Here is a 70,988-nt window from a genome sequence, read left to right on the forward strand (position 1 = left end):
TAAAATGTTTGTGATAACCCCTCTTAATAGATCAAGGGCCTAATTCTGACCTCACCTTGATTTTACTAAAATTTTAGCTGGTGTAAAGAGTTTAGGGAGTCCATTAACTGCACGCATTTAATCAGCTCCTGTAATTCACAGCCAATGGTACTAGACTTTTGGGCATATTTGTTTAAAAAACATTGCATGCAAATGTGTGTTGCTTGATAGATCAGATCTTCCAAAAATCCAACAGAGGAAATGGATGCTAGTATGATAAAGCAGGAAATGTTTACTGCCAGGAAGAGAACAAAATGGTTTGAAGGTCTAGATGTTATTTTGTGGCACTTATATTTATTAATCTGATTCCCTACCCACCTCCATAGCTGATGCAACTGCCTTAGGTAGAAAGTCAAGGGAATTAGCAACATGCTGCTCCATTTATCACCTAAAGAAATCCCATTCTGTATCAGACTAGAAATAAATTGCAAATTTCTAACACGGTGGGTATTTCACCATTGGAACAACTCACTTAGGAACTGTTGGGTTGTCGCTCAGCAACAGGCATTGAGCCTTCTTGTGGGTAGAAATTCTGGTTTTATATTGTTAGCAGGGTTAATGGGTTCCACTACTAAACCAATAACAGGAAATGAGCAGGGGGAGGTCTTCAGGCTCGTTCTGCAGTAGAATCTCAGAGTTACAAACTGACCAGTCAATCACACACCTCGTTTGGAATTGGAAGTACGCAATCAGGCAGCAGCAGAGACGAAAAAAGAAACAAATACAGTACAGTACTGTGTTAAATGTAAACTACTAAAAATAAATAAAGGGAAAGCAGCATTTTTCTTACCTCCATTCCCAAGGAGTTTGTAACTCTGAGGTTCTACTGTATTTGCTCTGGTCTAGAAGGCTACCCTGCCTAGCATAACTCCCTTTTACAGCTTTTATTCCTTGTACAAAGCCTATGCCAGTCCTTGATTTAATTTAGATTTACCAGACCAATTAGTTTGTAGGTCAATCTGCAGTGGGGAGCAGGTAGGGGAAGCTGAGATGATGACTCTTTCATGAATGAGAATGTCACCTTTTTCATCCACCTGAGCATCTTATGTTCTGTATAAATATTTAATAGTAGGAACTGAAAATTATGGAACAGAAGTTAAAGTTTATTTGTAAAGGGGCGGGGGGGGGGGAAGGACACAGAGGGACAGTCCAACCTTCCACTTCACAAAACATGATAGTCTCTTTTCATACAAGCAGTCAGACAAAAATCTTTAACTTTTATTTTATTTTCAAACAAACACACACTGTGTAGGAAAAGTTAAGGTGTGTAAAAGAGAAAGAAGGCTATTTCTGTACAACTGTTCCACAAAATCCTTTTGCACAGAAGAATATAATTGTAAATTTTCTACAACAGTGTCTCAGTACAGCAGAGATTATGATAAATACATTTCAGTGTATTTGGATTTATTGTAAGAGGGATCCACCGAATAGCTATCGCTATGGCTTCCCAGTGCTCAGTTTCTTTAGCCGTGATACCTTTTCATATGCAATGCATTTCTTGCTTTAAAAAAACATTTTTTTTAAGGTAACATCAGAATAGCCCAGCTATTCTATCAGAGTGATTGTTTTCAACAGGCCAGCTGTGAAATCCATAGTTTGTGCAGGAGCTAGAATTTTACATCATCAACTTACTTATTTAAAAATCAAGTTATTGGAAAACTGAGCCAGATTCTTGTGATAAAGCCTGTGCTTTTTTTTTTCTCCTCTTTGCCAACAGTTGATCTTTTCCAAATGTATGATAGCTGAGTAAGTTCATTCAGCAAAGTATCCCTCCTTCTTACCCATTCTGCCATTTTTTTTGCTTGTGGCTTAAAAAAAAAAAATATTAAAAAATATCCACAGATCCTCTATTTCTTGCACACCGCAAACTTCCATGGGAATTTGAGGCGCTCAAGTGATGGAGGTCCAGGACCCAGTTCTCCAAAACAGCCAGGAAGTAAAAGAGTTCTCCAGAACTCTTTCAGCAAAGAGAGGATTTAGCAGAGCAGAGAAAGCCATCAGGCTTCTGCAGCATTGAATGAGAGAGTTGTTTTTCAGGATTATTTTATCCACAGGGATTCTGGTCTCTGCCTAAGACTGTTCCAGATCTCTCTTTTCCATTTGATTTGCCCAATTGCTTCTGCTCATTGGGAAACGCTTGAGGATAAATAAATGCACAAGTACAGGTGCCTTGCTGTCTCCTACTCATGTGTGAAGAAATGTCCTTGTCATTCTCCATCATCCTGCACCATGTGCAGTTATTTAAAGCATGTAAAGTCACTGCTATTCTGGCAATATTTGCATTCATGTAAATGAGTGTACAATATGCAGGACAACAGAGAGTGAGGCCCCTCCTGCCTCTTGTGGCTTCAGGCTTTTAGTGCTAAAGCTTGTTCTCAGTGGCAAGACTCCCACTGACTTCAATGGGGCAGGATCAGGGCCTTAAAATGAGCATATCACACTTGGCCCTTGACTCCAGTAAGAGCGGAGTGCTTGTTAATGTCAATGGGAAGTTTGGTTCGCTTAAAGACTGCAGAATATTGGTCCTTACTTTGTTTCTCAACGCAAACAGACATGCGGAGCATGGTAAGAAAGGGTTTTGCACGGATACCATGGACCAGAGAGGTTGGTAGGGAGGGGATGATTTTCATTTAATAGTGACTTGTCAGGTCAAATTGGGATCCAAAACTCAGGTTTTGTTTAAAAATAAGCTTTTAAAAACCAATATCCACCTGTAGATAGAAAATAAAATTTAAAAAATTGAAACAAAACACAAAAACCACCACACAAACGTTACATCCCCCTGCAGTAGCTGGGTTGCAGTACACTGCAGTGTTCCGCTAGTGGCGGTGAACATAAAACTGAAACTGACTAGAAACCAAAAGGGGAAAATGACCTATTTTCACTGTCAAAGCTGAGAGAAACATACAAAGTAATCAAAACTACATAAATAGTGAAACGTGAACTTGACTTTTAATTTTTTTTCCAGTTACAATCATCTAACAATACAGAAATTCATGTTGTGAGGTTTTAAAATATGATTTAACCTGACAGTGATTTTTTAAAAAGTCACAGGGCCAGATTTGATTTCTATCAGCGGGGTATACCTGGAGCAACTCTTCTAGAGTCAGATGCCAGATCTGCAGCTGTGTGAGTGATCGAGATTAGGTTGTAACTGGCAGTTAAAATCTTCTTCTAAAAGCTTGCAAAAATAGATGCGCCTTTTGCAACAAACAAAATGGTGTGTTTCCTACTCTTGTGTGAAATGTCACCAATTCAAGGCCAGGTTCTGCCCTCATTTAAAGTAGTGTAAATCCAGTGTTGTCATCAGTATTATTCTGGATTTTACACTGAGTTAGATGGAGGCACTCTGCATTTCCACAAATCTAAAAGAAGAGTGCTTGTTCCTCTGACTGGAACCTGGCATGCTGACCAATAATGCCCCTTCACTTTGTAGGAACACTAGCAGGCAAACGAGATGCTTTTGCAACAGGCTTTCAGAGCCTCAGCTAAACAGTAGCTTTATGTAAGTTTCTAGCTTTCAATGTACAAACAGGACTAAAAAAAATAAAATAAAATAAAAAAAATGCAGAGACTGTCAGGATCTTAACCGTACATCAGACAGACTCCAGTTCAGGGCAAACCATTTTAACCCCTCCCCACCTCGCCTCAGTATGTGCTCATAGAAAGGATGGCAGCATCTCCATTTCGACAATCTGTTCCATGTCAACAAATGCATTTGGCAGTTCTAAAGACACCCTCACTCAGGATAGCACAAAAGTTTTAGTTTCAGGTTTTGGAAAAACTGAATCAGCATCTGCAGTTCATTTATAAAATACCAAGGAGAGCAACACAGTACAGGAGGAAAATCAGTGGAAGAGCACGGACTAGCTTTCTGCAGAAGAACTGATTTATCTCCATAGGTCAGCTTTCAAAGCTTCATCCAGAATATCTTCTGCTTTCAATGCAAATCAGGCCTAAAACTTTTCAGAAACTGGTGAAAAAGAGCGTAGCACATGAAGCAAAAAAACAGAATGCAATACACAGTTTCCTTCTCACCTTTGACCAGAGTGTGCATGTATATAGCTAAGCAACAATACACAAAGAGGTGTGGTTGCAATTTACTAACTCACAAGCATGTTGGGACATACAAATATGAAACAACTGGGAGCGCCTACAGTTCCCAACACAAACTTAGATTATTTTTCCTAATTTTGGGGTGAATTTAATGCTGATAAAAAGGCACCAGATTGGGACCTTTGGAGACCAACATCTTCCCTCCCACTGGGACAACAGCAAGGCAAGCTTCCCACAACACATAGCCCAGCTAGTGTCTTTCACTCTGCTCCAGAGGGGAATCCAGTTGCCGTAGCGCATCCAAACCTGCGCCTTGCCTTAGAGACTACCAGAAATCGTAATAGCAGTGTGTGTCACTGGGGCAGAGACTCACCAAACAGCTGTTAGATAGTTAACAATAGCTTTCCATGGCTACTGACATGGGCTGAATTTGTAGGAGCAGCCTAGAATTTAAGAAGCTCCGTATCCCACTACCAGGTCCCACAAGCCGTCTGGCCCTTCACAAAACAAGGCTGTTTAAAAGGGGAGGCTAGCAAGCTCTGCAGTCCTTGGCTACTTCTCAGTTATCGTGCTCTCAATCCAAGCCACTTGGTAAACCACGCTGATGTTTATACTCTGTACCAAACCATAGCAGCTCTCGTCCACTGTATCAATAACTTACTGCCACACTCATTGATAGGAATCCTGAAGCAGAGCTGTAGTGACAGTTAGCTGCACATCCAGTCAGGCCCCAATGATTCATTTGCTGTTCCAAGATTTAGTCCTTCCCCTTATGGCCAATGTCCTGCTTTGTACAGCTATTGACCAAATGCTCTGCCCGCTTACACCCTGGGCAGCTCCTGCTCTCACGTGTATGGTCATAAATCAAGGGTTACTGCACTGAGCTCAGTGGGAGTTACTCCAGTAAAGAGATGAATTGGGCCCATTGCCTGTAAGCCAGAGGTAATGGGGAGCAATGCCCCCCATAGATGAAAGACAAATCAGCTGCTTGCTCTTCTGGGGAATGTACCAGGGGACTAGTTTCAAAGGTGAATGTAGGGGAGAGATCCAGAGACGAACACTTTGAAATATGCTCTGGGAATTGAAAAGTCTCTTCACTTAGAGCGAGTTGCTGTCAAAGCAGCCTTATTCCCCTTGGCTGTGGATGTGTTGGAATTGTTGCAGCAGGCGGTGTGTGCCTTATCCTTTGGGCCCACACTTCTCATTATTGAAAACTTTATGGTCACATTATTAAAAGCCTGCTCCATAGCTCCTTGAAGCCAAGGTATTCTGTTCATCAACAGGCTTTGGCCTGGGCCTTAAGAGAACAATTCTGACTGTATCCACAGTGACTTTGGATGGGATCAGTTCCTGCTGGCATGGGTACACTTTAGAGGAAACATATTGCAGGTAGAGTTTCGTGAAGACGGATGCTCTCTCCTGGAGGACAACTCAATCAGAAAGAGGTAGTAACCGTAATTCTTCAGACGTGTTTGCGGGGCGATACTGAATCATCGCTAGGCAATTCACCTTTAGGGGTTTGCCTCCGGGGCTATTGGCAGTACTGTTCTAATACTGTGGAAATAGACGAGATATAGCTGAGGACTTCTAAATTAGCTTTCCGTCTTAAAACGGAAACAAAAAACCCACGTATGTGTGTGTTTGTACCACACTGGCATCTCTAACAGAAATATGGAGGAAGATCCCCTTTCAACCATGACTGTAGTTTATACGCATCACCTCTTACAGGACTGGTCTCGTCACAGAAAACTGTTCCACACACTGCATGAGACAGGTCTTAAAGCCGCAGGCCAAAGTTGTTCAAAAGTGACTTAGGATTTTAAAGGGGCTGTTTTTCAGAGGCGCGCCTCACTTTCTGAAAATCAAGCCACATTAAGGTGTCTCCAAACTGAGGCCCTGAAAATCACTATTCAGTTCTGAAGATATTGGCCATTAATATGTCCTCCTAAGTACGCCGTTGATTGCTGTGTTGTGCATTTCATTGTGCACCTGAAGAAGTATCGAGATCACTGGGTAAATCCATTCCTTCTAAAAGTCCTGTTATATAGCACAGACAGCTCTTTGCAGAATGCTAATCCTCACAACATCCCTGTGAGGTAGGCACGTTATTATGAGCTGGGGAAACTGAGGCAGGGAGGCCACCCTTTTGAAAATAGTCTACTAACTTTGGGTGTTCAACCTGTGACATCAAGAGCCTGATTTTCAGCTGGGCCACGTCCCCGAACTTCAGAAGCTTGGCACCTGTGAAAATCAGCCTCCAAGTTGGGCACCCAAAATTGGTGGAGACCTTTTAAAACGTAGGCCTAAGGCCTTGACTCGGGAAAGCACTTAAGACCAAGCTGCAAGAGGAATCTAAGTCAGAGGCAGGACTAGCACTCGGAAGTTCCGCTCTCGAACAGCTAGACCCTCTATCGCTCACGAATATTCCCATCTTAAAGCTCGGCTAATTAAGTTGTGTAGAGCCACGGACATGAATATTTTCTGGTTCTATTAAAAACCAGTTAAGCCGAACACATTGGTGTTAAACGAGTATTTTGCTCTGACAGCGATCCTGATCATCAGCCCCTAAATTGGTTCAAATTCCAAAGAGGAAATCATATAGCTTGAAGACCAGCACATGTTTTAGCAGTGTCCTTTCCCCTCCCACTGATGGTGGGACCAAGCGATGCTTTGACAGTTTCATGGGCTGATTTTTGATTCTTCACGGCAGTGCTGAAAAACTGTTGAATAGACTGGTGTTTGGCTGTTATTTTTGTGCTTATAGTCATGAATAGAGTTAGAGGGCTCTGAAAAAAAAAAAACCAACAACCGCAAAACACAAGCTGCTGGGATTCACACGGGGGGTGGGTGGGTGGGGAGCCATTAGGAGCAGAGCTTTCAGTATTAAAAAAAAAAAGAAAAAACCCACATTGCACTTTCAATGAAACTTATTAGATGCTGAGAAAACATGTAAAAAAAAAATCAAAGTTTGGGATCAGTTTGCATAAGTTATTGAGTGAATAAAGCGCTAAATATTTGTATTTCCGCCTGTCTGGCGGACAGGCAATTCAAGTGTGGGCTGTTGATGTAGCCTGGAACCTGCAAAGTGAAACAGATTAAAGCAAGAGTTAAAATGTGGTGGCAGAGAAGAAGAGTGAATTGCTAGAAGTGGGTGAATTTCATCCCTGTGCAGAAGGTCAGCACAAGGGCTTATGCACCACTTAAACAATCTTGCCCGGAGTCTGAGCTGCCTCTAGAGTCGGTGAAGACACAAAGGACTAGCCAGGGAGCATGGACAGGCTTATCAGTGACAGTGGCCGTCTCTAAAAATGAAAGCGGACATCTCTAGCGTTTATGCTTGAGAAGCAAACTTTCTAAATGTGACCAGAGCATCTGTCTGCCTGAGTTTGCAGAGAGCTGGAAATGCTCTCTCAGATTTGTCTGTGCTGGTGCTAACTCGGACGCCAAGGAAGATACTCCAGATGGCAATATCATTAACTATTTCACTGTTCAAAGCATGTAAGAAAGGAGAAGGCGCATGGGACATGCCAGAGACTAGACTTGGGGAAACAGATGTCTGCATTAAGTTATATCTGCCTTTAACGCCAGCTGAGGGTGGGGTACAGATAGGGAAGAGTGTGTGTTTGATTCGGTTACTGAAGGGGCAGGATTTCAGCTTCCAAAAGTTTGGGAATTGCTGACTGGAGCGGTGCCTGGGGTCTTGTGCTGATTTTCAGCAGAGGGATGAATTTCACCCCCTATAAGAAAGGAACTTAGGAGGTGGCATATGGTTTGGTCTTTTATTTTCCCCCCAGCTTTATATTATGATCTAAGCAGTTTGTAGGGATGTGCTTTCTCTGTTCATCTGGAGATCGGACTGCTGGAGTAAACATAGGAAATGATTAGGATGGAGCTGGGGGAGGATTATATTTTAAGGCCAAGCTTTTCAGAAGTACCCAGCCCAACTTGAGATACTACGAAGGTGCCCATTTTACTTTTAGAAGGTGAGGGTCCCGTAGATTCTGAACAGCCACACCCCCTTTAGGGGGTATCTACACTGCACACTCAGCCTGGCCTCTGACTTGGGTTTGAGCCCAACCTGCCCTCCACGCAATCCACTCCCAAATTAGTCTGACTTGGGTCAGCCAGCACTCAGGATCCAGGTACTAGGACTCTGCCAAGGAGGGTGGGTTAGAGCCAGAGTCCCAATGTGACTCAGGTCAGCTCAAGCTGCAGACTCGAGTTAGAAGGTCTGCGTAGTGCAATATGGACACATTAAACACAGCTGTGAGACCTGGGTCCAGGAATTGTAAGCCCAGGTTTACAGTGCAGTGGGGACGCTCAATTACGGGCTTGGAAGCACTGAGTCTGCAAGCCCAGGTCCTGCATACTTGGGCTAACTGTGCGATGTAGACATACCCTTAGAGTGCCTCAAGTTGGACAGCCAAAAATTAAGGCATCCAAGATCACTGGGCATTTGGAAAGTCTCAACCTACAGGTTCCAAGGCTGGGATTTCAGTGAGATTCAGGCCTCAAACCCCAGCCCTAATGTGAAACCTACCGGACCTCAGTGTGTAATGCCTACTAGCAGTAAACGGAAAAGTGATCAGTGCAGCGGCTGACTGATTTTACATCTGGACCTAATCAGATTAATTGATTGAGATAGTATGTTCTGTGCAGTCATCATGCAGAAGGGGACATTTCCTCTTCCAAAATTCACAGAGATAGCAAGGTACTTACACTCTGTTGCTACACTCCACTGCTAGAGCTACAAAACTCTGGAGCTACTCCATTGTCTCTCCCGTCCGCCTTTGGATCTCATCTCTTGAACAGCGCCTGTCTGCAGAGAGAGTGCGCACGCTTAAAACATGGTCATTTAAAACTGCGCCTCTAGGATATTTTTGTGCAAAGGGGTAGAACATTTGTGTTAGTGACGGCCTAGCTAAGAACTGCTACCAAGCTGTACTGCGCATGGATTAGAAAGAGCTGCACTGAAATCAACCAGCATCTACTGCGAATGTGTTTTTGGTCGCCGGACAAAGCTGCCATGGAGTGGTTTGAGCAGAGTTCTGCAAGTTAGAACTCCTGAATTCCTTCCTTCAGGCTACAGCAGGGCATGTAGGCTAGTTGAGAGGCAGGAGCTTAGAGTTACAACTCCTGGGTTTCATACCAAACTCTGTGAGAGAAGTGTGGTCCCGTGGTTAGAGCAAGAGGCATTGGGAGTCCAGATTCCTGGGTTCTAGCCTGAGCTCTGCCACTGATTTGCTGTGTGATCTTGGCTAAGTGACTTTTGCTTGGCACAAAGATGGGGGATAGATAGTGCTGCCTTACCTGACAAGGTGGAAGACGGGCAGCACCAGAGAGTTTGCTTCCAAGCCCTTCATGGTGGAGAGGAGCATAAAGGGAAAAATCTGCATCCCTTCTCCCACTGGGAGTTTCCCTCGTCTGGGCAAGAATGCAAAGGACACAGAGGAGCCCTACTCATGGAGCTCGGAGGTGGTGGGGTGTCTTTAGCAAGGCCATAGCTGGCTTTCCGCAGAGGGGTTCTCTGCCTCTGTGGGATCTCAGATATGCCCTCTCTGGTTCCTATCCTGCCCTACATGCCAGATGGCTTCTCTGCTCGGTTGCATGTGTCATTTCCCACCCTGCCACTGCATCAAGAGAACCCTGGATCTGGCAGCCACTCTAACACATGGCTCACTACAAGCACCGAGGCTGTCTGCTCAATCGGAGGATCTTTGCTACCTAGCTATGGTGGGAGAAGAGACACTGGCTGTTTGTTTCCTGCCCCTTCTGTGCTCAGCGCCTGGTCCAGTTCCTATCTGACTTTTCCCACCTGCCAGGGCAGGGCTGGCTGGGGCTCTTTCTTAGCACGGCACCTGGGTGCTGCTGGGACCGGAAAGCATTTCTGCAGATACTGTCCACTTAAATCAGGTTTAAGGGTGGAAGGTGAGATGGTATATCAGGAGGATGCGATTTTAAAGCCCAATATCCCAACCCACCTGCACCCCTCTCTTGGGAGTCTGATGGGAGAAAGAGAGGGCGCTCTAGTGAGGCAGTTTCTCCTTACCCTCCACCTAGCTTAATGTGGCGGTGTTGGATTCATCTCTTCTCCTCCTGCATCCTAGTTTTGTGTCTCCTGCCACTTCTCTCCCCTCAAAATTCAGGCAGCTGCTCATTAAGCTCAGCCAGCTGAGATGTTGCTTATGTTTTATGCTGGTGGATCTTAGAGAATAAGTGCTGAACAAGGAGATGCCATCCAACTTATTGCAGAGCCTGTGATATTCCTTTAATACCTTCAAGATGTACCTGCCTGGCTTTGTTTCTTCAGCTGCAAGGGAGCCATATAAGCACCATTAACCCTGGGTCATGGTCATAGACCCCAAAAGAGATTGTTAGCAGGCTAACCAACTTTGTTCAGCATTAACATTTCCACACATTTCAGGAGAACCAATGACCACAGCAGACAGAACTAGCCATCAGGACTCCTGGGTTCCATTCCCAGGTCTGGGAGGGAGCAACATCTAGTGATCAGAGCAGCTGGGCCCGGGAATGGAACTCAGGAGTCCTGACTCCGAACTCTACAAATGTGTGAATGCGGCAAGTCACTTCCTCTCTGTAGCCCATCGATAAGGGGAGGCGGGAGGGAACTGGTCACCACAGACCCTCCTCGCAGCTGAGGGGATTGGAGACAGTCGTTCATTCCTGTATGTAAAGCGCATTGAAATCATCAGCTAGGGAAGCACCACGTGAAGATAAATGATTAGCATCAGTGCAAAGCCATTGACCGAAAAAGCCCAAACTTTGGTTCCTCTAGAAGGAAACTCCAGTGTGAAGGTCACTTGCAAAAAGACCCTAGGATTTTTAGTGCCGGCTGCACTACGTTCCGAGTGAGTTCACTGCCATCATTCACCACCCTTTTTCAGCGCACACTGTGTCTGCATGCCTGGCAAGGGCAGGCTGGATCCCAAGGAGAATTACTCATGGACTTGTACTTTCTCTCTCTATGCTTCCAGGCCCCACCCTTGGAGTTAAGCAGGTTTAATGAACTGGGCAGGAGCAACCTGGCAAAATACAACTCGTCCTCAGGCTGACCTGACACTTGCAAGAGGAAAAAGGAGTTATGTAACTGCTGCCCCCACCCTAGCTGCCCCCTCGGCTAGCTGCCGAGCACCTTCCCTTCTCATGGGAGGTGAGGGCACTCTGAGCCATAGGGGAAGCGCAGAGCACCTGGCAGGATCAGATCCCAGCAGAACTCCAACTAAGAGAATGTAAGGCAGCCAGGCAGCACCCTATAAGCCTGGGCAGAGCATGTGCCAATCTGCTGAGTTAACTTTGACCACATTTGTGTTTGCAGCACGTCTCCGCCTTGCTGCAAAACAAGATTATACTGGCTCCAGCCGAATCCGTGGGTTAGCTGCCTCCTCCCACTCCCAGCACGGCCTTAACTGTGGCTTTTCTTGCAGGTGGACCTATTCTATCACTTTCCCCAAGTGAAACCATTTGATCATAAAAACAAACATGCCCAGTTAATCCCCAGTCTTAGGGTTCATTCGTTACGCTCAGACCCTCCAAGCCCAGTTCCCACAACTCCACCACCCTCCCCACCACCGCATACCCGAGAATAAAGATCAGGCCCAGTTATCTTCTGGCCAGCACATCTGCCTTTGCACAGCCCATACCCAACGCTTCCCAACCTTTGGCCTCTGGCTTCCCTGGGGCTGCTTCTGCAAGATGCTAAGGGACTTGGACTTGGGCAGCCCTGAGGGGGAAAGCGCTGCTTCTTTCCAGCTGCTGGCTGCACAGCTGCCCCTGCTTCTCCCGAGTCCTCCGGGCCACATTCTGAAAGGGGCTTTAGAGCTGCAGGCCAGGGCCCCGGGGAATCACAGCTCCCACAATTGTGGCCATGGGGGTGGTGCTGCACTGCGCAGAGCCACCTGCACACCCCCTGCACCAAACAGGAGCTGCCCCAGGTAAGTGCTCTGCACCTCCTGCCTGCCCCAGCCCTGAGCCTCCTCCCGCATCCCCACCCTGAGCGCCCTCCCAGACCCCGCACCCCACCCTGAGCACCCGCTGTATCACAAAGTGTTAAACCAAGATTTTCAAAAATAATAAAGCATATTCAATCATATTGCTCTCACTAAAAATATTAATTTTTTTTTAGCGAGAGCAAAAAGGTTTTTTGCACCGTTAAATTTTTTTTAAAAATTTTTCATCTTTATAATTTCTATTTTGTGTGTATGTTTTTGTAATTTACACAGTATATTAGTACATGTATATAATTTATACACATATATATATATATATATATATATATATATATATATATATAGGGGGTGCGTGCTCAAAAATTTTTACTGATAGGGGTGCGCGATCAAAAAAGTTTGGATACCACTGATCTAGAGCATACCAACTGGGATGGGGGCTGTATGAAATCAGAGGATACCTTCTTTAACATTGTCTTTCAGTGAACTGAACCAAGAGGGAAGGTCCCCCACGGTCAGGAATGGAGACAGTTGAATAAGAGAGAGTTCCTGAAGAGGCTGCAAAAAGAGGATAGTTGTTTGGCCATAAAAATTCGTGAAGTGGCAAAGGAGAAATGGAATTAATCCAGGGCAGTCTCCTGCATGGTGCAGGTCAGGAGGTCAGACTAGATGATTGCGGTGGTCTCTTCTGACTTTAGAATCCAAGAACCTGTGAATGGTGCTGACGTCAGTCACTGGTGGAAAGAGCCACCTGGGAACCTCTGTAGTTGGATTCCTTATCCTTGCTCAGGTAGGACTGGCTTTTTTGTTTTACACGGGGTCCCATAAATCAGCAGAAGCTGGGTGATGGGCTGGAGTTGGTGCTGGGCAGCACCTTGTTAAAGTTCTCAGCAGATTGAAGGACAGTTTTCCTTGCTCTGAATGATCAAGGTCCCATTGAACCATCTCTGCTAGGTCTGATTGCCTTGAGGCCCAAGCTTCTTCTGAAGAGTAAATGTTATGCCCTTGGAATACACCAGCTTACGCGCACGCACACACACACACACGCTCTCTCTCTCTCTCGGAGGATCCTCTAGATTGCCTACAGGGTCTTCACTTCACTGAGCCCTGCTTTTACCCCATTCCCATCTCAAACCACTCTGCTTTCTGTGCACTCAGTACGTTGATCATGGGAAAACCTAGGGGGATTCCAGAGAAAAGCACTTCATACCTGTTTGGTGGCCCAGCCCTGTGGCTCTCTTCCTTGGCTGTGGTTCCCAGGAAGTGTTTTTGTTTAAGTGAGAAAACAAATGAGAAGAGTCAGTGGCAATGGTGCAAAGAAAATCCAGGAGTCCAGAATCCCAGTCCACACTCTGAATGGACTCAGGAATGTGGACAACTAGACCCAGAGCCACAAAAGGAGTAGTCAGCCATGCAGAAAGAGTTGCTCGGGCCCGCTCTGTCCAAGTGCATTTAGAGGAGATTAAAAAAGAAAAAAAAAAAAAACCACAAAAAAACCTACAGCTGACCCATCACATTACCTTTGTTGTGAAACTCCCTCACCCTCGAGCCTGCCAAATTAAACACCCTGCTGCTAGGATTTGCAAGTCACAGTCAAGAGCGATTTCACCAAGGCTGCGAGCAACTTCCCGTCAGCTGCAGGAAGGACACCCAACATGTCACAACAAATATCTCCTGTGTCGCTCTTCAGAACGTGACACTCTCCTCCTCCAGGAAGCTTGGTGGCAAAATGTTTACTGCTGGGGGAGCGTGGTGGGGAGGGAAATGCCCCCTTCTCCTCCTTTACAGGTCATGGCTTGAAACTACACAGCCATCACAGTAACAGCCATGACAATGATCAGTGGGAATCAATGCAGCATGGCAGCTGTCCCACGGAACCGCTCCTCCAGCGGACAGTGCCCGATCTAAGAACACCATACTGGCAGCGTGGCTGAAGCCTATGTGTCCACCGAACAAGGGACACCAGCCTTGATGGCTTCCCCCTCCATCCTTGCTCAGTCCTGACCTGCGAGGCTGAGAATTTGGGGTCCATTCAGTCCGTGGCCTATGCTGCCATCAGCACTAGTGACACTAGGTTTTGTGATAGGGATGCTTGTGCTCCAAGACCTGACTAGAGCCACCAGCTCCATCCGCATTGGAGCTACCAGTCAGCTGCCTGCAGCCAGTCGCCACCACCCAGGACTGGATTTGAACCAATGATCCAGCAGGGATAAGCCTCATCACCTACATTTCCTTGAACCACCCAGTTCGGGATGGAGACACCTCTGAAGTCACCCGGGTGCAGCTGTAGTGGCTGGTTCTACCCATGCAGAGTCAGTGCGACGTGCACAGGGTGTGGAGCACTGCGGCTGTTCTCGGTGCCGTTACCATTCTAAAGCAAACATGCGCTTGTGAGGATAGACCAGAAAAAGGACTTTTACGGGCCGCCTCTTTGGGAAAGCCCCTGTAGATTTTTCTGCTATGAGTGGATAGGTTGCTACCTGAGCGTTATCTCCGTCTTGCAGATAGGGAAAAGGAGGCTAGAAAGGTGAAGTGCTCAAGCCAGTGGCAGGGCAGAGATTCCCAGGACTCCCGACGCCCACTCCTGTGCTTACTCCATTCGAGGAGGCCGTATCTGTGCGGCGCAGGGACTTCTTGCCAAAGCAGAGAATCAGCGTCTAACCTGGTGCGTGGCTTTATGCCACAGAGAAGCCTGTGAAAGCTGAGAAGCCCCAAAGTCCAGAAGGATGTGAGAGAATCTGTCTTCCTGATGCAAATTGTACTCCAAATTCCAGAGCCACATCTTAGTTAAGTGCCGCTGCTTAGGTACGTGCGAGCTTCTGCCCTGGCGAAGGCACATGCCATGCTGCAGGGAGGCAACGTTCCCTGATGCCGTGCTGTGGTGCTTGATGAATCCAGGCTTTGGGAATTGCAGTGAGCACTTTAGAAGAGAGCACAGGGCACTTGGATGTAACAGCTGGGGCACAAGGAGGCTCTTACGTAAAGATTTCCACTGCTTAAATAACGCAGACCAGAATACTGCAAGAGGTGCAGACATACGGGCAGAGAGAATGCCAGGCCAAGAGGAACAGACTCAAGAGAGCAGTAAGGGTAAACACTCCTGGGCATTTACTCTCGTCAGTTTGGGAGTCTGGCTGCCATTAGAAGCTGCCTTTTTCCCCAGTGTGATACCATAGCAACTGCAATCAGCTGGGGTGCTCAAGCTAACAGCCTCCCCAGTATAGATGGGACAGGGCTGGTAGAATGGTGCCTTCCGTGAAGGGTCTTAGACCCTGGATCTTCCTCTCCCTGTTGGCCCAATGGAGGATCCCGCTGGTGGATGGAGAGGCCGCGCAGGGTGCTCTAGAGATCAGGAGTGTCTTAGGCTTCCCCTGCAGAAGGCTGGATAAATGAGATGGCTTGAGAGGGAGAATATAACTTGTGGCAGGTCAGGTGCCCATCTAGCTGGACCTTTGTATTGCACACACAGGCACCGGACACATGGAAATAAACAAACTCGTTAGATCGGATTAAGCGCAAAATCCAGATCCTAATGGCAGAACTTCCACTGCTCTCCATGGGACCAGGGTTTCACTCTAAACCAGTAACTCAGAAGCCTAGGGTAGATGCTTCCCAGTCTGAAAAACAGCCAAACAGCCAGCGTTTTTCATTTGCATCTGATGAAGTTGTTATATCCCATGAAAGTTTATGCCCAAATAAATCTGTTAGTCTCTAAGGTGCCACAAAGACTCCTCGTTGTTTTTACCGATACAGACTAACACGGCTACCTCTCTTAAACCTGTTTTTCATTTGCAAGTCTCCCTGTGTCCCACCTCTTCCTCCTACTGCTTGGCTCAGGCCGTTTAGCCTCATGGCCCAAATCACCCCCCCAGTAACCCTCAAGTCTCTCACCCTCCTCTAGGAACATTTACTCAGGACCAGATCTGCCTGCGGTCCCTTAGCCCATCTCCAGTGGAAGCCTCAGCCCCACAGGCTTTAAGAAATTGAGGGGGGATAGATCCGAGTCCCTCCCCATGAAAGGGCACAGTCTGTTGTGTTAGCTTTCACCCTGGCCTCCAAACACAGCTGCTGAGTCAAACAGATTCTGGTGCATGTGATTGATCTAGTGGAAGGCAGGCAGCAGCAAGCCTGGGTGTGTCGGGTCACAAGGAGGCATTTCCATACGCTTAACAGTGTCTTTAATGTTACATATGTAAATAGGCTGGTAAAAATCCATTTGGTGTGGTGTCAATTATTGTTTAATAGGTGGGTGTGTAGGCAGTCCTTAGAAGCATAAAGTTCACAGGCAGCCCACTAGAGGGGGCCTAAGAGCAGTAACAGCTACACCTTTCCATTAGTGAGGGAGGCCTCCTAGCAGCAGAATGCCAAGGAATTTTAGGGCTGGTCTACATGGGGACATGCAGGAATATTAATCTGAATTAACTGAAGGTGTGAATTTGAAGTAGATTTAAACAGCATTAAATCCCCATGAGGCCACTGTTATTCAGAACTAAGTGACCTTAATTCGGTTTAGTGTAATTCACTTCGAAAGTGAATTTAGCTAAACCAAATTCAGGTCACTTCAATTCACAGTGAGGATGTTCACACAGGGGTTTAATGCAGTTTAACTAATCCACTTCAAATTCACACCTTTAGTTAATTCAGATTAATATTCCTGGATGTCCCCATGTAGACCAGCCCTCAGACTAACCCGCCAGCCCAAGTGATTTACAAAAGTGAACCCATGGCAGAGGTAGGAATTGCCTCTAGGTGTCTGGACATCTAGACCTGTTCCTTAGGCACAAGGGTCTCCTCCAGCTGCCCAGACTTATTAATTATCCCTATTACATAGACCCCAGTCAGTCAGGGCCCAGTTGTACTAGGTGCTCTACAAAACAGAGCCATCCCCCACTCCTCTAAACATGAACATGGTCTCCACCCTGGGATCCCCTGCCAGAACTCCCCTCTCCCCGATTCTGCAGCATTAGAAGGTCAGTTGTGACCCCCAAGTTAAGAACTCATGCACTAGACCACGTTCTCTTCCCATTTGTTCCACACGCGCCCCATAGCATTTTGCTCGTCTGTCAAAGGCTCAGCACTGATCCAAGGGTGAAGTTCCCCTCCGCAGAGTTTTGAGTCACACAAGCAGGATGTTCATTTTAGACAAAAGCAGCACAACAGCAGCTTCTCAGCTCTGACTGAGAGTTCATTTACTGTTTCCCATCCTGGGCAATAAAATAATACCAATCAGCAGCATTTAAGTTGGTCTTACAAAAGAGTCATGAAAATTTACCGGCCCAGCAAGCAGGAGAGTGGAGTTTTGCATGGCTGATGTATGTGTAGCCAGAAGGGGCTGCTCTAGGCAGAATTAGAGAGCTCTGTTTTGACTCAGTGGCAACCTCTCTGCAGCTTGCTGGGGTAGCACAAGAGCTTGTCTACATGGGGACATGCAGGAAAGTTAATTCGAATTAACGAACAGTGTGAATTTGAAGTGGATTAGTTAAACCACATTAAACGCCTGTGTGAACACCCTCATTTAGAATTAAAATGGCCTTAATTTGGTTTCTGAATAAACTGCAGTGAGAACACCTTCAATCAGAAGCCAAATTAAGGCCATTTTAATTCTAATGGAGGGTGTTCACACAGGGGTTTAATGTAGTTTAACTGTAAATTTGCAGTGGATTAGTTAATTTGGATCAACTTTCCTTCATATCCCTGTGTAGACAAGCCCTCCGTTTCTTCCCTGAAGTTGCAGTGGGGTATTATTCTACAGATTTTCCTCTGCCCCAGATGAAGAAGTAAATGATACGGTACCATGGGAAGGCCCTCGTTAGCTGCCATATCACCTGATCCGATGTGCGTCAGGTGTACAAAATTCATCGGCTCCCCTATCATGGTACGGTCAATTCGCCTCCTCTTCTTTTTCTGCAGGGATAACAAAAAAAAGACTTAACAGACACAGAAATTAACATTAGTTTCCTGCTGGCAAAGAGAGATGCATCGACAGGCATTTGGGGCATGGACTGTGCCCACTGGGCTTTGTGGCAAGGGCAGTTAGTGGGTTAAATAATACACGTTTTGCCCCTTTGTGTGTTTTTTAAGGGCTCTCAAAGTGCTTTATATAGGAGGGAGTGTTTCATCGTGCCCAAGTTACACATGGGGAAACTGAAGCACAGACAGGGGCAGGGACTTGGCCAAAGTTGCAGAGGAGTCGGTGGCAGCACCAGGAATAGAACTCCGATCCTAGCTGGCTGATTTCTAGAGCAATGCAGGCACCGATTCCGTGCTGTGTCTCTCGAGATGGGAAGGGGGCTATATGCTGCCTGAATTCTGACTCTCCTAGGTGCTGTTGGCCCCCTGTGGTAAGTTAGAGCAGCTCTGGGGCTCCGGCCTGCACTTCCAGAGCACACAGCACTATGGGTCCTCTCACCCAGGTCAGGGGACAACACAGAACAATGTACCCCACCCTGTGCTGCTCCTGCTCTGGGGAAATTCTCCCCAGGCCTCTAGCCACCTTTTCACAGTCCCTTTCACTGCTGGAGTGGCATTCAGGGGCCAGATCGGAGCCCAGAATCAGTCCCCTGTGGGCCAGATTCTGCTGTCAGGTCCACTGCTAGAGTCGGAGTAACTCCCCTAAGTCCATGGAGTGAGAGCGGAATCTATCCCAGAGCCCATGAAATGGAAGAAAGTTGGAGAGCGTGTGTGACAGATTCGTGTCAACCACCCCCTGCCTCCAGAGCTTGAGTCATTAAGGTACCCAGAAAGTGGAAGCTCAGCCAGCCCACATGAGTTTGTCCCCAGAGCGGCTGGGGAAGGAGGGCATCTCAGATGGGAAGGAACCCCAGAGACAGGGAATTACTGGTAATCACATGAAATCAATCTCCTGCCTGATCCTCATGGCTGAATCTTGCTCCATAGAAGATAAACCTAGCCTGGCCAAAGGCCCGGCTGATGTTCCCTGGCCCGAACATTCCTTCCTGGCCCCCAGACCTGGTGCTGGGGTGAATGAGTGTAGTGAGGCAGAAGATCCCCTTGTCAGCCCCCAAGTTACAGCCTTGTGCCTGCCGGCCAGGTGCATTCCAAGGGGTTTTGCTCGTGGCTACTACCAAAGGCAGGCCAGTTAGGCCATGAGTCTGATCTGGCTTGGGTACTTCCTACGGATTGCAGGCAAACACAAGGAGAGGGAAACACAGCCCAGCTGTAGAGTCAGAGTCAGAACCCTATCTGAGAAGACGTCAAAGGATTTTAGATACCCCAGGTCAGGAGCTAAGACAGCAGCAGTGAACAAACCTTCCTGCCCTACCGCCAGCCCAAGAGTGGTCGCTAAAGCTGAACTTCCCAACCCACAACATGGGGGGTGGGTTTGAGATTACGTCTATTGTGGAATGAAGGAGGGGTGTGTGGGGGGGAAAAATACCCCCACCATTCAAATAGGGTAAGTAAACCTAATTGCTCTGGAGAGGGAGGGGGACTTCCAAGCACTAGACACTCCAGCAATGGGTGAGAGACAGATCTAACCACGACTTGTGAATGCGATGTGGATACCTCTATGCTTGCAGCTAACCGCACTCAGCTGCCAATGGGACCTGCAAGCCCTGCATGAGATCTCCTGCTGGCCTGCAGCCTTCACTTCTCTGCCTCTGTCAGGCAGCAAACAGTGACTTCACCTCCCTCCCCCCCCCCCCCGCCACGCTCCGGGTAAGTTTTGACAGGATGTCTGGCCACAATGCCCGCTAGCTGTAGAGACCGGTGCTTTGAAGCCAAGAACCCAGGCTGTAACTGTGAGGAAATGTTTCAAAATACGCTGTCCTTTCAACAGGAAGCGGAAGGATGGATGCAGAGCGCAGAAGGGCTGCAGCAGCAGCATAGGGATGCCCAGGTTGGAAGCAGCCCATTCCCTATCTAACCCTTTGGCCAGGCTCCCCTGGCAGCTTAGGGGATCCACATTGCATAATACAGGGCCAGGTTCTTTTCACAGTATCAGCATCGCTTGCATTGTGGACATTTTATATCATGCTGTGAAACATTCGGCATCAGCTACAGTCAGACAGGACTGGACGGACCATCACTCTGCTCTGGGCATGGGCTGGCTCCTCAGCTGGCATAAACTGCAGAGCTAGTCAAAAATGTTTCCAATCAAATGGTTTGCCACCAAAAAATGCTGATTCAGCAAAATCCAAACATTTAGTGGGAATGTATCGATTTAGTTGAAAATTGATGGGAAGTCATTGAAACATCTAATTTATAGGGGACATTACGGTTGAAATGAAAATGTAGAATAAAAAAGTCAGAATAGAACACGTCAGTAAGGTTGTTTTGATGTTTCTGAAACATCTTCAAAATTTCATTGTGCAGCAAAGTTTGAAATTTGGACGCTTTGTTCTCATTCGGGACAAAAGGAGGTTTCTTGACCAGCTCTAATAAACAGACTTTCCTCCCCGACTTCAACGGAGCTACGCTACGATGGGACGCGCAGCCCGCATTAGCCATAAACGAGGGCCCACGAGGCCAATTAAATCATCTGGCCTCACCTGAGAGAAAAACGGGCCAGGGTTAACGGAGCTAGAAACCCAGCAGGGGAAGGGTTGGTCCAGTATTATAAAGCTAAGAAGCGGAGACCAGAAAGCGGCTGACTGTACAAACTAGGTGCAGTGGGGATAAAGGGAAGAATGCGTGAATGGATTAGAGAATTTTTGAGTAAACTGACCACGCAGGTCAGAGTTGGGAAAGTTATGTCGAATATCATTTTAACAATGGTACACCACAGGGAAGTGCCATCAGCCCGTCATCATTTAATATTGGGATAGATCTTCAAAACAAATAAGTGCTGGTGTCCCTCTATTTTCAGAGGATTGTGCTGGATGAGTTAGGAGCAGGAATGCTGAGGTGGCCAGAAAGAGACTCAACAAAGCAGTATGAGAGACTTCGGCCTGGAGAAATGCATGTGGGTTTCAAGTTCTCCATTGTAAAACAAAAGGATTGTTCTTCACAAAGAGGAAAGCTACAAAGGAATGTAAACTGTGTACGGAGCACAAATAGATTGAGTTAAAAGGTTTTGATTTCTAGGGGTATATTTGATACTAGATTACTTTGGAAAGATCATACAGATTACTAAAGACAAATGCAAAGGAAGGATCAACCTGCTTAAAAAGTCTTGCGGGGACTAATTTGGGGGGTGGATAAGAAAACACAGCTGATGGTATATGGAGCCTTAATTCAGACCAGACCAGTTATCTATCAGCTATGGCTGCCAAGCTCTTGGGTAAGCATCAAAAGCAGAACTTGATCAATTAGATTTAACTCATAGTGCCTGCGCTTGTATTGTGTGTGGTGCATTTATTACAACACCCACAGGAACGTTACAGCCAGCTGCTAGTGAAATGCCAGTTCCACCACCAGGGAAGCTCCTAGATCTAACTTTCTGGGTCAAAGTTAATGGGGATTGCAGTGATGAAACATACCAAACAAGTGTATGAGGATTGTTGGGATTTCAACAGGTGAACTAAAACACTCAACGTTAGAACTCCACATACTGTCCAATTAAAACATGGATGCAGGAGTTGAAAGACAAGGAAAAGCTAAACGAAGGAAAACTTTTAGTCATGGGAAAATTAGTTATGGATGGAAAGCCACACGTCCAAATGTGGATTTAGATTTATTTGATAAACTTAAGGGTAAATAGGAGACAATAGTATGAAAAAAGTAAGTGTACCCAGTATCTAGATGAAAAGTGGAGTCGTTTTTGTCAAATATATACAGATGGGTCCAAAAATGAAAAAAAACAGGAAGAGTAGGAAACAGCATATTGTGTACCAAAAGTCAGGAATTAGTGCATCTAAAAGAATAGCCGATTTTGTAGCCGTCATGCCAGCCAAACTAGTAGCAACAATGCTGGCATTAAACTGGACCTGTGATGTACAGCCAGCAGTGGCAGCCAGTCATCTTTTCTGACTCAATATCAAGCCTTATTTCAATAACAAAATGGGTGTCTCCCTATGTAGAAGTGATTTAAATCAATGAAATGGTATTTCGCATAACAAAACTAGAACAGCTGGGGATGAATGTAGCATTAGCTTGGATTCCAGCCCATATCAAGCTAACAGGGAACGAAATGGCAGACAAAGCAGCTAATAAAAGCACTGTAAAAAATGGAAGGCTTGATACAGAAAAACCCTTCAGTGTGTTTGAGCAATGTCAATCCAGGTTATTAGAGAGACAAGGTAAGTGAAATAATATATCTTTTATTGGAGAGAGAGACGAGCTTTTGAGCCACACAGAGCTCTTCAACAGAAGTTTCTCCAAAAAAAAAAAAAAAAAAAAAAAAAAGAGATTACCTTGCCCTCACCTTGTCTCATGACTAGACAGAAATTCAAAAGCCTAGTACAGCAAAACTTAAGAGAAGAATGCAAAAAAATATGGATTTAAAAAAAAAAAAAAAAAAGGAAGAAGATTTTTTGGATTGTGCCCTAGAGTTGTGGATAATGACGTACCTTAGGGCCTGGATGGGAAAAATGAAATGATTTTGTGTGGAGTATTAATTGGCCCCTGTGGTTTGAATGCAAATCTTTTTCAACTCAATAAACACAAAGGTGGACTATGTGTACATTAAAGAAACAATGGATCGCCTTTCCTGGATATGTAAGGGGTTTGATAAAGAAAGGGAAAAGCTCTGAGAAATTGAAATGGCTTAAAGTTACAAATGTTACATTAGGTTATTTATGGAAAATATTGTGGAAAGAGGGCACTATTAGAATGGTGTGGTTCCATTACCTTTTAGACACAGGGCAGAACGAGAGAATATAAACTGCTGGGTACTTAAATAGGAGAGTTGGTGGCGACTATAGACTGACCAGTCAAGCCTGGTTTGCTGTGAAAGAAGAGCACGACAAGAAACCCAGGAGGAGGAAGGAGAAGATAGGGAAGCTGGTAGGAAGAAGCCCAGGGAAACATCAAAAGGGGCCGGAGGACCTGGATTGCTGGTTGGTAGGGTCCCTGGGTTGGTATCTGCTGTAGGGGTGGGCCTGGGTTCCCCACCAACCACTGGTATAGTGGCACAGAGCTTCGAGCTGGGGCTGAGCGCTGGCTGGGGATGGCACTGGGACAGTGGTCCTGTTGGAATTTGTAACCCCGGAAGGGGTGGCCTAAATGATGAGCTGGCCGAAGGGCCAAGCGCCATACGGGGCTTTACACCAGACCTCTCTTGGTGCCTGGGAGGAAGGTGATTGGGGCAGAGGAATGGGGATCATGCGTCTGTGGAAGGAGGATGAACTTGATCGAATCAAACCCAAACTCCTCCTTGGAAGGGTTAATGCCGATACTCCAAGCAGCCCAGGGCCCCAGAGGGAACCAGCTCGCAAGTTTCTGTTCGCATTTCAGGGCAGAAGATTATTTTTAGATTTCTATGAGAACTGCCTGTGTGTGGGGAGGGGGAAGATGGGGGGGGCACAGATGGCTGGCAGCAGAGCAGAAAGGGGAGGGTGGCGCAGCAGCAGGGAGCCGCACACAATAACTCTCTGCGGTCAGACCTTGGTGCAACCTCCAACTGCAGCCTAGGAGGAGTCCAGTTGGCACATCCCCCGCATACCTGCAGAGGAAGGAACACACCCAGCAGCGACCGTGCACTAGGCCTGCCCTGGGCCGGGCACGCCAAGGGTTAAGTACATTCCAGCCTAGGGAAAGAAAGGCCCAAACAAGCTAGCGAATTAATGAAGACTTTGGAAGTTGGCAGCAAGCGCCGGTGGATTCCTGCCTCTGCGCTCTGCTCCGCGAGAGGGGAACATGGCTCTTATCACCAAGGGGCCTTCGGTGCCAGGACCAATTCACAGACTGGTATTCGGCTGGCACCACTCACCCCCTCCGGTTCCCAGCTGACGGGGCTGCCTGTGTGTGCATTCGTCTGGGCTGGAGACTGGGGAAAGGAGAGAAACAGCTAGAGACTGAGCAAAGCAGGCCAGACAAAAGGACTGAGCAGATGGCAAAGAGCATTGTGTAATGAATAGTGCGCAGGATTGGGCATCCAGACTCCTGGGTTTGTTTGCCAGCTCTGCCACTGTTTCGCCACGTGACTCTGGGCAAGTTACTTCCCTTCCAACCCCTTAGAATTTGACACCCTGCTCTCCTCCACTGGCCTCTCTGTCCCTCAGCACCATCTTGCGCCTCTTGGTGCGAGAGCCTTCTTCTCTGCAGCCCTGGAACAGCCTCTCTGTATCTTTCTACCCAGTCTTAAATCCTAGGACATGTGCCAGGCTCCCCCAGGGGGCAAAACCTCTCCTGGAATCCCCCTCTGCATTAACACCCAAAGGCTTCCTCCCTCCAGGACGCAGCCTTGCTCCAGATACCTGCTCCTCTGGGCTGGCCAGGATAAGAGCAGAGGGTAGCTGATTCCCAACAAGCTGCTCCTCTAGATGACGATTCAGCGCAGAAAAGGGGAGCCAGGAAAGAAGATGCATTAACCCCCTGAACAAACACTGCCAGGGCTGGAGCATGGGAGTGAGACAGCCCTGGACTCGGACGAGGTAGTAATGTTTCAGTGGGCAGAGTTAAACATTCTGGCTGAATTTCACCGCGTCGTTCTAGTCTGAAAAGTGACTCAGAGAAAGGCTCCTTCCTAAGCAAATCATCCTGCCCCCTGCATGTGTATTCAGAGTCCTGGTTGCTTAGCCCTACAGACCCTACGCCCAGCTCTAGCAGGGTGAGCTAGGTTCTGTTTCAGCTCACCACCAGGCTAGTCCATTCCTGCTGCAGAAGCTTTAAGCACTGGTGATGCACCAGCTAGTGCCGAATCCAGATCACTTTCCCAGAACCGTGACTTAAAGCAGAGTACTACTTCTACACTGAGCAGATCTGAACTGGAGTTATTGAGAGAAAACAAACGGGGCGGGGAACTGCACGATGCCTCATTTGGGAAGCTGCTTCTCTGAACTGAGCCCTTCTTTACAAATGGGGCTGGGCAATGGGGTGGCCAGTAACGATTTTTTTTTAAAACTTTGCTGCTTAAAATAAGAGCGATCAAGTCTCATGCTTCAGGGCTGACTGTAGCAGGGGCCAGGAAGGAATCTCTCTCCTGCAGAACTGCACCATTGGCCAAGCATAACTGGGGGCTTCTCCCTTGCCTCTTTCTGCAGAGGCAGCAGTTTTCAGTGTCAGCCAGCTCAATGGTCTGATCCAGAATGCAGGAGCCAGGTGATCTGGATTTGGAGCTGCTCTGGAATCGATGAATGCTGTGCGTTGACCTGATTGTTGAACCAATATATTCATACAATAACATCCCAATTCAATGGGAGGAGGGGGGACAGAAACAAGCAGGAAGGCAAAGAATGGCTCTAGATAGCCACCGCTCAGCAAACACTTAAGAGTTGTTAAGAGACAACGGCAGATCGGTTAGCTTGATGGATTTCATCTCTGGCACAGACCAACCTACAACTACAACACTGTCGCAGTTCAATGTAAAGCACTGCCAACTCCAAGAAAAGGGGGTTCTCCTATCGCTGCAGTTAATCCACCTCCCCGAGAGGTCGTAGCTTGGAAGCGCTGTCTGCGCTGGCGGTTAGGTTGGGTTAACTATGTCGCTTGGAGGGGTGGATTTTTCACACCCCTGAGCAACTTCTCTTTTCACTGTAGACCAACCCTTAGACACAGGCACCTGTGGGGAGCGACTGAAGAAGCTACGCCTGCCTCGTTTACCATTTGGGAACGCCTGTAGCCTCTTCCACAACCCTTTCCTCTCTTGTGCTTGGTTCCTACTGCTAAAAACAACCAGCGCTCTGGTCCCAGAATTCCAAAGGGAAGAACTGCAGCTGTCCAAGCTCGGTCAGCCCCACTGGCTAAGCACAGGATGTTGTAGCCTAGAGCCCAGTCTAAGCCCTCATTTACACGGGGACACTCAGGAAAGTGAATCTGAATTAAAAAAATTGATGCCCCCGAGCGCCGTAGCTAAGCCAACCTAATCCCCAGTGTATACGCAGCTAGGTGGATGAAAGAAGTACTCCATCTCTCCGAGAGGTGGATTTGCTACAGTGATGTCACTAGTTTGTGTCACTGTAGCTAGTCTTTCATTCAAATGCTACAGCTGCTCTACTGTAGTGTTTCTAGTGCAGACAAAGCCTGAGCGTCCCCATGTAGACACGGGCGAAGGGGGGGGGAGCTGAAGACTGCCAGCCCAGGAGAGCCCGGATACCAGGGTGGTGGGGTTTGCGCTCCAAGATGCGGCTAGCTCGGTAACCATGACAACGGGGTGGGTTGACAGATGTTCTCCTCCGGGGCTGGCAGATTAAATGGAACAATGAACCGATCGGGTAGGGCAGGAGTTGGGATGAAGTCAGGGTACCAGACTACAGGGAGCAATAGACTGATCCGGTAGGGCAAACCCCATGTGCCCAGGTTGCACGATACCTCCCTCCCGCCCCGTCCCATGCGGCCGGCATCAAAAGGTGACAAGTTTACATGGAAACGACTTACTGGTTGTGGTTTCTCAACTACGCAGCAGCCCAGCTTGTGCCAAAAATCACTCATATTTGCAGAGGCTTCCAGTTTTTCTTCTTTTCCTTCTGGTTGCTCCGCTCCCAGATGTGGTCAAGGCTCTCCAGCCCCCGGCTTCACTCCCACTTGAACTGGGAGGGTCTACACCCAAGAGAAATGGCAGCCCAGGTCCTGCTTTGAGTCACTCCATGGAGCAGGTGTAGTTGGTCTCTGCTAGGAAATCTCAAGGGAAGCAGGGGAAGGTCACTTTCCCTTCAGTTCTCAGGGTCGTGGGTCACCGTTCAGGTCCCCCAGCTCAAAGCCTGCGCTGGCCACACCTACCAAGGAAGGAGAGATTTGATTAGGACACTTATCAGGATGCATCGGAGTACGGGCAATCTGTGGGGCACATCTCCATTCCAGCTACCCCCCCCCCCCCCCCCCGCAGACATCCCACAGAGCCACGGCTGAGGTACCATCATCTCCAGAGGGCTGGGTTACAGCATCTCCTCCATCCAGGGCACCATGGCAGAGAAGAGAATGACTCATGAGTCAGCCCAAGCAGACATAAGCTGGAAATACCCCTGTGCACTGAGGACTCCAGCAGTCTCAGAGGACCACAAAGGGCCCTTGAGTTACTAGGCTGTGAGTCGTGGCTTCCCCCACGCCAGCCAAGGTAGCCTTCCAGCAGCACACTTTCCCAAGTCCAGAGGTTGTGTTGTTGGTCAGTTAAACAATACATCTGATTAAAAGATCTCATGCTTTAGGGAACAAGCAGCAGGGGTCAGGAAGGAAGTCTCTTACCCCATGGGATAGCATTGCACAATTTTTTAGCTTTTGGAATTCCAGTAGGGATTGGTCACAGCAGGAGGCAGGACACCAGACTAGACAGACTTGTGACTGTATCTGGCTATGGCAAATGCTGTGTGCTGACCAGGTGAGTGGGGCAGGACTCCTGAATTCTGTTCCCACATCACTGGGAGAAAAGTGTGGTCTAATGGTTGGGGAAGGGGGATGCCTGAAAGTCTGGATTCCATTCCCAGTTCTGCCACTGACTCGCTGCATGATTTTGCGGTGAGTCACTTTCCCTGATCCTGGCCTCAGTTTCCCCATCTGTAAAATGGGTGCAACATGCACTTCGAGTTCCGTGCACAAAAAAAAGTCACCCTAGAAATGCAGCATTAGTAGTCACTGAACTCTGCTCATTTCTTTTGTAGTCTGGGGATCATTTAAATATATTTCCTAAAAAACATGCTCTAGTTCAAATAAGAATGAAGTCCTATGGCCTCCCTGAGGGGTGGCTCAACTGCAGCTCGCCGGCCACTCTTTTACTGTAAAAGTGCGGCTCGCAGAACCCCCCTATTCTCCACCTACCGGGGTGTGTGTGGGGGGAAAACTCAGGGCTTCTGCCTTGCAGCGGGTGGTGGGGCTAGGGGTTTCTGCCCCTTAGTGGGGGAGAAGGAGCAGGAAGGTCTAGGGGACTTCTGAACCCCAGCAGTTGCCTCCTGTAGGGCTGGGCTTCAGTACCTCACTTGCTGAAGCCCCAAGCAGCGGCAGGCACTCCCTGGGGGGCTGAAACCTCAAGCCCCCACACCCTGCCACAGGGCAGAAGCACCAAGCAGGTGTGCCCGGCTCTTGCACTTCTGAAGATGATCGTATGCGGCTCGGAGGATCAGTAAAGTTTGGCCACCCCTGGACTTGGATCACAGTGATCCCTTCTGGGCTTAGAATCTATTAATAATTTTCTACCCTTCTTGGTCACATGCCCACACTGCAACCCGCATCAGAAACAACATCCCAGCAAATACCCTAGAAAAGTCTGCTGTGCCCGGGGTTGGGGTTCACGACCCCCGCAGGCTCCCAGACAGCCAGATCCTTAACGACCGACATCACCCAACGCCACTCAGCTCGGCTTCTTTCGGCTTGAGCGTCTTCCGGTTTGCTTTGAGAGGAGGTGCGAGGTCTGCTTCTCAGAGGCTCTGGGTGGGGTTGCAGCACTCTCCAGACATAGCCGCAACCACTTCCTGGGCGGCAGCTGCAACCCAAAGCTCTAAACACCATGTCAGCGAGTTCCCCTTGAACTTTCTCTTTGCTCCCAGTTTGTGCCAGCTTAAAGCCTCCTACAATGTGCCCAAAGGATCAGAAAGATCGGCAGATACGTCTGTGGGAAGGGTGGCCCATGCTGGTCTGGAATAGGCTGCCCTCCTCTTTCCTGGGGGTCAGGGCTGAGTGGAGACAGGGAAGGGGCCCCCGTTAAAGCTGTGAACCGGGAAGCTTTCGACTGTCTAGGGCACAGTTTGGCATCTCCTGCCATGTCAGGGCTCTGTCTAGCAGGGAAGGACGATTCTTCCCATGTCAGAGGAGGAAATTTGAGGCACAGAGGGGGAAGGGACTTGCTCAAGGTCCCAGTGGGAGAGCCAGGAATAGAACCTAGGAGTCCTGCTGCCAATGTCCTGGAAGGATTGCTTCCCCGCCCCTCCTCCTTAGAACAGCATGGGGAGGCAGTGGGTGATGCCCAGAGGGGCACATGAATGGAGAGAGGGCTCACAAATGCATTTACTTTATTGACAACATCTTTAAATATGATCTTTCGCTTCGCTGGCCCTGGAGGCATATGCTGTTCTCTGACAGGTCTGCAAAGCTGCCCTCTTCTGGGTGAGCTTGACACACCCTTCCCAGACCCCAGCACGGCGGGTAACACGGCCCTGGCCACCGAGCAAGTCGGACACCCCTGCACGAGCCGGTGCCGGGCAGCTGGGAACCCACCCTTTGTTAGTGGCAGTGGTTGCAGCCAACAGCCCAGCTCCTCTGTTCTGATATGCTGACCCCTTGTTCCTGAGCCACGCTGGCTCAGGAAGGGTCACGGCTTCCCATCCCTACAGCTCAGGAGAGACTCTGTCCCTGTTCAGATTCAGGGATCTTCCTCCCCCCAGCAGGGCGGGTCAGCGACGCTCCGCTGCAGCGCAAGCGAGGAGAAAAAAAAAAAAAGAGTCGACAGCCATTGCAAGCTCCCCGGCACGGAGTTATTCAGGGCAGGGCCTCTGGGAGCAGCGAGCATCATTACTACGGCTGCGGAGCCTCCGCTTCCCAAGCGGGCGGTGCAGCGAGGCAGGGGGGAAGTGGTCCAGGTTAGAACCGCTGCCCAAGATCCTCACGCCTTCAGCGATGGCGGGCCACAAAACAAAATGCCCACGCTGCACCTGGCCAGCTGAGCGGGCCCACAGGATGCTACACAGGTGGCTCCATGCTTAAGAGCTCTGCATCCATCAGTTCACAGCGGCCTTTTCTCTCAAACCTTACAGTTTGCTGCTCATGGGCAAAACCTCACACCCCCAAATCTGGTCTCGTTAACGTTAAAGATCCCGGGGTGTTAAGAGTAGGGATCTGCCCTATTTTCCTAGGCCAGAATTCCTCCACTCCCTACAGTTGCACCTGTCAATTGCCACCCTCCACCCCAGAAGCGGCTGCATGTACACTTGATGAATGATGCTATAGAAATAGACAATATTATCGTTACAGGGGTAGACGAAGATCCCATCTGACCCCTGCAGCAGTCAGCTGACCCCAGGAAATGCGAGAGTGGCGAATAACTACCAGTGTTGTGGGACATCCAGCCTTTCACCACGTATCTGGAGAGCGGACGCACAGCAGCGTGCAGCGCTGAGATGCCCCGGAGTTCCAAGCACTTTACAAAGAACCCCTCGCTCTCATTCAATGCTTTCTATCTCGAGAGCTCAAAGCACGTTGCAAGGGCAGGCAAATACTGCCAGGCCCATTTTGTAGATGAGGAAAGGGAGTCATGCAGACTGGAAGTGATTTGCTCAAGGTCACACAGCAGAGCCCAGGACAGAACCCAGGTCTCCTGTGCTCTAACCACTGGACAGCAATGCCTTTCCGCATGGCGCCAGCAACTCCTCTGAAAATCCACTGAATTTTTGCTTTGACTCAAACATTTGACTCAATAAAAGGAAAGGAAACACGATCAGCACTAGCTACTCAGTGTGGCTGACTCTAATCCTCAGCAGCGAGGGCAGGAACATGTCAGAACAGGAGTAGCCGCCACAGAAAACCAAATAGTGAAACTGAACTAACCAGGTACTGAATCCGATGCCCTGGATCCAGCAGCTTTTGAATCAAGACATCAAACAAAGGCCTGGCCACTCCCGGGTTATTAAAGATCCAACCCACGATGCTCCTCACAAGAGTTAACCAAAATGCAATCTAGTCAGTCTAACTATGGTTTGTTTCCCATCCCTTTGATTTCATCCAGAAAAGATCTGGTCCTAAGCTTGTGGTGAGAGGCTGCTAAAGAGATGCCACGCTGCTTTCAGCCCCAGAGGTGGCTGCATTTCAGGGACAGGTGAAGCAATGTCTGTATGGCTCATTCATAAACCACTCTGGGGTGAAAGGTACAATATCAAAGGGGATTTATTGTTTAATATATCACCCGAGACCCCATTTGCCTTCGTAGCCTGGGCTTGTCCACTGGTAGCGGCAGCATGTCCTATTCAGGACACGCCTGGAGACATGCAGCTTAGAAGGTTGAATTTAAAGAGAATCCGGATTAGATGTGGTCAGAAAGCAGGTATTTTTCCCCCCACCTCTCATGGAAACTTTGGATCTCCTCCACCACACACCCAAATTTGTTTTCATCAAAATTTTCCACAGAAGCATTTGAATTTTTTGCTGAAAAACAGAATCTGTCAATTCTGAAATGCTGCCGCAGTGCCTCATAGGAGTCGTGGTGCAGTTAGCTTGGGCTCCCATTCTTCTCTAAAGGCCAGGCAGCCTGGTAGGACTACATCTGCATTTGTAGTGGTGCATCATGGGAGATGTAGTCTGGCTGGGAACCGCTGCCCGTAGATGCGAATGAGGACATAAGGAAACCCATCTGCAACTGTTTTAACACTGGAGGACCTGCAGAAGCGGATAGCTTCCTCAGCCCTTAAATGGAGGGGGTGTGGAGAGAGATTTTCATAGAATCATGGGGTTACAAGGGACCACAAGGGCCATCTAGTCTAAGCCTCTGCCAAGATGCAGGATTTGTTGGGAATAAACCATCCAAGCCTCTTGAGAGCCTCCATGAAAGGAGCTTCCACACCTCCCTAGGCATCTGTTCAGTTGTCCTACTGTGCTTGCAGTTAAGAAGTTTTTCCTGAGATTTAATCTGAATCTGCCATGCTGTAGTTTGAACCCACTGCCTCTTGTCCTGCCCTCTGTGGCAATAGACAGCACTTTTCCTCCATCTTTTTTATGGCAGCCTTTCAAGTATTTGAAGGCTGCTATCGCGTCCCCCCCTTAATCTCCTCTTTTCCAAACTAAACATACCCAGTTCCTTCAGCCTTTGCAGCGCTTGCATTCCATCCCTTGGATCATCTTTGTCACTCGCCTCTGGATCCTTCCCAGTTTCTCTACATCGATGACCAAAATTGGACACACTACTCCAGCTGAAGACCTAAGCACCGCTCTATTCAGCATTGGTGTCACCTCCCAGGACTTGCCTCTGTTAATGCAACTCAAAAATGGCATTTGTTTTTTGGGTTTTTTTTTTTTTGGTAACAGCATCACATTGACGACTCGCGTGGAGGATGTGATCCACCACAACTCCCTGATCCTTCTCAGCAGTGCTAAGGGAAGAGAAACCAAATGCACAAATATAGACTGGGGGGATAACTGGCTTGGTAGCAGCACTGCTGAGAAGCAGGACCCTTACTTTGGTCATGGTTAAATTTCATTTTGTCGTCTATAGCCCAGTTCTCCAGTTTATCAAGATCCCTCTGAATTTTAGGTCTGTCCTCCAAAGTGTTTGCAACTCCCCCCGCCCCTGCAGCTTTGTCATCAAATTTGATCAGTCTGCTCTCTAGTCTTACATCCAGGTCATTAATAAAGATGTTAAACACCAGACCCAGAACAGATCCCCATGGAACCTCACCGGAGGCCTCCTTCCAATCCGACATCATTCCATTAATCGTGACTCTTTGTTTCCAATTGTTTAACCAATAATGGTCTGCACTTCTCCAGCTTACTTACAAGAATGTCATGTGGAACTGTGTCTAAAGCCTTGCTGAAGTCCAGGTATATGATGTCCACCACGTTCCCCCTATCCATTAAACAAGTTACCTTGTCAGATAAGGAAATCAAGCTGGTTTGGCATGATTTGTTCTTGGTAAATCCATGCTGGCTGACCAGCGTAGACAAGGCCCAGAAGGATCCAAGTCCACTTCTCCCCACCCCTTGCAGGTCACCTTTAAATTCATTAAGCAAGTACACAAACTGCCAGACAAAGCAGCTCCCCATCGTAATAAGATTATTCTCAAAAGGCCTTTTTTTTTGGCGCTCCTTCCTTCACCAGTAAGGCAAGTGCTAGTTCCCCATAGAGAAAGATCGGGGCGAGAGACAAGGCCTCCCGGTTTGAAAACGGCTGTCTGTTCAGATAACAGGAAGCTGCTTTCAGTGGAGCTGAACGGGGCTGCATTTTATTCTCTCTCTCCATCAACAAAAGTGTCTCCCGGGAGGTCTGCTCTGCAGGGGGAGGTTTTTCAGGCCATCGCCTCTCGTTATTGTCCCCGTGGCTCATTAACCTGGTGTGTCAGTTGACCGACTCCTGGTGTGTCCTGAAACCACTCCAGCCCCTAAGGCATCACGCTTCCTGCTACATAACCCAAACTGGGGCTATTACTTTCCCTACCTTGTCTGAGATCTGGCTGGCTGAATCATTCCAAACCCGACCGTGCTACGCCTGATGCTGCTGTGTTATTTACCTCGCAGGAGCTCCAACAGACTCCAGGCGAGATTGAAGCCCCGTGGTGCAAGGTGCTGTACAAACACATGCGGCAAAGACTGCTTTTGTCCAAGGAGTTCACAACCTATAGAACAATGGTGGGCAACCTGCGGCCCATCAGTGTAGTCCGCTGGCAGGCCGCGAGACAGTTTGTTTACACTGACCGTCCACAGGCACAGCTGCCCGCAGCTCCCAGCGGCTGTGGTTTGCCGTTCTCAGCCAATGGGATAGAAGGACCACCACCAACAGGTAGATACAGCAAACTCTCCTCCTCCCCATCTGGGAGCAGCGATACGGTTCTGCTGAGCAGCGGCTGGGCAGGTCAGCTAACCAGCGTGGCGTTTGTTTGCAGACCTCACAGCAGAGGGGGAATTTGCAGAACTAGGGCATAGCTTTGCCCAGGCAGAGGGGGTGGCATGAGACACAGCGGGAAGGCGCTGGTGGGAAAATTTGGCATATGGGCAGGAGAGGAAGAGTCAGGCGAGGAGAGGCCATGAAGGGCCTTAAAAAAGCAGAGACCAGGTTCTGAGCCTCTAACTCGTTCAACTTGGGGTCGCGTGCACGGCACACCTGGCGGGAGCTCAGCACACCTCAGGATCGGGCCCCAAGTCAGCCATCCTTGCAGGGTCACTCGCTCTGCCCAGACACAGCTGAGATGATGCTGAAGGGGAGGCTACTGGACATAGACCTTGTGGTTCTCTAGCTCCCGGCCAGGCTCGCTCAGCCTGTGCTAGCTACTATCAGCACACAGGGTCTGACCAGCTCCTGTACCAGGGGAACAGATGGCAGGGTGTTGTTCGCACAGGGCTGTAGGGGTGCCCGGGACTTGATGGAGTACCAGGCCCAGTGTCCCAACAGGGTTACAACCCCAACAAGGCATATCACAGAGATCACACCACCAGAAGGGCCAGGCCGCGGGGAGAACATGACACTCAGCAGCCAGAGAAGAGCTTGCGGTTAGAAAAGTGACTCAGCAGAGATGACAACAGCCTGGGTGTCCATAGTTATGCTTTGTTGGCAACTCAATACCTCCCCCCCGCCTCTCTCTAGCGCCTCCTGGCTTAAGGATATCAATGTGCGGAGTCTCTCGCCATGCCCAGGAGACAGGCGTTATTCCCATCACCCCGTTTATAGATTGAGTAGAGGGAGGGGAAGCAACGGGTCCAAGATCAGAGGGGAAATCAGCAGCAGACCAAGGGTGCTTCACTTTAAATCTTCAAGGGTTTTTCAGGGTGGGGGGGTATGGGGGGTGTTAAGTTTGCCACACTGCAATCTCCACGAGGAGCTGGAAATCACAGCCATGTTCCTTCCACCTCCTACGTCCCACAATGATGCTGCTATCGGAGGGTCCTTTAGACCAGTGCTGCTCAAGCTATCTGATGTGGGGGACCGGCAAACGTGCGCGCAGACCGGCAGCCGATGGCTCACGGACCGGCACCGGTCCGTGGACCACCACTTGGCGTAGCACTGCTTTAGACAATGCACGAGTCGGAATAGATTCCAGTTCACTCCCCCAGAGCTCTATCAGGGATAATAGGAATTAAAATGGGTTTGCCTCATTAAGGGAAGCAGGTACAGCTCAGAGACGGGGGAACGGGAGCAGCAGAGTGAGGGGTAAGCCGCAGCTGGGTATGAACAGCCCTCTTCCTGACCTGGCTCCCTTTGGAGCCAGTGGGAGTTTTGCTGATGGATTTCAATCGGAGGAAAGTCTAGCCCTGCAGAACGCTTCATCCTTCCTCCTGCTTAGGGGACCCTGCACTTCGCCTCTGGTTTCAAAGAGATTATATCTCCCTATAGCCACCAGTGACAGCCTCCAGCCACGTTGAAGTGTGTGATTCTGCTTAGAGGGCCGGTCCTTTTGCACAGCGTGTGTATTTGCACGCACCACCACATGTGCTCTGCCAGGCACCTCTTAACATCAGCGCAGTCCCACCCGATTTACACCCGTGTAAGTGAGAGGAGACTCCAGCCCAGGGAGAGAACAGGACATTGCACCGGGAATCTGTCCAGGGAAGAAGGTTCACCCATGCAAAGACCAAAACAAACCCTGACAAATGGGGTTATAAATAGTCTGTCCCTTCCCGGCAGGTCTTAGAGGTTAAAAACCTTAAATTCTAAAAGGAGAAGGGGGAAAATAAATCTATTTTCAGCTGGGCTCTGGGCACTGACTCAAAGCCCAAACAACAAATAAGCAGAGGGCAGTTCAGCAGGCCAGACAGCCAGGGGGAGAAAAGGGTGGTTTTCATGTGGTTACTGGCTAGAACCCAACACTTCAATCCATAACTTTGCGGGCAGGGGATGGGAGGGTGTGCGTGGTAAGGGGGTTTTCATAACCTAGGAGATCTGGGAAAGACTTTCTGGATCACCCAGCTTAGCGCAGGACTGTTCCCACAGGCATGGGCTCCACTTCTCTTCTACAAGCGTGATGGCCAAATAACCCCTAGTTTCCAGTGCTCTGAGAAGAGGATCGGGCCCTGTTCCTGCAGCACGAACCCATCCTGGTTCAAGCTGCTTCCCACTCCCGTGCCCTGGGGATCGTCACCAACTGGGATTTTGGAACCACTGAAGGAGGACTGCCACGCCTCGGCAAATCCAAGGAAGCCTGGGATAACACCCCAAATCCCACTCAAACCTGGATTAGCTGGTGCTGGTGTCTGTAGCCTGGTAGCAGACAAATGGATATAGGCCTAGCCTGGAAATCTGGGTTCTATTCCTTGCCTTTGTGTCCATGCCTCAGTTTCCCCCCAACTGTAAAATATAGAGAACAATGCTTGAGCGCTGAAGGTATTATTTTGTGGGTGAACCTGAAGGAACTTGAGCCCTTAGGGCATACCAGCAATTCTGGGTCAGACTTTGCCTGCACACACAACGTGTAGTGCCTTAACTATACACAACACCCCCATCCAGCGGAGGAACAGTTAGAACTGTACAAGGAGTACTTATTCCATATAGCTTATTCCCATAAGGCCTAGTCCCATTATCCTGGGATTCAGCAGACCTGGGGTCTATTCTGGCTCTGGGTGACCTTGGGCAAGTCACATCCCTGCCCCAGTTTCCCCACATATAAAATAGGGACAATGATACCAACCTGCTTTGAAAAGCGCTTTGCGATCTAGGGGCTGATCTGCATTGGGAACTCACTTCGGCATAGACACATTGCACAGGGGTGTGACAGAGCCGCACCGGAGAGATGCAGTGATGCGGACCTAACCCCTGGTGTAGAAGACTTCTTCCGGCAACCTAGCTACTGCCTCAGGGAGGTGGATGACTTACGCCGATGGGAGACCACATCCCGTCTACATTGAGGTGCTGCAGCTCGGCAGCTGTAGTGGTTTAAGTGTAGACGGGATGGAAAAGCAGCTACATAAGAGGTAGGTGGTGGTGTTATTTTTACCAGTATAACCGAGCCCTCCCTAGGGATTGTAGCTGGATATTTATATCGGTAAAACAATCACACCCCAGCATAGTTCTACTGGGAAACACTGTCACCCAGGCCTTCATCAGCCAAAAGGAAAAACATTTCCCAGAGGTAGGGGAATGAGCGAGAGCCCTTTGCTGCGTCACGCCAGCCCTTGCCGCACGCAGGTCTAGAGGGGGGGATTGTTTTGATTACACATTGGAAAACAGGAAAGGTCACTTCCTCTGCCCCGGCAGCCCGAGTGCAGCAGACTTGAAAGGGAACCTTTGGCGCATTTGCCGGCAAGGCTGGGCCGTGTGCTTCCTGACTTGGGGGCGGGGGGAGAGAGAAGAGAGTCACCTCTCCTTTACAAAAAGAAAAGGAGTACTTGTGGCACCTTAGAGACTAACCAATTTATTTGAGCATGAGCTTTCGTGAGCTACAGCTCACTTCATCGGATTTCAGCTGTAGCTCACAAAAGCTCATGCTCAAATAAATTGGTTAGTCTCTAAGGTGCCACAAGTCCTCCTTTTCTTTTTGCGAATACAGACTAACACGGCTGTTACTCTGAAACCTCTCCTTTACATTTGCCGCAGGCCCCTCCTGGCTGCCTGCTCCAGCCAAAGCAGCAGAGAGAGAGACAGCTGTCGATTTCAGCACCTCATTTACATCGAGGCCCCCTCTATGCCACCAGAGTGGCAGAACCCACTCCCCACACCCTGGGCACAGCTAGTGTGGGGCAGGCATAAGGGCTCTGTGTCAGCCCTGCTCCCAGCCCCCAGCACAGAGGGCAGATGAGGGGCGTTTGGCTGGAATTCACTGCACGGGGGCTGAGAACCTGCTCTGGCCCTAATTCAGGGCAGCCGCTGAGGGCTGGGAAGGGCCCTGCGCGGCCCCAGAACAGGGGGAGGGCCAAGGTGGCTTGAAACTGTCTTAATTCCAGACTCCCCAAGTACAGGGACAGTTTCTTGTCCCCTAAGCCAGCCCTGCTACTGTACGCACGTTTGCAAGCTGGCTGCAGTTGGGTCTGCTTCCCGCAGAGAGCTGGGCTCCTTCACCGTGCCGAAGTCTTATTAGTGTTTCTATGGTGCCATTCATCCAGCGAGCTAAACACCCTTTACCACCAATTCATTAACCCCCACACCCAGCCCCCACCCTGAGGTAGATCACGCTCATCAGCTCCCTTGGACAGATCTGGAAACTGAGGCACGGGGAAGTGAAGCGACTTGCCAAGGGTGCAAAGATATTTAGTGGCAGAGGCAGGAATAAGCCCTGGCGTCCTGACCCACCCCCCAGCGATTCACAGACATACCAGCACCCATTTTCTCCGGAGGCCTGGTCATGTTTCTCGTTAGCAAGTAACCACCACCACCACGTACAACGCAAATCAAGGGCGTGTGCTGAGCATCTCCACGGCCTGCCTTGCTCTCAGAGACCAGCGCACAAGGCTGGGCACAGTATGGAGTAGGCCTCGGGATTCGGACAGGGTCCCTTTAATTCTTCCTCTTCCCAGCCAGCGAGGGGAGAAGGGGAGGAATTTTTGCATTAGACCCAAGAGACAAACTGACGACATCGCAACGTGGGCACGAGCCGTTGCATCATCACGCCATGCTAGGGACAACATCAAGTCACAGACCCTAAATACACACGCCCGCTAGTAGGAATACGATTACAGACGGTGCCTGCTAGTGGCTGGAGGTCCAAAGGCTTCGAATCAGTCTACTAGTGCTACTGAATGGAGCTTCTCCCTTGAGCTCAGCTTTGGAGCAGGTGGATCTGTGGGGTGGAGTCCACAGCCATGGTGCATGCACCTGCAAACGTGTGTGCAAACACCCAGGGCACTTGCACGGCCCAGGCGTAGCCAAGCACTTCCACAGGCAGGGAGAGGAGACGCCCTCGGCTGTTCTTTTCAACCGCTGATCTTTACGTGAGAAACTAACTTCTCTCTCGGATTTTACATACGCTGGGGGAGGGGAATTTGAAGCGTGGCAGGAAACTGGGCTTTCCATAAGAGCTAGCGCCGTGTGGGCTGGAGAAACTTGTGTCATGAGATCCCGGCCACAGACAATAGCTATGGAAAGTTTGTGGGGGTGGCTTTTATACCCCAGACTTCCCCCCCCCCAATCACATGTGCATTCAGGGGCAGGTTTTCAAGAACTCAGCACCCACCGTTGGGGCTGCGTTTTCAAAGGCCGTCACTCAAGGCCAGATTTCCCCGGCTAGCCCTGGGACCAGAGGTGCCGAGCTCTTGTGCGAATCCAGCCCTTGGAGCCCAGTTAAATGCCAGCCAGGCACATGCGGCCAGGATCAGCCCTCAATCCCTGGCTGGCTGATCTTCCCCGTAGCCCCTTTCTCCCCAGGCTCTGCCTGACAGACCTGAGGATCCAGCTGTTCGGAGGAAGTGCTTTGAAAACCAGCTGCGGGGTGGAGGCAGTGGGCCAGATGGAGGCAGCAGGAGGGCGGCGTGTCTCCAAGTGCCTTCCTGCCAGCCAGCGAGCAGTGGCAGGACCAAAAGAGGCCCCGTTTGGGATGGCGTAAGGAACACGAGCAGCGATGCCAGCGGATGAGAGGCTGTGACAGACGTTGCAATCCCATGCAGTATCCCTGGGGACCACTATGTTACGAATGGTTTATGTACAATTGTGTTGTATTTCCTCCCAGAGCTCCTGTTGGAACTAACCAGCATGTGTGTGTGTGGGGGGGGGGGGGGGGGAGGGGGGGAAATTACCTGCGATTATAGAGAACTCCAGAGAATTTCCATCCCATGGGGCGTTTGCATAGCCTGGTTCAAACTGGGCTTCCCAGAGACTCAAACAATGGAGCTTAAACTGTCACCGGGTTTCTTTTGGATGCAGCAAATGGACAGGAACTTCTGTCCCAGGGGGCCCCAATCCTTGTGGAAGAGTTTGAGGGACTTTGGCCAACAAGGCCCCCTAAGATTGAGGGGTGCCCCTGGGGCAGCCATTCACATGCGTATAGGAACATCTCTTGCTTTTCAGGTTTCTCCGGAATGCTTTTCCCTTAAGAATAAAGGTGCTGGCTTAGAAGGCGCTGGGTGGTAACTTATCACACCACCCTGTGCGTAGCCTTCGGAGAGAAGGAAATGCACAGCCGCTGGCAGAGTGGCTTGCTGGGGTATCTGTGACACTCGGAAAGTGAGGGGTGGGATAGGACGAAAGGATGGAGCCAGTCAAGCCCAGTGCAAATGGCCACATACCTTGGACCTAGAGGACGAGAGGTGGATGCATCTGGGATGTAGGTTCACTGCATAGATTAACTGGAAAGTTAGCGCCTTCAGTGCCGGGTCTGTGCAGATGTGTCCTTAGACCCACCGAGGCCCGCCCTGGAATGCGGAGATGTCACCAGGACACGGGGCTGCCCTAAAGGGACTATTCCTTCACCCCCCTAAAGGTGGCGTGCAGCAGCAGTCCAGGAGAGGGTGGATAGAGAACTTTGCTGTTACCACCACAGAGAACATGCCTGTTGGAGACATCCCCAAGGAACATTCCCTGGAGAACACGGCCCGCAGCCTCGATCCCTCTGACCCCCTTGGTAACATCCCGAGAGCAGTCTGGGGCAGTACTTGGGCCAGCCTCAGAGAAAGCATTATCTAGCAGCTAGAAAAGCAGCCTGAAAGCCAGGACACCTGGATTCTAGCCCAACTTCAGAGGAAGTTGTGTCTAATGGCTAGAGAAGTGGGGGAAAGACTGCGAGCCAGGGACTTCTGCCATGGACTCGCTGCGTGATCACTAACAAATCACCTCTCCTCTCTGAGCCCCCATTTCCCCACCTGTACAACAGGGATAATGATACCAGCCCACTTCCCAGAGAGGTTGTGAGAGCTTGATTCACTGTTTGCCGAGAGCTTAGGGACCCTCCCCAGAGAGGAGGCAATAGCAGAACCTGGCTGAGAAGAGGAGGATTTGGGACAGAATCTAATAGAACCCTAAAGCTGAGTGAGAGCTGCTCCTTCTCCAAACAGAGCAGGCATATTTAAGACAGCGGGGGGGGGGGGGGGGGGGTGGGAGAAAGAGGAAAATTAGACACCTGACTTTAGCCCACGTGACTAGCCGAGGGCAAAGCTGGCCTTTTCCTCCCAGACCTCCCGGTCGCGCGGTAGAGTAATTATTAGGACCCCCCAGGTTTGTCTGACGCAAAACACACAAATTGGTGTTTATCGGCTGGCTTGTGGAGGCCAGGAAAGGTGACTCAGTAGAGAAGCGGCACTGGAAAGAGGTCGGGAGGGGACCTGGGGTTTATTTCCTGGACTCACTCTGCTGAGTTTGCAGGTTACATGGAGATCACGGGTGGGGACCCCACCCTGCAGCCAAACATCCAGCCAGCTCTGCCCACGTTGTGCCCATAGGCGGCCCTGGATGCAGCCGTGCCCGCGCTGACAATCATCTCAGTCTGAATGCCAGGCTGAGAGCAACCTGGCTCCGCCTGGGGGATTCCCATTCAGTAGCCTCAGGAGATGCTGTCTGCCAAGACACGGGCATACACACAAAAGCATTGAGACATCTTCCGAGTAGAAGTGGGAGAAGTTTTCCAGTAGAAACTTTTTTTTTTTTTTTTTTGGAGTGAGGGGAGGGGAGATTTGGGTCGACAAATGTGTGTCCAAATCACCAAATCATTTTGGTAAAAAAAAAAAAAAAAAATTCAGAGAAAAAAAAATCAAAATATGTTTTGTTTCTGAAAAACTTTTCCTTTCAAATTTGATCTCAATTTTATTCCAAAAAAAAAAAAAAAAAAAAAAAGGCTTTAAAAGCCTTGAACACAAAACTGAAACTTGAATTCAAATTTCAAGCACCCCAAAACTATGAGTGTGTTTGAGGTTCGGCCAGAAAAGTGGAAAAACAATCCATTATCCACAGATTCTCTGGCCAGAATGGACCACTGTGACCGACTCATCTGACCTGGTGTATAACACAAGCCATGGGACTGCCCCAAAACAATTCCTGCTTGAGCTAGAGCAGGTCTTTTTGAAAGAGCAGGTCTTTTTAGGTCTAGTTCTGAGCCTGGCGAGACACCCGAGCCCCATCTGCACTGCACCACCTGCCTTTGCTGGACCCTGGTAGAGCTGCAGCCAGTGGGGAATTGATGGGCCCCATTTTTGCCGGAATTGGCAAAGCAAAAGGGCTTCGTAGCCAAAGACTTTCCCTGCCCCCAAACGAGCTGATGCCCAGATACTGCGGTGATGGGCACAGGCCAAAGGCCTAGAGTCGCTAGACACAAACGGGTTGGGCTGGAAGAAAATTGGTCACTTTTAGAGAGGCTCTGAGAGGGTTTAGGGGGATCCTTTATGGCACGGGAAAGCGTTAGAAGATTCTCCCAGACAGATCCCTGTATTCAGGGAGAACCCCTGCCCACTCTCGCCAAGGACAGCATCCTATAGCTAGAGGGGTGCCCTAGTGCGACCCAGTACAGGAGAAGGCAGGACACCAGGCTGATCTGATGTGCAGCCCCTGACACACGACACGCCGGACAGCACAAAGGCTCGCTTCATCGCCACACCCAGCCGCAGTTCCCCATTCGGCACAAGGGAGCTTTGGGGTGACTTGTTTAGCGCTGATAAAAGGGCAGCAAGAGATGTGGGCAGCCCCTCCCCCAGCACGGGTGGCCGGCCCAGCATTGCCCTGCATCCGCTTGGTTGACATGCCTCTTCCACTCCCTCCAAATGTCTTGGCTGATCGCAGGGATGGCCCCAGAGCTTCCGTGGGGTGCTGCTTGAAGGGGGTGGGCAAGTGGGGAACTCGCGTTGCTAACGAGGGCAAGACAGGAGCAATCTTGTTCATCTGCCATCTCATTAACGTACGTTCAGTGTAGGCCACTTGGGGAAGAGTCTTAACCATGCCCTAAACGGCCAATAAAGCTCAAGGTTGGAGCCTTGGGAAGGGACGCTCCAGTCTCTTCGCCCCTAGGCTAGTGATGCTGCTGGGGCACGAGGGAAGAGAAGGAACAACGCCACCAGGCCTTTGCCACGCTCAGAGGAGAGAAGAGTCCACACATGGGGCATTCTGGGCTGTCAGAGAAGGGGCCACATGGGAGCAGGACCCCGTCGGACCAGGCCAACAGCCAGAGCTGCTTGTTTGGGTCAGACCCGGACATATGTAGACACGCACGTATGTCTTATGTACTTATATACTCCCCATATTTATCCTTACAACCCTGTGAGGCAAGGCAGGGCTATTTTCCTTTTTGTACAGATGGGAAACTGAGGCACAGAGCAGCTAAGTGACACAAGGAGTCTGTGGGAGGGCAGGCACCCAGGTCTCCCAAGTTCTGGGCTAGTGCCCCAAGCACTGGGCCATGCTACTGTGCCAAAGAGCCATTACATACATAGACATGTTAATAGACATGACCTGCACATGCATGAAGCCCACTTGGTTTGCACAAGCACCCAGAACATCCGCGTCAAGGCATGCCAACATGGGCATGTGTGTACAGACAGGCGTGCCTGCAGACATGCGTGTGCAAACACAAGCATCCACATGTACCAACACTCCCAGGCTGCAATGCACACACGCACGGAGACGCACCGCAGGCAAACACGCGAGATGCTTGCACGCAAACTCCACAAAGCTGGGAACCTCACGCTCGCCTCGGACTTGGGAACAAACACACTCCTGATACGTTCACATGGCACCAGGAGCCAGTAAAATAGGGCCCACCAACTCGCAACCTGCAGAGCATCAAGGATCCAGAGGCCAGGGGAGAACACGTCCAAAGAACTCTTAAAAGTTTATCAGCCCCTAGCACAGATCCTTTGACCAGCCAGGGCCCCTATCAGAGGGAGACGCGTGGCTGTTTATAGGCACGCAAGTGCCAGGCGCTCAAGGAATCCGGCGGCCAGAGGCTTTATCTGGGAGTTGGGCCCTGTGCCAAGGCCTGAAACAACAGTCGTTCCAAGGAGTCGCCTGGCTCTGACGGGGGTTGTGGAGGATGAGACACCAGAAAAGTACCAGATGGACCTGCCGCCACCTCTGTCACTGCAGACCCAGCTCAGGAGCAACCTGCTGCCCAGGCCAGAGATGATGCTGATGGGGCCAGGCCCCATGGTGCTGTCGGGGAGGTTGGTTTCCATCCAGTGGCTCCCCGACAGGCCCCGCAGAGCGCCCACCCCGCCTCCCTGATGGGCCAACAGCCACATGCCTGGACAGGCACCATCCACCAGGAGCCTGCTTCCCTGCAGGTGCCCACAAGGCTAAACTTCCCACTGGGCATGCTAAACGGGAGTGGGGGAGGCAGGAAAGGGACATGCACATTAGCAGGGTGCTTTCAGCCATGGCACTTGTAATGCAGCCATCACTGTGGTATTGGGGCACAAAGAGCAGTGCGTTGGGAGGCAGGCGAGAGTGCCACATGAGCGTACGGCTTTGTCTACACAGGGGCACTGAATTCACACCCTGCCTTAATCTGAATTAAAGTGGAATAGCTACTCTGGCATAACTGTGGACACTTTTATTCTAGAGTAAGAGCCCCTTATTCTGAATTAGGCCTGGGCTACATAGTCACACTCAGGAACATTAAACTGAATTAACTAAAAGATGTGAATTTAAAGAGTGGATTCGTTAAACTGCATGAAACCCCTGTGTGGATCCTCCCATTCAGAATTACAGTGGCCTTAATTTGAATGAATTGAAGATGTCAGTGGAAGCAGGGGGAGGTGTGGGGTGCAGATGGGAGCAGGGGCGGTCCAGAGGTGCATTGCTGGAAATGGGGTGGGGGGGCAGATGGGCAGGAGTGAGCATGTGTCTGTTAATCGCTTTTCCAGGCAGACCCTGCACTAACCCAGCCGGCTTTGCTTGTCTGTGCAGAGAAAATCCCCCTACAATCTCTTTTCCTCCCCATCAGCTGGCGCCGACGGCCGGCCCCGACCTGCCTGAGTGCAGGCTGGAACCCGCGGCCATGGCTGCCTCACAGGAACGCGCCTTGGGCCGGGCCTGATCGGAATTGCCCGTCCTGCCCCGACCTGCTCGGCTCGGATGAATCTTCCACCTGGAGCAGGGAGGAATCCACCACTTGCCAGAGCAGGGAACGTCCCTGCCAGGGCCCGTCTCTCTGGTGCTATGAAGGCGGGACGGGGACGAGGGGGAGAACAGGAAAATTGCTCCAACCTGCTGCCCACCCCACCTCAGTCACGTCGGAGGTTCCCAGCTCCAGGTGCGCATGGGAATCTCCACACCAGGCCTCGGGGAAGAGCCACTGGATCCACCCAAAACCAGACCCAACCCACCCATCTGCGAAGTATTACAGTAGTGCCGAGAGGTCCCAACTGACATCAAGGCTCCACTGGGCCGGGTGCTGCCCAGACACAGCGAGAGACAGTCCCTGCCCCAAAGAGCTCACAGGCTGAAGAGACGCGGGGTAGGAGGGGAAACTGAGGCACAGAGGGGGAAGGGAGTTACCTAAGACAGTTCTAGCCCCACCTCTGATGCGGTCTCTGGAACCCCCTCACCGTAGTACTGAGCACCTCACAGTCTGCAATATATTTATTCTCATGTAAGGCAGGGCAAGGCTACTATCCCCATTGGGGAAACCGAGGCACAGAGAGACTGAGTGACTTGCCCAAGGTCACGGAGGGAGTCTGTGGTAGAGTCCCTGGGCCATCCTGCCTCTCTGACCACTCTTCTGCTTCCCAATCCAGTGTTCTAGCCACTGGACAACACTTCCACCGCGTGTTGGGCTGACTTCTCTCTCCCTTTGTGCCCCTTCTTGTGGTATCTAGCCAACAGCTTTGGGATCCCACCTCACACAACAATCCTAGAGCTGGCTCCTGGTTCAAGGCCGGGCTTCGAGCACATGGCTTGACACCTGGTCTGGGGCAGGTGAGGGAAAGGCAGATCTGTGCCTTCTCCACGGCTCCAAGCACTAGGGAGTGAAGTGGGAGGATAGGCAGCTCCCACTAGGGGCCCGGAGGGTACCTTGGCCCGCCCAGAGGGACTGGGATAGAGCGATCCCCATGCCAAGGCCTCGCTCCGCAGCCCGCTTGCCTCCGGCCAGGGGCATACACGGCCACAGGGACTTGCCTTAATGGAAGACTTGCATTGGCTGCCCCCCTTTCTCCAACCCCGTCCGCTCCCAGCCCTCGGGGAGAGTCAGACTGGCCCGAGTCGCCCTGCGCATGCCAGGGGAGCTCTGGATTTGGCCCAGATGCTCCCACACCGAGAACTCTGGCCATCTGCCCCAGACCCCAGCCCCTGCTCCACGCTCAGAGTGCCCCGTCCCCACCCACGTCGGCCCACAGGCAGAGGCAATCCTGGCACAACAGCGGAGCAGAGAGGCGCCCTGGCTGAGCGCCATTTCCTTGAAGGAACACTGTGGGCGGCGGGGAGGAGAAGGAGGAGAGCCGATGACTCAGGTCCCTTGAGCCTAGACTCATGGGGCTCATTTCTCCTTTCACTTACCCGGGTGTAAACCCGGCTGCTATTTCAGCTGGCCGAAGGGATCAGCACCCAGGGGTTAGGTAGCAGAGGGGAAAAGAGACTGCGCAGCGAGATCCTAGCTCGTGGACCAGAGCAGGCTAGCTGGGGGGTTATATAGCACTCGGGGAAAGGCCGGGGGACATGTCACTGCTGGGAATTCTACCTGCTGGGCCTATTCCTCTCCCATCTGTGCAGCTTTGGTGCCGGTATAAATCTGTCTGTTTCAGTGGAGTGGCTCCCAATTTACCCCACTGAGAGCAGGATCAGGCCTGGGGCTGTTTGACTCCATTGAATGCCAGGCACTGATGGTTCAGAAAGGGGCCAAATTCTCTCCCTTGACATCAGCACATTGGTGCTGGCAGAGAGTCTGGTTCTGTAACATTATGTGCAGAATGCCATTAATTCAGATGCAATTCAATGTCCTGGCAGAACGCACTGGGCCCAGCTAGTCTGTTTTGCAGGAAGGGGGTCAATACAAAGACGTTCGCACTGGCCTCTGGGTGCAACCCAGCGCGTTAGAGCGGGGGCTTCGGCACCAGGACTCCTGGGTTTTATCCCTGGCTCTGGGAGGGGAGTAGGGTCTAGTGGTTAGAGCACACAAAGAGGAGTCTTGACCCCTGGCCCTGGGAGGGGAGTGTCACTTCGGGTCTGTCTACACTGCACGCTAAGCCTGGTCTCTGATTCACCTGCTTCTGTCCACCAACAAACCAGCCTGTCTCAGGTCAGCACTCAGGACTTGGGTCCTAGGCCCTGCTGAGGGGGTGGGTCAGCACCAGAGTCGTGCTGTGACTTGGGTCCAATCCCTCTGCCGCGTGGATGCGGCTCAATCCACAGCCCCCATCGGAAGGTCTGCGCAGAGCAGCATGGACACCACAAGCCCGGGTCCTGCAGATCTGGGCTTAGGGTGCTGAGTGGTCAGAGCAGGGTAGTGGGAATCAGGCCTCTGGGGTTCGGTCCCTGGCTCTGCTGCTGGCTTCCCAGCAGACCCTTTCCCTGCAAAGCGGCAAGGATACTGACCTGCATCGGAGAGTTTGGGACACGCGCTCCGTGGAGCAAGGAGACCAGAACAGGCTAGAGCGGCCCTTAGACTCTGTTACCCCGTCTCCCTGCCTAACCAGGAACGTCTGCATCACAGTTTGCCTGCTCACCCCCTTTTGCCAGCATTGAATTCACTTTGCAAGCAACAGGGTGCACGGCCCGCGGGTAAAAAACCAGCTCGGGGCCTGATTTGCCTCTCGTTCCCGCTGGGGTCAGTGGGGCGTAACTCTGCGGCCCGCGATGGCATTAGAGCCCTGTAGGTGAGAGGAGACGGGGCCCTGGATCCAACTCTGAAGTGGCCCAGCGGATTGGGTGGTCTGGGCCCGCTGCAGTGGGGGGGGTCAGTTGCAGCAGAGCATGTCTGAGGGAACCGCCGCCCTCCCTTCCACGCACATCCCCAGGCTGGGGGGTCAGATACCCAGCCAGGGCCGCTGTGACTCATGTTCCTTTGTCAGCGGTTCAGGATTTCGCCCCAGTTCTCCATTCACAAACCGAAAAGGGGAAAGACACCGACCAGCGAGACTGACCACCCGCATGACTCTGCAGAATCCTGCCTCCCCCGCACCCTGGTGCCAATCCTGCCCCATGTACAACTGGGGGGCGGGGGGGAGGGGAAGAGGTGCATTCTGATCTGGGCTGGTCCTCTGCTGACTCCCAGTTCACACCAGAGAAAGGCAGAGGAGAACTAGGCCCAGGGTCAATAATTAAATGGCTCCTTCCTACACCACATATCTGCCCTGGGCCAAGTGTGAGTTTGGCATGGCCACTCAGGGTCTGTCTACGCTGCAATGCAAGCCCAAGGTGAGTAGAACCCGAGTTAGCAGCCCCTGGGTTTGAATGTCTACACTCATCTGTAACCCCAGGTTAGGAATTGTTGAACCCTGGATCCCATCCTGAGTCTCTGCTGCATTATGCGGGCCCGAGTCCAAACCTCCAGACCCCAGCCTGCCAGCATCGCTTCAAAAAAAAAAAAAAAAAAAAAAAGGAAAAGAGCCCATGCCATGCACTCATTCCAGGGCCTTTCCCTACAGCCCAGCGCTGCCGAATGCGAAGCCTGATGCGAGCCCAACCCACTGACCCAGTAACCCTGGTGCCATCCCATCGGGCAGCCCGGCGAGTAGAGAACAGGGGCAGGGCGGGGTGTGGCGCAGCAAGCATGCCCTCGACTTGCGCAATGCACTATTTTATTTAGCCGCTGCTGTCGTCTAGCAACTGCAGGGCTGGTCCGACACGAACAGCAGGAGGTGGGTGAGGGCAGTGCCAATGGGTGTGACTGCCCTGGGGCCAACTGTGCCAAGACAGCTGGGCTACTAGATCCGTGTGCCAGGGATACTTCAAGTGGCCTCCTGGACTAGCGTCTGTGGGGGTTTGGTGCTCACTGGTGAGAGTCTCTGTTCGCGAGATTCAAACGTGCACCAGGCATGTTAGTTTCATACTAATTTAGGGCTTGTCTACACATGGATTTATTCCTGATTAACTCCCTGTGTGGACACACTTTGTTCTGGAATAAGGGCTTGTTTACACAGGGACATTCAGGAAAGTTAACCCTAATTAACTGAAGGTGGGAATTTGAAGCGGATTAGTTAAATATCACATTCGGTCCCTCTGCAGATGCTGTGATTCAGAATTAAAGCTGTCTTAATGCAGTTTAGTTTAATTCATTTTGGAAGTGAATTAAGATCAACTGAATTAAGGCCACTCTTAATTTTTGAGGGTGTTCACACAGGGGTTTAATGTGGCATAGTTAATCCTCTTTAAATTTACACCCCTCCTTAATCCAAATTAATTTCCCCATGTAGACACACCCTTAGTCCTAATTTTCCTTCCAGGTGGGACTAAGGCAGAGAATTTGGATCGATTCACTCTCTTCAGCTCACCCTACTGTAGCACTCATGGCTGTTGTAGTAATCCAGGCTCGTTGTGCAGACTGGACCTGCAGCACGACCAGATCCACACTACAAACCGGAACGCTGCCTGGCATCGGCAGAAAGCACAGCCACAGCTACTCCATCCCCGACAACACAGCTGTGTGTGTGTGTGTGTGTGTGTGTGTAACACAGACTTGGGTCTCGGCATGGAGCTAGACGGGCCTGGCAACAACACATTGATTTATGACAGTAGCCCCCAGAAACGCCAGCCCTGATCTGGGCCAGGCACTGCACATTGGGGCAGGGACTGTCCCTGCCCCAAAGAGCTTACAGTCTAAATAGACCAGTCAGCAAAAGGATGGGAGGGGAAACCGAGGCACAGAGAGGGGCAGTGGCTAGGTCACACAGCAGGTCAGAGCCAGGAACAGAACCCAGGACTCCTGAGACTGCCCCCCCAACATTGCCTCTGCAACACCATCCTGAAGGTCAACAAACTCAGGCTGTCAGGCCCAGGGGAAAGGCAAGAGAAGCAAAGCCACATGGCAGGGCTGAAAGGACTCTTCCCCCAGACATACTAGTCCAGGAATTCCAAGCTCTGGCCCCCCACCGGATCTCCACTGCACAAAGAGCTATCCAGACGAGGCCTCCCGCTTTAGCTCCAGGCCATTCCTCCTTGTTCCCCCCTCATCTCATCAGAGACTGAGCAATTCCTATCCGTATTGTTCTGTGTAGATATTTATAGCCTCCGTTCACCTCCCCCGACCCCAGACCAGCCTTCTCTTTCCGGGGCCAGTATAAATTTAGTTCCCGGCTTTCACTACCGCAGCCTAGAGAAAAATCGCAAGCGTCTCCTCTGTACCTAGATCAGCTGGCGGGGAGGAGGGGAAAAGGAGATGTTCTGTGGTTTCACTGAGACATGGGGTCCCTATTCCAGGTTGTCTACAGACCAGATAAGGAGGAGGTGGAAGAGGTGCCTCCCCATCAGCCCAGCGCTGAGGACCCTGGCGTTGCAAACCGAGCTTGCTTTCACTACCACAGCCTAGAGAAATGTGACAAGACAGACAATAATACCGTGAACTTCTGTAGCGCCTTCGACCTGCACTTCAAACCCACAGCGGAGGAGGGATTTTCACCTCTCCACTTTACAGGGAGGGAAACTGAGGCGCCACAGGGCACGTCACTAGTCAGCAGCAGAACCCAGGAGTCCTGTCCCGTGGTCACTAGACCATGTCGATTTCCACCCCACTGGCATAGCAGCGAGAGATGTGCCATGGCCCATGGGATGATCCACAGCGGTAAGAGCAAGCTCGGTTTGCAACGCCAGGGTCCTCAGGGCTGGGCTGATGGGGAGGCACGTCTCAAAGGACAAAGAGCCATGAAGGAGGTGAACGGTTCTTCCACCCCCTGCAGAACCGCTCACGCCCGCTCAAAGAGGTTACCCTACTGGGGAGCAACTCCACCCAGCTAACTCTGCTGTACAGCCGCTGAACTGATCGAGAAGCCGCCCAGCCACAGCCCCGGGCCAAACCTCGTAGCCCAAAATTCCTACGTGCCAGGAAGTCACCACGGGCAGACCCCTCTGCTCGGCTCCCAGCGTGAGTGGGTGAGAGGGGGAGGGGAAGAGAGGCATCCGCAGAAGCAGTTTTTATGTTAGCTGGTCACGGAACCAGAACAAAAATGAATAGAAAGAAGAAAAAAATCCCCCTTCCCCCCCGAAACACACAAACTGGTTTAGAACGTAGCTGCGTGCCAGCCGCCTGCCCCTGGGGCGACCAGTCTGTGCACGGAGCTGCCACATGGACCCAGCCAGCCCCATCACAAACGGCCACTCTGTTCCCCCCCGGCAGGGCCGCGGCTACACTCAGACCCAGGGAACTCTTCAACTGGGCGGCCGCTGACAAGGATGCTCACGAATTCCATCTGCCTTGGAAACGCCGGCTCCAAACCGCCAACACAATTCACGATTCAGCTCCGCCGGGCCAGACCCCCAGCTGGTGCAAATCAGGGCCATTCTGTTGACGTCAATGGAGGAACACGGATTCACATCCGCTGGGGAATTGGAGGTGGAGAGAGACAGGGGCTGCTCCAAACAGCAGGTGCTGCGAAGCAGAAGGTCCTTGCTCCCACAGCAGAGGGATGGTGGAAAGGGATAAAGAAGAGGGCAAAGAGGGAAGCAAGCAGGGGATGGGAGCAAAGCAGGATACAGGGCAGCAGGTGCAGAGGAGAAAGCTCTGCTGAAGGGCAGAAGGAGCAGAGAGGGGGTTAGCTGCAGTGAGACGCATGGGAGGGTTTGAGACGCACGGGAGGCGATTCTGAACCACGGGTAGCAGTGGCAGGAGTTCTGAGGGGACATCTGAGCTGCGGCAGTAGGGCCCGGCTCACCCTGCGTTCAGGGCGAGATCAGAGGCTACAATGGAGGAGAATGAGGTTGCCCATTACCAAGGGCTTTAGCTTTCCTGGACCGGATCCTCAGCTGGTGGAAATCAGCACAGCTCTGCTCTTTGCTGTATCTCGTGATAGAGCGATGCCGATTTCCACCAGCCGAGGACCCAGCCCCCCGTTTGTCACGCATTAGTGTGTGTTCCAGCTTTGTGTGTATTTTCTTTGCACCTCATCTTCCTCTTTGGGAGCCTGATTCGGATCTCACATCACTGGAGTCACCCCTGGTTGACGCAGGGGTGAGAAGAGAATCGGGCCTCTGGGGTCTGTGCTGTGTCAGGCAGCATGGAGACAGAAGTCACGTCCAGCAAAGTACACCCTGATAATCCATGTTAAGTTTGCAGGGACTGTCTCTTTGCTTGGTCTCTGTACAGTGCCTAGCACAAGGGGGGCTGGACCATTGACTGAGGCTTCCTACTGCAATGCTGTCTGTCGTCCCCGGATCCCCCACACCATTCTTTCACCCTCAGCCTGGGAGAAGGGGGTGCAAATGCTTCTCTGAAACCCACCCAAGGTGCTCTCCACCCGCTCTGCTAAATGACTGAGACTGTTCCTCCAGCAACTGCTGAATGAGAAGAAATCAACAGTCCACAGAGAAGATTCCCCCCCTCCCTGGCCCGCTCTTGCGAGCGGAAAATCTGCTCAGCCCCAAAGACAGAGCATTCCTCAGCCTGCCAAAGGCTCATTGTGCCCTGGCCCAGCCGCTGGCATTTGCAGAGCTCGGCTAAATTCCATTAACCCTCTGCGGGGCGCATTGGACTAGCCAGGCAGTACCGCTTCCGGTCGGGCTCCCTCTGACCCGTCACCATCCCACGCTTTGGCCCCAGACTAACTGCTGAGCAGAGCTGGGCCTCTTTTCTGCCCTCAGCATCAGAGCGAGCCCTCCCGGCCTTGATGCCTTGTGCATTAGTCCAGTTTTGAGTGGCTACTCCGGGGCAGCAGCATTCCAGCAGCACGGCCTGGCGGCGAGCCACACCTGGGACGTCCCCGTGCCGCTGGCAGGAAAGACGATGAGATGGGACGCGCCACCCCTTCCCCGATCTCCTCAGAGTCTAAGCACCCTTCACAAGAAAGCCAGCCAGCTGCATGCAGGCCTTGTGGTCATATTCAGGTCACCTCTGCTCCGGGCCAATCATTCCCCTTCACGCCCCTTTTTTGGGCTTTATAATCCTGGCCTAATGGCATTGGGACTCAAGAGATCTGGGTTCTGCGATCGGGCTGCTCCACTGCCCTACCATTATCCAGTACAAAGCTCTCTGGGCACGTCTCCACCGCAATGAAAAACCCACGGCACCAAGCCTCGGGGCCCGAGTCGGCTCAGGCTGCGGGGCCAAAAACGGCAGTGGAGATATTTGGGCTTGGGCAGGAGCCTGGTTTCTGACAAACTCCCCCTCACAGGGTCTCAGAGCTCAACCTGAGCATCTACACTGCAATTATTGGCCCCCTGAGCCAGCGGACCCGAGCCAGCCGCTGCTGGGCTGCGGATCTTTGATTGTGGTGTGAACATACCCTCTGCAACTGTTTCCCCTCCCGTCCTTCGTCTATTTAGACCAGGCACTCTTCAGGGTAAGGACTCTCTCTCTCTCTCTCTCTGTGCAGCGCCGAGCACAAGGGGAGCCCAGAGACCATCTTTTCATTCTGTATTTGTACTGCCCCGGCACCAGGGGGTCCTGATCCATGACCAGGGCTCCTAGGTACTATGGGAACACAAATCAAATATTATTTAGTACCACAATGGAGGCAAACTTGTCCCAAATCAGGGGTGATTGGATTATCTGTTTTGGCTTAGTTCACCATAGTGATCACAGCCAGATAAGAAATTCATACCCAGGTGCCCTTAAAAGTCAAGTGGTGCCTGGATCCCACAGCTAGGTCTGGGCTCACCGCTAAGGCAAACACATGCAGCCTCTCTCTCCAGAAGCCAATGAGCCAAATCCTCAGCTGGTGTAAATTAGTTTTGCCTCACTAAAGTCAACGGAGCAATGAGAGTTTATTCCAGTCAGGGATCTAGCCCTGGCTTTTAAAGAGATGGGCCAACCATAAGATATTCAGCTAAGTACTGAAGGACCAAGTTCGGCTCAGATACCTGCCTATCCTCTTTAGCCCAGCTGGGATAAATCGACCTTGCTCTACGGATGCGGCTTTACCCCAGCTGCTGATCTAGCCCTTTGACATTGGAGCTTTGCATAACCACAGCTGAGAACTGAAGCTGCACCCATGTGGGTCTGAAAAACCAGGCTAGGGATGGCAAGATTTCAAACACGCATCCATCCCCAGCCAAGAATACTGTGAGAACGAGCCTTTTGCGTAGCATTTCAGCGCTTCTCCTGCTGGGAACAGCAGAGGCAACAAGAGATGTTGGGCATTTAATCAAGATCCTTCTTTGCTACTGTGTGGAACAATGGGTGCCCAACAGGCCACACAGGGGTAGCAAAATTAAACCCTGCTCCTGAAAAATGCAACACAGTTTAATTTCCCCGTTAAGTCCTTGGGAGGCTGCGAGAGTCTCAAACATGCCCAAAGGCAGTGAGTCACGGTGTTTATTCTGCAGGGCTGTAACCGTGCTGACCAGAGGAGTTTCTTCATAGATCCACAATTGTAAAATCAGATAGGACGCACGGTGATCACCTCATCTCATCTCCTGCAAAGCACAGTCCAGAGAACCTATGCAAAATCATTCCTGTTTCAGCTACAGCATCTCTTTCAGAAGAGGCGGCTTGAAGAGGTCTAGGTTGGATATTAGGAAAAACTATTTCACTAGGAGGGTGGTGAAGCACTGGAATGGGTTACCTAGGGAGGTGGTAGAATCTCCTTCCTTAGAAGTTCTTAAGGCCAGGCTTGACAAAGCCCTGGCTGGGATGATTTAGCTGGTGTTGGTCCTGCTTTGAGCAGGGGGTTGGACTAGGTGACCTCCTGAGGTCCCTTCCAACTGTAATCTTTTAGGATTTCAAAATCGCCAGCGATGATGGAGAACCCACCACGACCCTTGGGGAACTGTTCCCATGATCTCAAGCGTCTCATTCAAACACACCAAAAATCTATCAGTCAATCCTTCATCACAAGAGAGACTGTTTAAGAAAAGCAAAGGTCTTACAATTAATCCACACTAAGGGAGTTTTCCCTCCAAGGGACGGAGACTGGACAGGTCTGACTCTTCCCACGGGCTAGATTCTGTCCTCGTTACCAGCAGTGCATCCCCACCGAACGAGGCCAGAATCGGGCACAGCTTCTGCGGAGATGGGGGCTGGGGCGGTAGGTTTCCCCCGTGAGGGATTTGCAAACCATGCTTTGCTCACAAGGAAAGGTTCTGGGGACCCAATCTTGCTTCCACAGACAACACGACTGGGCCTGCTTGTTCCTAAAGCCCTTTGGAAGGCAAGGGAACCATCCGGTTCTCAGCCTAGCAGGCCAGACAGCCTCACTCACACACACACACTCTTGCAGCCCCCAGTCTGGCCGCTTTCATGTTGAGAAATCCTGCAGCGGCAGGCAGCACGTCACAGGCGTGGGATCCTGCCAGGGCCGGAGTGCCCCACTGTCCTGGACTCTGTGGGGGGTTCCATGTGAAGCAATTGTCTAGATATAATCAGGGCTCTGATGCGGTCTCAGTGGGTCTCCGGTTTCTTACTCACCACTGAATCAGCACAGCAAAGGGATCACTGGGGCAGGAAGGTTCCCCAGAAGGCTTGACATTATTGACATTTCGGCCCCTGCCACAGAGGTCCTGGGCTTGAGCCTGACCTCATGTCAGGGTCACAGCTTGGGGGAGGGAGGGGTCATACTATTGGGCGGAACAAACTGCTCCAGCTCCATGTTCTCATAACAGGGCCAATTGCTGCATAACCAGCAAAGACCCAAAGGCACACAAAGGTGAGAGGGAAAGGTGCAGTCCCCGTCCCCTACCCGTTCGGATCGAAGTCACCAGTTTCACCATCAGGAACACGCCGCCCAGAGCAGGGCGCGACCCTGCGAACCCCTCACTCTCTCCAGGAGTAAGGGCTGGCTCGAGGAGAAAGGGTTAAACCTTCCCCTTTCATCAGCAAAGGAGACTCGCTACACCACCAGGCCCTCCACCCTGCCAGCCAGTCGCTCAGGGGTTTGCAAGTCAGAGCCTGCAGTTCTTTGCTCCTCGTCACCCTGCCCCATTATTCACTGGGAGAGGAGACAGAGTTATTTGAACTCCCGGCCTCTCCGGCTTAAATTCAAACACATGTATGAAAAGAGAGGAAACTTCCGGCCCCATCCCCCCCTTCCCCCTTTTCTGTTGCAGGTTTTCAATATTTTAAGCCCTGGAAAAGCATTTCACCTACCTGCTTAAAAACACCCCCCCACACACACAGTTACAGGAAAGGGCGGGGGGCTTTCCCACAAGTCCCAGTTCGAATCTGAATCAATGGGACGCTTTCAAGCCAGACTCTGGAATTTTTTGTAAGAGCTCCTGAAGGTGCAATCGGGTTTCACTTCAGAGAAAGTAACAGGCGGGGGGGGGGAACTGCCTGTGAACTGAGCGAAGCGTGGCAGAGCCATGTTGCTTTCAAACACTCTCTCCTTCCCCACCCCTGGGGAAAGGAATCAAGCCAGGCTGTTGCCTTAGCGAAGGCGAAGAAGCCCCTTGTCTGAGCCACTAAACACCCCCCGCCGCCTTGTGCCTTGTCTCCCACGCACGGGGCTGCCGCTGCCAGGACACAGCGTGAAATTAACCAGGGTGAAATTAACCAGGGCGTAGATTCTATTGAAATAAAAAAAAAAAAATCAAGTCATCTCCTTACCTTCCCCTCCTCGCAGCCCGATCCCAGCGGTGCTTTCTCCAGGGCTTTCCACCCCGGCCCGGCTCTCTGTACCCGCTAAGGAGGAGGAAACTTTCCTTGGGAACTTCAACCCTTGCCCGAGGTGTGGTTTGGCTAGAGAGGAGCAAGGAAATGCTCGGGTTTCAACACACTGGTTCTTAAATAGGCGCTCTCCGGAGGCGCAGCACCGACCCTGGCCACCGGCAGGCATTGCACAAGCCTGGAAAGGATGTCAGAACAGCCCGGCCGCTTTTCCCTTCGTGCTGGCCACATTAACTCTCAGCTGTCCGAGCTCCTGGCCAGATGAGAGGAACACACGGGATCTAACCAGTTTAAAGCCCTGGCTGGGATGATTTCGTTGGGGATCGGTCCTGCTTTGAGCAGGGGGTTGGACTAGGTGACCTCCTGAGGTCCCTTCCAACCCTGATAGTCTATGATTCTATCAGGCCCGGAGAGTTGTTGGCTTTTGGGGGTTTTTTTTTAAAGCTGATTTTAGGTGCCTGGCTCAAAATAAAAGGCTCTCCCCTACCCCCATTGGCCTCATTTCCTTGAAGTGAACTTGGGCGATTGACGCCAGTTGCCCAGAATAAAAAGCCATGGTTTGCAAATGAGGGGAGAGGTATTTCCCAGGAGAAGTGGTTGGCAGCAGCTGCAGAGGTGTCATAGGGACATGCCCAGGCAGAGGCAGGGAAAGGGGACTTGGGTTTAGGGTACAGGGTTCCATAGCTGAGTGTTCTTAGACAGGTCACTGCCTCAGTTTCCCCCAGTGGGAGACAGGCTCTATGAACACTTATGCAGGTGCTTAATTAATGGTCTGCTCGCTCGAGGGAAGTTAAGTGTACCTGTAATTGTTGGAAAGAGCAGGCCTTCATCTATTTCACAGTTCAGTTCTGAGGATAAATTCTTTAATGTGTCTATAGGGCGAGGCGATCATCAGTGATGCATGGCCTGGAAGAGTCAAGCGGGAACAAGACTCATGTCTACACTACAGCTGCGAACAGGCCTCTCTGTCCTGGTCGAGAGACACACGCTCACTCTGCTGGAGTTAGCATGCTATAAATCGTGGTGTAGGTGTTGTGGCTTGGGAGGTGGCCGACACAGGGTCGGCCGGGCATGTGCTGTGGTGGTGAGCTGTGCTGCAATGTCCACTTGGCTGTTTTTAGCACGCTAGCTTGAGCAGGGCCAGCATGTCCGTCTACTCAGCCGGGAAGGCATGCTTCCCCCTGCAGTGTAGACATAGCCCGTGTCATGCCACTTGCATTTGGCATGTGGCTGAACTTTTCTGCACCTCAGTTTCCCCATCTGCAAAATGGGTGTAAAAATAAATCTGGTTTAATATGGACAGAAATATTGTTGTGATTTTTCTGGGCCTGATTTTGTCTTGCACCTCATAGAGTCATTCATACCAGTGCAAAATGAGCATAAAGCCCTATTATTCTTATTGCACTGGCGTAAATCAGCATCAGCACCATCCCTAGCTCTTCATTAGCAGATCTCAAAGCACTTTATAAAGGTCATCAGTAGCATTATCCTCATTTTACTGCTGGGGAAACTGAGGCACAGACAGGGGCTGTAGTTAAGAGACAGGATAGCGCCTCTGGAGATCTGAGTTCAGTTCCCAGCTGAGATTAAACTTGCCTCTGATTCCAAACGTGGGCTTGCTAGGACGGAGCTTGCATGGTCACTGTGCATCCTGTGCCTGTGCTGTGGAGATCTGTGGGGCTGCCTATAGGTGCTGCTGAACGCCTGGCTTGAAGTGATTTTCATCCTATATAGGTCTCAATGTCTCTCGGCACCCCCCCTGTAAAATTGTTCCAGCACCATTCTTTTCCTTCCTGAAATGGTGCTGGCTGGCCCACAAGAGATGAATCAGGGGATGGTGGGAGAGGAACCATGGGAATTGCAGAGTTTGACCCCCAGGATTCCAGACCCTTTTGCTTTGTGACCCACAATGCACAGCGAGAGATGTCCCAGAATGCAGAGAGCCCAGCGGTGAAGCAAAGCACGGTGAACATTGTGTGCCTCTCTCCCGTTGAACTGAAGGTTGGGCCCCTCTGTGGATCTGGGCCACTGGTCTGTCATGAATCAGAAAAGACTTGGCTGTGTGTATGCAATTATTGCATAGCGTCTAATGCCCATCACTTAGCACTGTTATTATCCAGCCAGGTCTCCTTAAGAACTAGCTAGGGATCGGGCCGGATGGCACTTGATTTACAAGGAGGCTAGAACAATTTGGGATTTTCCATGATCATGCCAGTGCTCAAAAACTCAGTGTGAATTAATGACCCCCCCCACCCCCATCCTGGGTAGACAAGGCTGCTCAAACCAACCAACCCGCCCATCCTTGCTCATCAAATGGGGAAAAGGTGTTTTGCAAAAGGAGACAAAGGGAAACCATGCACAAGCTCCACGAGATGGGAGAGTCAGGGTGACGGAGGCAGACCCATGTGCCAAGCCAGCGTGAGGCATCAAAGAGCCCAGATTGGAGAAGAAAGTGGCTGTGGCGAGAAGGGGGTGTGGCATGAGTGTCAGTCTTCCGGGTAGGGCACAGCCGATGCCTTGTAGGACAAGAACCCCCGTAAGGGGGCATCGAGGGAGAACAGACCCACTTGTTTCAAAGGGACCCTGTCCAAGCACCTTGTGGAATTTAAAAATACTGAGCCAGATCCTCAGCTGGTGTAACAGAATGTCTCTCCACTCCATTGCAAAGGAGCTACAATGATTTCCCCCTGTGGAAGATCTGGCCCACTGGTTTTCGTTCATGCTGGTTGTAATAACAACCCAGCTGGGGTTTCCTCCTGGGGCCTGCACCGAGATTTATTATTGTAGGGTGGCTTCAGTCACACGGTTAAAACCAAACATAAACTCCTGGACACAGCAGGTCTGAATTCCTGCTGCGGCTGCCGCTCATTAGCTCTGCCCAGTAGAGAGAGGGGCGTGTGGACCAGACAGTGAGACGGTGAGGCCAGGATTTTCAGAAGTGCCCGCTGATTTCTGCATGCAATTCGTGGTGCTCCTCACTACTGCCAGTGAGGCTCAACTCACCCAGCGGCAAGGAATTGTTTTGTATCACGTGAGTAAAACATCATTTGTTTCAAGAAAAGGAGGACTTGTGGCACCTTAGAGACTAACCAATTTATTTGAGCATAAGCTTTCGTGAGCTACAGCTCACTTGAAATGAGCTGTAGCTCACAAAAGCTTATGCTCAAATAAATTGGTTAGTCTCTAAGGTGCCACAAGTCCTCCTTTTCTTTTTGCAAATACAGACTAACATGGCTGTTACTCTGAAACCTATCATTTGTTTTGTCACTATCCCTGTGGCAGTGATGGGGCAGGGGAATCGGAGCCTGGCTTTTTGCAAGGCACAGCAGGTCTCACACATCCCTCACGTCCAGATGGCTCTCGGTTTAGTTCCAAACACAGATCGTCAAGTCAATGGGAATGAGGTGCCTAAACGCCTTTGAGGATCTGGGCCAAAGTCCCCTATGGCCCATGCAAACAGCCTCACTTTTACAGCTGAAAATGATTCGTGTCACCAATGCCTGGTCCTGAAGCTGCGGTTAAAGAGACCGTCAGGCCCAGCTCTGCAAAGTTACTTAGGTTCCTAACTTCCATTGATTTCAGCTGACGTACGGAGCTGCAAGTCTGAGGATCAGGGCCGAGGGCTTGTGTCACAGGGTTGCTGGCCTTTTCAGGCGAGTTGGGCCCAGCCTCAGATTGACCTGGCAGCTGGGACTGATCAAGTGAGTATACAAGTCAGCAAGCAGCTCTATTGAGGAGGAGAGCTACAGGAAGGAAGGTGGGTGAGGGGATGGAAAAGGTCTGTGGGTGCCCACAGCCTGCTTCGTGTTACTTTGTGAGTTTTGTGTTTGAAGACGCCAGAGATGCCCTGATGGAAGGTGACAGCTTTTGTGCTGGGAGAACAGGCTGGCACCTCTACCGCATTGTGATGCTATCATCATACTGCTCTAGCTCAGTTCCCCCTGGAGACAAGCCCTGCTTGACCCCAGGGAAGGAATGCCAGGGCATTTCAGGTTTCCTGCATGAATAATCTCGAGGCTCTGTCTCCTACACGGCATCCCCCCGTTTAGGCCTTGGCAGCTTAGTCGGCATGTTGCAAAGCAGAATGTATCATCGGCTCTTTGGACAGCTGCAGACCTTGGGCACCCGCTGTCCCTGGGCGTGAGAAACCCAGCCTTGCTCAATGAATGGAACTTTGTGGCAATGTAACCGTTACACCAGGAATTGTCCTGAGCCTTTCAGAGCCGCGCTTGCACCCCCAGGTTGTGCTCAGAGTGTGTTCACAGCCCGGGGGCTGGTACGGATCCTCTGGCTTCATGGGAACTGCGGGCTATCGCTCCGCACTTGTGTAAGGATGGTGCTAAGTGGGCCTATAAGACATCACTGGGCAGGCCTCACAGCAATCTCCCCCTCTGGTTTTTTTTTCCGACCTGGAAGCTCAGCTTCCACTCCTCGTTAATTTCATTAATTTTTCAATGGCAAAATGCTTTTTGGGAATGAATTATAGAGCAGCCCTGGGCTCAGCTTCCATAATGCGCTGCAAACTTTCTTTCTTGGCCTTGTCTCCCTCTCCCTCTCGCCCGCCCCCACTGGATTTATTTTCTCAAGGTGAGTTAAAGGCAGACTCGACAGGCTGCAGTCCTCCTATGGGAGCAGCAGTGTAGGAGATTCAGGAGTGGGGGTCGGTGAGGGGGGAATGGAGAGGACTGCCTGTAGTAGCTCCCCATAAATCTGTGGGGGCTGGATCCCTTTATTGTGCCAGGCTGTCGCTCCAGAGAGAACAAACCATGGAATCTCCCTCATCTTCATCCTCTGCAGCAAGCGACATCACCCCCTCCACAGAAATCAGAGCTGGGATAACCTAGGACAGGTGCTGTCTCGCCCACCTCCTGGGCAGTGCAGGATCGCTCCCTAGGGCCTTGCCTTCGCGCTGCGCCCAGGCTCACTGTCAGGGTCTCCAGAGATGGCTCGTCACAGAATCATAGAAGATTAGGATTGGAAGAGACTTCAGGAGGTCATCTAGACCAACCTCCTGCTCAAAGCAGGACCAAACCCAACTAAAACATCCCAGCCAGGGCTGTCAAGCCGGGCCTTAAAAACCTCTAAGGATGGAGATTCCACCACCCCCCGAGGAAACACATTCCAGTGCTTCACCACCCTCCTAGTGAAAGAGTTTCTCCTAATATCCAACCTCGCTCTTCCCCACTGCAACTTGAGACCATTGCTCCTTGTTCTGTCATCTGCCACCACTGAGACCGGACGAGCTCCGTCCTCTTTGGAAGCCCCCTTCAGGTAGTTGAAGGCTGCTATCAAATCCCCCCTCACTCTTCTCTTCTGCAGACTAAACAAGCCCAGTTCCCGCAGCCTCTCCTCATAAATCATGTGCCCCAGCCCCCTAATCATTTTCGTTGCCCTCCGCTGAACTTTCTCCAATTTGTCCACATCCCTTCTGTAGCGGGGGGCCCAACACTGGACGCAGTACTCCAGATGTGGCCTCACCAATGCCGAATAGAGGGGAATAACCACTTCCCTCCATCTGCTGGCAACGCTCCTACTAATGCAGCCCAATATGCCTTGAGAAACTCCTCCACAGTCTCATAGGGATGAGGATGAAACAGAGGGAAGTGCCCGTAGCGGCACCAGATCCCACTATCCAGCTCTCTGCTCACCAAGCCCTCGGTCAGGGCTGGCTGGGAAACGGCTTTTGGGTTTGTTTCTGGGGAAAAGAAATTCAACAGAATAGTTTTCATTGGGGGGCGGGGAGAGAATACAAAGATTTTCAGGGTTTGTTGAAAAACTGAAAACCCCCCCAACTTAAAAACTGTCAGACAAAAGGAGGTGGGTTTTTAATGAGAACCTGAAACATTTCATCCAAAAGGGACGTGTCTGGTGGAAATTTCTGTGTTGATGGAAAAGTGTTTTTTTGTTGGAAAAAACATTTCAACTGATAAATTTCTATCAATTCTCCCTCCCCTGCCCTCCTTCTCCCTCCCTGGCCCTGCCCAGGAGCGTTTGTGCTGTAACCTGTGACAAATTATCCCCCAGCCACACCTTGGCCTTTTAAAATCTCTCTCTATATATATCCATATATTCATTACTGGCCTTAGGAAAATGAAAATCTTTCAAGTGTCTCAGGTTTCCCCCAGTGCTCAGGAGAATAGGAAGTTCTCACTGTCCCCCCCCCCTCAAAGAAAGGCCAACTCCAAAGATTTGTATGGAAAAGAGCATCGTGTTCTCCCCACAAGGTAATTCTGGTTTTACACTGATGTAATTCCACAGATTTCAATTAGGGTTGCCAACTTTCTAACTGCTGAAAGACGAACACTCTTCTCCCGCCCCCTGCCCTGCCTCTTCCCCCCCAGGCCCCACGCCCTGCTCACTCCTCTCCCCGCTCCTTCCACCGCTCGCTCCCCCCTCTCCCAGGACTCACCTCCTGCCTGCAGAGCCAGGCTGGGAGGAGTTGATGCGGAGCCTGCCCAGTTGGGGCACCACAGGGTGGAGGGAGGCTGGGGCACAGTGGTACACGGCAGGGATCGGTCCCCGGAGCAAGGAGGTGGGGAGGGGCCAGGGCAATCGGAGCACCGCAGGGCAGAAGGGTGGGGGGGGGGGGGCGGACAGGATTCCCTCCCCTGGGTGGTGGCACCTCTCTCTTGCAAGCCAGCCAATGCTCTCTTGTCAGGCTTCAGCTGAGAGCAGCTCCTCCATGTGGCTCCAGAAGCAGCTGCTGCTCTTCCCGCCTGCCAGTGGCAGAGGCCGGTTACTGTGGCCAACTGGACTTTTAGCGTCCGGTCAGCTATGCTGACTGGACACTGCCAGGTTCCCTTTTTGACCAAACTTTCCGGTCAAAAACTGGACACCTGGCAAGCCTAATTTCAGTGGAGTCCTGCTGGGGTCAAAATGGAGAAACTGAGGCTAGGTCCATACCCTACAATCTATGCTGTGACTGCTACTCAGGTAGGCACCCCAGAGCTAGCTTCATCCGCAGTGGCATGGCTAAATATAGCAGTGTAGACGAGTGGTGGTGAGATGGTACGCAGCACCCCGGCCTGCTTGCATTGACCATGCTGAGAGCCACCCCACCACATTTGCATTGCCATTTTTAGCCAAGATAGTGTGGGGACCTGTACCTGAGCTGTACACTCAGGTTGCAGGGCAGACACACCTGGGATAGGGAATCAGATCCAGCATTTCTTTATCTTAGCTTCACCATGGGCACTTTCCATCCCAATCCACACCGCTGCCAGGTCAGCTGGAACTGGGACAAAAATCATGGCACTGAAACAGAAAAGTTCTGATGGGAGCACTTAGCGGCTCCACACAAGACTCGGCAGGCAGGGTACTGCACGGACACTGAGCGAGAGACAGTCCCTGCCCCAAAGAGCCTCCAGTCTAAATAGACAAAGAGTGGGAGGGGAAACTGAGGTACAGAGTGGGGAAGTGACTGACCCAGGGACACCCAGCAGGTCTGTGGCAGAGTTGGGAAGAGACCCAAGGTCTCCTGAGCCTATGTTCGGTTTTCCAGCTACTACACTACGTTGCCTCTCTCTAAGTTGAATTTGGATTCCTCATCAGGGAGTACATGTGGCACAGGAAGGAGTGGAAGGGTTACAGCTCCCTGATCCTCGGAGCCAGCCCCAATGAACAGACAGGCCGCTTTAGCTTATGCCCCAAGCACAGGGGCCCAGCTCCTCAGAGGTATTTAGGTACCTGAGCCTCACCACAGCTGGCCTGCCCTGTGTCTCCTCTGCTCTGTGCCTGGCACAGTGCTTGATACCAGTGCCAAGTGACCCCAAAGCAAGGAGGCAGTGTGGCCTCGGGGCCTGGGATTCTGTTCTTGGCTCTGCCACTGCTTAGTGGGGGGCTTTGGGTAAGTGACCCCGTGCCTCAGTTTTCCCTTTTGTAAAATGGGGGTAATGATACTGCCCTCCTGTGTGAAGAGCTTTGAGACCGATGGATGAAAAGCGCTATAGGAGAGTGTGACGTTGCACCCCAAAATGCTTTATAGAAATATGCTTATGAGTGTAAATATGACATAACTGGAATATGTTTTATGCTAGATATGTCATGTAACATATCTTTGCAAAGGTTATTATCTACTGAATATATTCACTCTGTCTGTATGCATGTATCATTTTTATATCTGAAGTTATGAGCGCTGGCTCTATACTTGTATTTGAAGTGTTTGCTATAGGAAGCACATAAGACCAATTTGGTCAACATAGTGTGAAAGGGTTATTCAAGTAATTGGGAGTACTTAACTAACAATGGACTTTGGGAGACGCCAATCCACATCTGAGCTTTCCTGGGACCATTCAGACTAATATATAAACAATGGCGTCGGCCTGCAAAAAGCTGAATCATTCATAGACATGGGTCTTGCCCAGGTAGCTAGAGACCCCATCTTCTGGCTGTGGTGTTGCACAAGAGAGAATATAAAAGGCCCTGGAAACCCCTCCATTTGGTCTTCAGCTGGCTCAAAACGATAGCCTCTCCACCCCAAAGAGATGCCTGAAAGAAACTGGAACGAAGGACAGTAACTACGGGGGTGTGAGCGATTGCTGGACCCAGACAAGGAAGGAATCTAGTCTGTCAAGGAAGCTTATTGGAACACCTCTGAGGGTGAGATTTACCTGAATTTAGTTTCCCAATGTATTACGCTTAGACTTGCGTGTTTTATTTTATTTTGCTTGGTAACTTACTTCATTCTGTCTGTTATTACTTGGAACCACTTAAATCCTACTATTTAATAAAATCACTTTTTACTTATTAATTAACCCAGAGCAAGTAATTACTTCCTGGGGGAGAAAACAGCTGTGCATATCTCTCTATCAGTGTTATAGAGGGAGAACAATTTATGAGTTTACTGTGTATAAGCTTTATACAGAGTAAAACGGATTTATTTGGGGTTTGGATCCCATTGGGAACTGGGTATCTGGGTGCTAGAGACAGGAGCAATTCTTAAGCTGTTTTCAGTTAAGCCTGCAGCTTTTGGGGGATGTGATTCAGACCTGGGTCTGTGTTTGTAGCAAACTAGCATGTCTGGCTCAACAAGGCAGGGTACTGAAGTCCCAAGCTGCCAGGGAAAATGGGCTCAGAGGTAGTCCCAGCATATCAGCTGGCAGTCCCAAGGGGATCTCTGTAACCCAGCCCCTCACAGAGAGCTCGGGGTTATTATCACCCACTTTACACCCTGTGTGAATGCACAAGGCACGGAACCACCCAAAGTCCCCGCCATACGGAGAAGCTGTCCTGGATCAGTAACTACCTTTGTGAGTGTCACACGTTTACCACGCATCTTAAGCATGCGGGGTGCAGCAGAAGGGTTCTCAGTGGGAATAGAAGCCTCTTCTTCTTGCCAGCCACATGGGGAAATAATTCACTGCTTGGGGCTGGGCTTTGCTGTGAGTGGACAGAGGGCATCAGGCGATGTTGGGTAACATTTTCAAAAGCCCGTAATGTAAGAGCCTCTGTCCCATTTTCAGCAGCCACCGAGGCACTCGGGAGCCTACGGCAGTAATTAAGCCTTGCTGCACTCAGCGGTCCAATGCCAAATGGATTTAGGAGCCTAGATACCTTTTTGAAGGCCTTTTGCAAATGAAATTACCCATCTTACCAGAGAGCTGTCCCACAGCAAAACCACCGCCTTGTGTGTCTGCGGTTATATTAATATACAGGTGCTTTATATTGGTACAACCATTTCCATGCAGGAAGGGGAATAAGCTATAGCCGCACCTTTAAACCAGTATAACAATGCCCACAGCAGGGGTTGTACTGGTCTTACTAAATATCAGTTAAAAAAGAAAATCACACCTTGTGGGTGTGTCTGATCTGAAGCTAGAAGGTGGAAGTCCCGGCTCCAAGAGGCACACCTGATGGAGCAAGCACCTATTGCCATGGCAGTGCTAGCAGTGGGAGGGGGCTCTCCATCTGGAGTACGTTCCTAATATCCCAGACAGGATCATACTCGGGCTAGCCCCGCCTGCTGCTCACCCCACCCCGGCTACACACTACCTGGTTATACCTAGGCAGGAGTACTGCAGAAAGGGAGCGGGGGTGGGGGGGGGGGGGAGATCAGAGTGGATCACAAGCTAAATGTGAGTCAACAGTGTCACACTGTTGCAAAAAAAGCAAACAACATTCTGGGCTGTATTTGCAGGAGTGTTGTAAGCAGGACACGAGGACTAATTCTTCCGCTCTACTCCACGCTGATTCGGCCTCAGCTGGAGTATTGTGTCCAGTTCTGGGCGCCACACTTCTGGAAGGATGTGAACAAATTGGAGCAAGTCCAGAGAACAGCAACAAAAAATGACTAAAGGTCTAGAAAACATGACCAAGGAGGAAAGATTGAAAAAACTGGGTTTGTTTAGTCTGGAGAAGAGAAGACTGAGAGGGGACATGAGAACAGTTTTCAAGTACATAAAAGGTTGTTACAAGGAGGAGGGAGAACAATTGTTCTTGTTAACCTCTGAGGACGGGACAAGAAGCAATGGGCTTAAATTGCAGCAAGGGCGGTTTAGGCTGGACATTAGGAAAAGCTTCTGAACTGTCAGGGTGGTTAGGCACTGGAATAAATTGCCCAGGGAGGTGGTGGAATCTCCATCATTGGAGATTTTTAAGAGCAGGTTGGACAAACGCCTGTCAGGGATCAACTAGAACACTTTGTCCTGCCTTGAGTGCAGAGGACTAGACTAGATGACCTCTCAAGGTCCCTTCTAGTTCTGTGATTCTATACCAGGACAGACGCTGTGTGCGGACAAGGCCTTAGGCTGCTAAGTCTCTTAAGTGCTTTCAAAAATGTCACCCCATGCAGATGTCATTCTGATGGGCGTGGGGAAAGTTTTGTCCAGGAGGAAGGTTTTGCAGTGATTCCTAGAGGTAGCTAGACTCTGGATTCTCCTGATCTCCAGACAGTCATTCTCATCAGTTTGGCAAACCAAGCAAATGGTGCCTATCATTGATCGTGCCATGAGAACTCCCTTCTGAGCTCAGCGGAGAGGCCGGCTTACAAGCCCATTGCATTACGTGAGGCCATGTCATTTATAGACAAGGGGAGATGCAACCCTGTTTCAGACAACAGAGGTGTAAGGATTGGATGTTGTTCCAGGCTCGATCTTGACTTCAGGCTGTTGCAACGTGCCTCGTCTGATGAGACCTGCACGGATTCAGCTTTCTGAGCAGAAGCCATGGTGACGCCTGTCCTGCTGATGAATAAAGACGTGCTCATGGAGAGGGATGCTCCCGAGGGAAGCAGAGGTGACTGCTGGCCAGCGGGCCGCATTAGATGGAGAGCTCCCAAAGGAGTTGTGACACTTGTCAAAAGGCATCGCCTCACGTGTCCGAACGCATCAAGTCTCTCCAAGAAGCTAATCGGGCCGTGTGTGTGTACTTGTGTGGCGTACCAGCAAAGAGAGACCTAGTGCACTGGGATTGGGGAGGCTCTATCTGCAGTGACAATAATCCCTGGCGCTTATCTAGCACTTCCCATCAGTCAAGTTCCAAGTGCTTTACAAGGGAGGTTAGAATAATCCCCATTTTACAGATGGGGAAACTGAGGCACCGGGCAGCATAGTGACTTGCCAAAGGTCACCCAGCAGGCCAGTTGCAGGGACAGGAATAGCACCCTGTGTCCTTTGTACTGGGGAACACTGCCTCCGTAGCATGGCACCTCCACGGTGTGCAGACACAGAGCATTGAGCGACCACCACGGGGAGCCAGGTCGAGGGATGCTGTTTCCTGTTATGCACCCCTCTGAGAGCAGGAAGCAGGGGGTGTCTCCTGCTCAGCCCAGGGATATGGACCCTGCCACTGTGATGGAGGCAACCGTCATTCCATGGCAACATCCAAGTGATGTGCTGGAGGAGCAGCAGAAAAGCTCCCTAAAAGTAGGCGGGGGGCCACCGGTGCCTGAACCCTGGCCCCACCCCCTGCCCCGTGCTGCCCCAAGGCCCCGCTCCTTTTCCAGAGGCCCCGCCCCCCGGTCGTCCTTCTCCCCAAGCCCCTGCCCTCACTCCGCCCGCTCCATGCAAGGCCCTGCCCCTGCACTGCCTCTGCCCCCCAAGTGATGGGGCCGTGGTCCCCTGGGCCCACGCCCCTGGTTGGAGGGGTAACTTGGTGACATTTAATGGCCTGTGATATGCAGGAGGTCAGAGTAGATGATTTAATGGTCCCTTCTGGCTATGGATCCACGAGGGATCTCCCGACAACCCTAGCTGCTCCTGCTCACTTGGCCCCTAGCTAAGTGTCTGCTTGGAAGGACTAGATGCAGCTCTGGGTGTTCTTCCTCCTTGGTTTCTCCCATCAAACCTGTGTGCTCCTGATCAGTTTCCCACAGGGTCTGGCCTTCAGCATTCATCAGCAGAAAAGCAAAGGAAAACAAAACTACTTGACCTCTTCAGAAAACACCAGACAGAAAAATTTTGCTGGTTCCCGCAGCAGAGTTTGCACACTTGCTAGGTTGTGCAGCCCCTCCTCCACCGCAACCCCAGCTGGGCGAACATGACTGAACAAAACGTATGTCTATTTAGGGAGAGATAGCCTATCTTCGCTGCTGCACTAATTGCCCAGGCTCTAAGATAAGTGGATCTGAAAGCAAAAACATGGAGGCAGAAATAGACCGTCTGAAAACCTAACGCAGAGGGGGCTTGGCTTTGATTTGAATTATGTGCACACAGCAACAGGAAAATCATTCCTGTGGATGACCCAGAAGATCATTCTAATCCTATGCCAGTTGTAGAGTTGGATTTTATATCCTCGGTAATTTGATAGGAAGCAGGAACAATACAGCCTTATTTGGTATGGGGTCTTTTCAACAGGTGTCTTGAAAACATCTTGAGTTAATTAATTCCTCCCTTGTTGAGCAGGATTTAAGGGATTTACAGGTCAGTTTCCCCTCTGGAGCAGAACTCAGTGGTGCAGAGTTAGGTATCTGCTTAGCGTCACTTATTTATTTGCAAAATGTCCTCAGCTCCTCTATGAGACCTGCCCCGAAACCATTCCCAGAGCAGAGCTTTTACCAAAACATCCAGTCTTGATTTAAAAATGGTCAGTGATGGAGCATCCACCATGACCCTCGGGAAATTGTTCCGATGGTTAAATGCTCTCCCTTTACAAATGCACACCTGATTTCCAGTCTGAATGTGTCTAGCTTCAACTTCCAGCCATTGGCGCGCGTTCGATCTTTCTCTGCAAGATTGAAGAGCCCCCATTAAATATTTGTTCCCCATGTAGGTACTTACAGAACCTGCAGCTAAGATCAAGTGTGTGGATGAAGTCAAATCACTTCTGCTTTCAAGCCCGCCCCCACTCCCACTATAATAAAGCCTGGGTGAGTTACTTAAACAGCAGAGCATTCGTACAGCTGCATCATCGGCCCACCAGCCCCCGGAGGAGGGGTAATAAATCTGCAGGAGGGGCTGCATTGCGGAGACAGACAGACACACGCGCAAACTCACACTCAGACAAAAGCAAGGCAGAAAATTCTGCAAGCCTGACGTCCAGCTGCCTCCGAAGACGAGTACGGCACAACGAAAACCCTGTCAGCTGGGTTAGCAGCCAGCAGATCCAACCCTTCCTTAAAACAGGTAACAAAATCAGCATTATTCTTTCAAAGGAAAGCTGAGCCACTTGGGCGGGGGGGGGGGGGGGTCTTGCTGAGGCTTGGATTGCTGGTGTGTCAGCCCTCAGAGGCTTTCCACGCATCTGAAGAAGTGGGGTTTTTTACCCACCACAGCGGATGCCCAAATAAATCTGCTAGTCTTTAAGGTGCCACCAGACTCCTCGTTGTTTTTGTGGATACAGACTAACATGGCTACCCCTCGGATACAGGGAAGGAGAGGAAAGGGAGCATATCTGATCAGTTTAGCACCGGGCTTTCACTGCAGTTGAATAAAGGCTCCATTCCCCCCTCTAACCTGGCTGCCTGCGCGTTAACATGATTCCGTTAATAAAGGGGACGCGCTTCTCTTTAGATATGAGGACGGTAGGCGACGCAGAGGACGTGTAAATTGCCTTATTTAATATCTGCCGCTTTTAAAATATATATAATTATCCTCCCTCCTCGGTGGCTTTGAGGCTGGCGTTGCTGAGTGCATTTCTAAATCAAGCAGATTGCCCGGTGCTAAATGCACGATGGGTCTAATTTTAATAATCTGCTGTCCTCTTGCAAAAAGAAAGCCTGAAATATACCCGTGAGCAGAGTGCTATTTAAAAAACACAGTTGTTTGTTTTGTGGAAGGGGATGACATACAGTCTTCCCAGTACATTTTGATTTTTTTTAAATTTAGAAGCAAACTGGTCCCTGTGTAATTTGATGGGAATGTGAGTGCCCTGTTGCAGAGGATGTTGGAAACCCATTGGAATTAAGCCTCGTAAGAAACAAGCAGTCAGTGGAAAGCGAGGGATATATAGATAGATTGACTAAAATCAAAGACAGCGAGGACCAAAGGACACAGTCCTGCCAGGAAAATGCACATTAAGGGTTGGATTCACTTGGACCAGGGTAGGCCAGGCCTTTGGGGAGTGGGGAGAATTGTATATTAAGGTGGTATCAAAGTGAAGAGCAAGGGCGGGGGAGGGGCTCTGCAGCAAATTCGCCTGGGTGGGGCCACTGCAGGAACCGTCTGGCTCGACACACAATGGATCTCGTAGTTTGGGATGTGCCGAGCAGCTGGAGGTAGGAGAAGCGTTTCAGGTGGGCAAGGAGGTGTGCGACGGGGGGGCCTAGAAACCCCGAAGCAGA

The 70,988-nt window shown here is 50.8% G+C and overlaps 2 protein-coding genes across 2 annotated transcripts in view; one reads left to right on the forward strand and one right to left on the reverse strand.

Annotated features, from left to right (window-relative positions):
* Positions 1–1,236: 1,236 nt before the first annotated feature.
* CDC42SE1 (CDC42 small effector 1) lies at positions 1,237–56,382 on the reverse strand. The gene is made up of 5 exons (XM_048828077.2): positions 56,213–56,382; positions 26,496–26,833; positions 17,853–17,963; positions 8,815–8,914; positions 1,237–7,173 (listed from the first exon to the last, which is right to left on the reverse strand). Exons 2-4 carry the CDS (start codon positions 26,547–26,549, stop codon positions 8,843–8,845), a joined length of 237 nt encoding a protein of 78 aa, XP_048684034.1. The 5' UTR covers positions 26,550–26,833; positions 56,213–56,382; the 3' UTR covers positions 1,237–7,173; positions 8,815–8,842.
* Positions 56,383–69,604: 13,222 nt separating this feature from the next.
* MLLT11 (MLLT11 transcription factor 7 cofactor) overlaps positions 69,605–70,988 on the forward strand; it is an 8,992-nt gene continuing 7,608 nt past the window's right edge. The window contains exon 1 of the mRNA XM_048828364.2: positions 69,605–69,831. The gene's annotated coding sequence lies outside the window, so the exon portion shown is untranslated. The remainder of the gene's footprint in view (positions 69,832–70,988) is intronic.

The sequence above is a fragment of the Caretta caretta genome, chromosome 24 (genome assembly GCF_965140235.1).
Source record: "Caretta caretta isolate rCarCar2 chromosome 24, rCarCar1.hap1, whole genome shotgun sequence".
NCBI classification, from domain to species: Eukaryota; Metazoa; Chordata; order Testudines; family Cheloniidae; genus Caretta; species Caretta caretta.

Coding starts and splice junctions, on each gene's coding strand:
- CDC42SE1 (XM_048828077.2), bottom strand. CDS start 26,549: ATGAGTGATTTTTGGCACAAGCTGGGCTGCTGCGTAGTTGAGAAACCA. Junction 17,964..26,495: donor TAGTTGAGAAACCACAACCA/GTAAGTCGTTTC, acceptor TTATCCCTGCAG/AAAAAGAAGAGGAGGCGAAT. Junction 8,915..17,852: donor CTAACGAGGGCCTTCCCATG/GTACCGTATCAT, acceptor CTCTCTCTGCAG/ACAGGCGCTGTTCAAGAGAT.